The sequence below is a fragment of the Primulina eburnea genome, chromosome 11 (assembly GCF_022965805.1).
Source record: "Primulina eburnea isolate SZY01 chromosome 11, ASM2296580v1, whole genome shotgun sequence".
NCBI classification, from domain to species: domain Eukaryota; kingdom Viridiplantae; phylum Streptophyta; class Magnoliopsida; order Lamiales; family Gesneriaceae; genus Primulina; species Primulina eburnea.
Genome location: NC_133111.1, coordinates 36,166,359 through 36,226,105, shown reverse-complemented (window position 1 = coordinate 36,226,105; position 59,747 = coordinate 36,166,359). Strand labels below are relative to the sequence as shown.

The window sequence follows — 59,747 nt, the reverse complement described above, 5'->3', positions numbered from 1 at the left end:
CATGATTTGACTAGAACTGCATGTGTTTGGAGATGTGGTTTCATAGACTATGAAACCCATGTTTATTGCTTTCGGTATGATAGCATGTTTATATGATTTGATTTGAATTGCATGTTTATCTGATTGGAGCTGCATGCTTATTTTGATTTGATTTCATAGATTATGGAATCTATTGTTTTTAAGTTTATTCATGATAGAACATTTCATGAGTTACTTTATGTATATACATGTTACCATGTTTTATACTGGGATTTATTCTCACCGGAGTTATCCGGCTGTTGTCTTGTTTTGTATGTGTGCATGACAACAGGTGGGGCTGGATCAGGGTCAAGATGAGAAAGAGGCTGGACTAGATAGCGTGGTGATTCCGGACTTACTGTAGACTTGTTTTATTACTTGAACTTAGTAACTAAACCTTAGACTGAGGTTGTACAGTATTGTACTTTTCTACTGAATTGTAGTTGTTATACAGAGATGTATATTATTTAGATTCCATTACCTTCCGCATTTACATTTTAAAAAAAAGAAAAATTTTTAGACCATGTTTATCAGAACTGATAATTAAATCCCAACGATGATTAAGAAGATGATTAGCGTCCGGGTCCCCACAGAAGCTCTACTCATAGTTGTGCTTAAATTGATAGATTTATGATGATATATTTCAAGTCAATTAATTTCAAATTTTTTGACTTACTTAGATGGACAAAATTTAAGTTCACGCCATTTTAAAGTAATCTCTCCAATTCTTTTCTCAAATCAAATACATAATCGCATAGCAAATTTTGAAGTTTCGAAAATATAATTTAAATATGGGGTTGGGTCTGTTTGATATCATAGTCAATTCATTCAATTTTTCTTGAGACATAGTAGATCGAAGATAAGTTTTGATCAACTTCAACCTAGATAAACTCATTTCTGCAGGGGTAGGTCTCTTGTGAGACGGTCTCACGAATCTTTATTTGTGAGAAAGATCAACTTTATCGATATTCACAATAAAAAGTAATATTATTAGCATAAAAAGTAATATTTTTTCATAGATGACCCAAATAAGATATTTATCTCACAAAATAATATCCGTGAGACCGTTTCACACAAATTTTTGTCTTTTTACATATACAAGTGTAACCAGTATAGTCAAAAAAAAAATTCTTTAAGCAACATAAGCATTTGGATAGCAAACATCCATTTTGTTTAAATGGTTCGACGTATGAATTGTTTATGTTTTTATTTTCCTTCTACTGCTAGAGAGGATTTCAAAATTGTCAAGTTCATTAACAAGTCGTATCCATCAATATCGGTACTATTATTATACCTCAAACATTTTTTCAAGATTTTCACACCATCTCCATCAACAAACTATCATCACCAATACTTTTAAACCACTGTAAAAAATTTTTTAAAAAAAAACTCAAAAGTTTCTTCGTATGTTTCAAATTGTTCAAATCGAGTTTGTAGTAAAGAAACATCTTAATCAATAACAAAGAGAAAATAATTAACTCTAAAAGATTCTTCGGTTGTTTGTGTTATCTCATCACCACAACTTTCATCAAAGAGTAGGTATCTTGTGAGACAGTTTCACGAATTTTTATCTGTGAGACGAGTCAACTTTTTCATGGATGACCCAAATAAAATACATGTCTCATAGAATACGACTCGTGAGACCGTCACACACAAGTTTTTGCCTTCATCAAATTGTTTCTTAATTCAGATAATACATTTTTCCCGAGATATAGCTTGAAACTCTCATTTCACTTGGGATTTGTTTAGCTTCATCCATGGTCTTATCAAATCCACTCTCTCAGTTATCAACTAACTTGACCAAAATATCATGGAAACTTATAAAAGAATGTGCTAACAAGCGTTGCTCCATTGAATTCAAAAAAGTTGTAAACAATTTTTTTACATTATCTATTAATATATTAAAGTTGATACATATATTCGTTACGGTATGACTTTATTATATTGCTCCTATCAAATTTTATAATTATCATATTATCTCTATTTTATTTAAATTCAAATGATCTTTATTATACAATCTATTTCAAAAACTGATTAAATTAAAACAAATTAGTGACAAAAGTCACGATTGAACAAGCACACAAAACGTTCTCTAGAGCGCTAGTTTTCTGAATGATTTCACAGTTTTGAAACAAGTTGACGTATTTTTCTTCATCGCTTGCACATGTTATTTAGAGTAGGTCTTTTGTGAGACGGTCTCACGAATCTTTATCTGTGAGACGGGTCAAACTTACCGATATTCACAATAAAAAGTAATACTCTTAGCAAAAAAGTAATATTTTTTCATGGATGACTCAAATAAGAAATTCATCTCACAAAATACGACCCCGTGAGACCGTCTCGCGCAACTTTTTGTATGTTATTTATGATCTACGATGAAGGTACTCTTATGACATTATCTTAAGTATGCATACAATGAATCATATTCATCCTCAAATATGAGTTAACTTAAGATCTTATCTTTAGATTATGTGATTAATGGATTTAGTGCACCAAAGCGCACAAATGATTTATTTATGAGTTGATCTCATGTGAGACCGTCTCACGGATCCTAATCTGTGAGACCGTTTCACGGATCCTATTCTGTGAGACGGATCAACCCTACTCATATTCGCAATAAAAAATAATACTCTTAGTATAAAAAATAATACTTTTTCATGGATGACTCAAATAAGAGATCCGTCTCACAAATACGATCCGTGAGACCGTCTCACACAAGTTTTTGCCTTTATTTATTAAAACCATCCATATGCATTTATGAGTAAGTTGGTATACACGTGAACGTTTATTTATTTTATTTTAAGGCATTTATATCTTACCAGCGTATTATTGCGTAACGCATAAATATTTGTTTTTTAAATCAATTTTAAAATGCTTATCATATAGCTAATAATAATCATCATCCAGAAAATGAAAATGCTTGTTTGAATAGAAGTTTTGATAATCACAAAAACTAATTTAAGCCGATTTCATTGGTTAGTGTTTGGGCTAAAAATAATTATATTATGAAAGCCCGATTTAATTATAAAAGCTCAAATGAAATTAGGGAGGCCCAATCAAATTATATAGGCCCATCAAGTGTATCGGATTAATTCTCATCGATTCAAACCGATCACAAAGCGGTGCAAATAGAGGGAGATCGTGGAATGGTGGGCGGAAGAACGTGGCTCATGGGGGAGTGGGAGGAACCGCACAGTTTGCAGAAAGAAAAAGAGGACATCGGCAAATAGAAAGAGGACACACAACAGAACTACGCACAAAATTCTGCAAAATACTCTCTGCAAAATTGCAATCTTCAAGCTTTAGTCGTTAATCATTCCAGCATATTTCTAGCAATTTACATCTTCTCGTTTCATGTTTCAGCAATTCTATTTGTTATATTTTTACGTCTTGTAAATTCCTACGGTTTATTGAAAATATAAACAATGTCAGGGATTTATTTTCTTCAAATTCCAATAATTTTCTTAGTTTTGGCGTTGCATTTGTTTTAGGAGATTAGAACCGACGGTCAAATTTAGTATCCATAATCGTCAAGTTTTTAGAAGTTAGATTTTTATCATTTTCACACAAATCGGTGCATTTTCGCACCTGGCACGCCCGCAAATACCAAATATTGTGCAAACATATTTTTGGCACGCCCGGTGGGACCATCACTATGCCGCCAAGAAGGAAAGAAAGCGTCAATCAAAGAGACGGGAAGTTTCTACCAAGCCAGGAAGAGACTCATGCTCCACAGATAGAACAATCGGCTTCTGAAGAGCCGACCAGGGAGTTGGATTTGCATCCAAGTCATGTTCCAGAGGTATATGCTCATATTTCAAACCATTTGGTTGAAACGTTGGCTGCGATAAAATTTGAAGAAATATCAGAAGCACTGTCCAAAGCTGTGTCTGATTGCTTGAAGACAGTATTGGGTAAACCGAACCAATCAACCAACAAAGAGCAAAATACCATTGTTAAAGAGGCTGATCAGGGGAGTAATCAATTCACTGAACTCGACCAGGGAGCAGGACACTCAATGGCTGGCGATCCTCGCCGCCCAGAGTTGGCACTCCCAAACCAACGGGAAGGAAGTTACACACTATCACATAAAAAGGAGAAAACTTTAGGTGGAAGAGTTCGGCCATATCCACGTACAGATGGAGCAGGGAGTTTGAAACAACCTGTCAACCAAGTCCATGCGATTACTAATCCTTTGTATCAACCAGGAATGGATGATGATATACCACACTTGGGTTATCATGGAGTTGATGGAAGTTTCCAAGGATGTAATGCTGGTTACAGTACAGAGGCTCAGACTCGGGGGGCAAACTATTATCACCATCTGCTCCCCAACAAAAACGCAACAATGATCGATCTTGATATGGTGAGAGAAACTGTGCAAGAAATGTATGGGCCGGCTTTGAGACAAATTGGCCGCCTAGAATTTCACAAGCCATACCCCAACCACATAGATATCAACAATCCATTTCCCAGATGTTACAAAGTACCAGATTTCAGCTTATTTTCTGGAGAAGATAGTCAATCTAGCCTTGAGCACATTGCTAGGTTCACTATAAGGTGTGGGGAGCTGGCGAACTTGGAAAACTTTATTACTTTGAAGTTGAGATTGTTCCCAAATACCTTTACTGGCACGGCATTTTCGGGGTATGCCGCACTTCCTCGAAACTCAATCTTAAGTTGGAAAGATATGGAGAAGCAATTCCTTACTCAGTTCTACCGAACTGAGCCTGAGGCGTGCATCGCTGATTTGTCAAAGATATCTCAGAAAAAAGGAGAAACAGCTGATATGTTCATTGATAGGTTCAAGAAAGCAAAGAACAAGTGCAAGGTGTTTCTGCCAGAGACTGAGTTTGTCAAAATAGTACAAAAGAGGCTAGACTTTGAGCATAAGAAGAAGTTTCAGGATATGGAATTCAGAGATTTCTTTGAACTTGCAGCAAAGGTTGGGGAGTACGAGGAACTATTGACAGATGAGTCGTCTAACAAGAAAACAACAATGGAATCTTATTACCAGGAGGTGGAAGATGTTTTGGCAGAAATTCGATCAGCTGGTTCATGCACGGTTCCCCTGCTAAAAATGAAGCTGACAGAAACTGAAAAGAAGAATAGCTCCCAACTTCCCAAGGACATGCAGTACACATTCAATATTTCCAAAACAGATGACATATTTGATTTTCTGGTTAAAGAAAAGTTCATCGCTTTTTCACCTGATCATCGGATGCCTGCTAAGGACGATCTGAAAAGCCGAGAATATTGTAAGTATCACAACTCATACAACCATTCCACTAAATTGTGTTGGGCTTTCAAGAATGTTCTGCAGGAAAGAATCAACAAAGGAATATTGAAATTCCCTAACAAGCAAGAGTACATGGCAGTGGACAATGACCCATTTCCTCCTGCGGCATCGGTAAACGTGAACGTCACAAATTTGAGAAATTTGTTGAATGACAAGAGAAGAAGCCGATTCTTTGCAATGAAAGACCGAATAATTAAGAAATGTTGGATTCCGAAAGGTCAACTATTTGAGGCCGCTGTAAGGTATAGTACTAATCAACTAAGAACATTTCAGCAGCGTTTTCCCAGAAGTGTTGGTGGATCTGCGGCCTCTAGGCCGAAGAACCAATATTTATTCAAGAGACCAGTGCTTGAGAATCAATTGTTTAGAGGGGAGTCGTCTCGCAATCAGCACCAGAGATACTCGAACAGGAGGAACGTGAACAGAGTTGAACCACGAAAGATAGAAATCAGGAAGAAGTCACTTTATCATGATAAAAGTCAGCGTGTGAATGAAGCTCCGGTGAGAAAGACTGTAGAGGTCAGGGAAGTTCGACCCAGATTTGTACGTCCAGCCAAAAAAGAATTCACCCACGAATGGAGAGTGGCCCAACACAGAAAATTCCCTAGGCCACCAACTCGAACCCAGAAAAGAAGGCTGTTGAGGGAAAAAGCGGCTGCAAAAAAGGAAGAACTTTCTAAGGTAGACAATAAACCCATACATGATATGCCAGTCATCGAATCACAAGCGGGAAGTAGGTCAAACTTTGGTAGGTCCGCCACTGGAGATAAGTGGGTCGACGAAGACGATGATTTACCGAGTGATTATGAGAATCAAGAAAGGAAAACATTCAGTTTCTGTATAGGGAAGTTCCACATATCAGTGGACTGTGCCACAGGATTGACGATACTACCAGAAAGGTTCAAACTTGTCGAGGAAGAATGCGGGGAGTCAGTGTCTGAAGTAGCTTTTTTTGAAGAGATGAAGGTTTGCAACAAACTCCCCGAAAGAGGTTCAGGAGTTATTATCAGAGAAGATCACCCTAACAAGCCTAAGCATGTGATTTTGGAAAAGACAACAGCCGATATGACTAATGACATAAGGTCTTTATACATCAAGGCTCATGTGAATGGCAAGCCAGTGTCCAAAGTGTTAATCGACAATGGCTCGGTAGTGAATGTCTTGCCAGTGAGGATGTTTAAAAATTTGGGCAAAAATGAAGAGGACCTAATCTCCACAGAAGTTTCTGTTGCTGCGTTTACGGAAAAAACCACCAAGAACATTGAGTTTTTCCCAGCTGATGTCGTTGTGGGGAGTATTTCGTCTATTTGCGCATTTTTTGTTGTGAACTCATCTGCCAACTTCCAAGCTTTGTTAGGCAGATATTGGATCCATGCAAATCAGTGCATCACATCCTCAATGCACCGGTTCTTTTTATTTTGGAAAGGAGATTACGTGGAGATTGTGGAAGCCGATGCACAGCCTTTCCAAGCTCATGCCAACACAGTGGAGGCCAGATACTATAACGGGGATTTCGGGCCCATAAAAGTCTGTGGCAAGGATAGAAAAAAGAGTCTAGTTTACATGCAGTCCCTAACCCCAAGTTCAGTGTTGAACCAGATACTTAAACCTACTGTCTTCGGGCCATATAGGCCGATGATTCAGCCAACGATCGAGGAGATCGATGATTGAATACAACCAAATGGAGAAAGAGGTGGCTGCAGCCTTCGTGTGGAAAGTCTACATGCAGCAGGTTTCGGATAGAGTATGCGATGAGGAACAATGGAATATCCATGGGACGGAAGTGGTTTATGAAGATGAGTTCGAAGAGGAGCATGAAAAAGATGAGATTCAAGTTGACGAGTTATTAATGGCGTCATCTCAACTGGAAGATGGCCAACATGAGGTACAAGACCCGTTAGAAGAACCAGAGGAGCTGAGAATCCAAGCGTACATTGCTATAATGTTACAGAAATATAAAGTAGCGAGAATCTACAACAAAAGAGTTAACAAGAAAAGCTTCCATGAGGGGGAAGTAGTGTGGAAGGCTATACTGCTTTTAGGAACAAAAGATAGGAAGCTGGGCAAGTGGTCTCCCAATTGGGAGGGACCATTCAAAGTACATAAGGTGTTGGACGGAAACGCATATTGGCTATCAAGTCTAGATGACCAATCACACAAAAGATGCATAAATGGCAAGTATCTCAAGCCTTATTTTCCAAGTATGAGGGAAGAAGTAAGAAAAGCTTGCCAGTAAAGCAATCACGAAGGCTAATCTTCATTGGGGAGTTGGCATTCTTCAGTGGGGAGTTGGCCTTCGGGGCCACTTTTGTATATATTAAGTTCCTGATTTCAAGGTGTCATGTGACGTAGGCCCTAGGGCCACTGAAATAAACATATTTTGTTTATGATTCAACAATAAAATTGATCGGGGAGAGTGAGACAATAAGCCACCTTCATTCATTATGTTGAAGGTCCATTATTTCACTAGGGAGTCGGCCTTATGGCCACTTATTTCCAATGTTTTTATTGTACCAAAAATCATGGTGGAATAGACCATACTGCCATTATAAATTGGTTGTTTGCATGTGCAGTGACAGATTCATAAAGTAGGCCTTGAGGCCACTTAGAATATGGGAGGAAAGGAACACAACGAGCGGGGAGTTGGGATCACCGAACGGAATAATGAGTAATAAAAGAAGAACTGAAGAGGACAAAGGCAATATGTAAACCCCAAGAGGACCCAGAAGTTGACTTTGGAAGAAAAATATGCTGACCAGCCATTTTTGTATGTTCTAGCTTCATGTTCATGTTGTACGATTTTATTTGAAGTAGGCCTTAGGGCCACTAATGTAAATATTTGTTGGTTATGATTCAAAAATTACAACGATCGATTAAAGTTGGCCAGTAGGCCACTTTTATCATACTGGATCCATTGTGTTTCGATAGCCAATGAAGGGAGAGAATAATCTCGAGTGGGGAGTTTTAAGCCAACATATGGTTTTGATTGAAGCTTTCGAAAATGAGTTGGGTTAAGTGAATTAAGAACGAATAGAAACTCTTTCCCAACATCCAATACACAACACCCCATACAAATCCACCTTCGTACCACACCCATCACCCAACAACCACAACACCAAACCAAGAGTCAACAAATCAAAAGCGGAGTCACCGCATGCAAGAACAGTAAGTAAACGTGTATGCGGGATAAGGGGTCTGACTGAAGTGCATATGCATAAACGTGTATGCGGGATAAGGGGTCTGACTGAAGTGCAAATGCATATACGTGTATGCGGGATAAGGGGTCTGACTGAAGTGCATATGCATATACGTGTATGCTAAAAGGGATCCGACTGAAGTGCAATGCATAATGTAAAGGAGAAGGGAGTTGTCTTGAGTGGATGCAGCACGTAAGAGCACATAAGAGCACTTAAGGGTTAAGTCTTACCTGTGTTTCAAAAAGCCTCAAACGACACCAAGGCTTAGGTGTCGAATACACCGGAAAACTGAGGCCAACCCATGGCCAATTCTCAATCCAGCATTACCTGTGAAGAGCAAACATGCGAACCGCATATACAACAAGAGACTACATACCTGTTCTTTTCACCACCTGTGGAAATGGCACCAGAATGAAGAATGCATGCGGAATGAGCTTTTTTGGTCTCTTGGGCCCCCAAAGGTCCTTCAGATCAATAAAAATAGCCATGGTAATTCCAAATCCAAGGAGGAATGGAAGCGACAGAGGGCAAACATGCAATACGAGATATTTACGAATATGAGAGGAGGAGGATTGTGGCAACTTGGTCAATTTATTACTCGCCGTTTGGCTCATGGAGACAAAAAAAAAACTATAATTCGTCGGTGCTTTTCATCTGAAGTTGATCTAAAGAAAAATGTTATGTATGACTTTCATGTTGCCCATGGTGGAAAAATGGCGCTTTTTGCAGGTTGGAGTATGCCGATCCAGTACAAAGATTCAATCATTGACTCTACCATAAATTGTAGGGAGAATGGTAGCCTATTTGATGCTTCCCATATGTGTGGTCTAAGTCTTAAAGGAAAAGACTGCATAGCTTTCCTTGAAAATCCTGTCACTGCCAATGTCGCTGGGCTTGCACCTGGGACTGGGACTTTGACTATCTTTACAAATGAAAAGGGAGGCCCAATAGATGATTCAGTAATCACGAAGGTGACAAATGATCATATGTACCTGGTTGTTAATACCGACTGCAGAGACAAGGATCTTGCCCATATTGAGGAACACATGAAAGCATTCACATAAAAAGAGGCCGACGTTTCATGGCACATTCATGATGAGCGTTCCCTTCTAGCTCTGCAGGGGCCTCTAGCTGCCCCAGTTCTCCAGCACCTGACTAAAGAAGATTTGAGCAAGATATACTTTAGTGACTTCAAAGTGATAGACATCAATGGATCGACCTGCTATCTTACTCGAACAGGGTACACAGGCGATGATGGCTTTGAAATCTCCGTCCCTTCAGAGCATGCTGTTGATCTTGCAAAAGCGATTCTTGACAAACCTGAGAATATGGTAAGATTAACAGGGTTGGGAGCTCGAGACAGCCTTCATCTAGAAGCTGGACTGTGCTTGTATGGCACCGACATGGAGCAGCACACAACACCTGTTGAGACAGGATTAACATGGATCCATTTGCCCCATCCACAGGACAAAGGCTAATGTATGGCCAAAATCCCTCCAACCCAAAACTCCCCCAGGAATACCGTGCTAATGAGTAAAGGAGGACAACTCAAACAGACCGTCTAAATGAGCACAATCATCTATCCTACAATTCTCAGAAAAGAGTCAAGGAGTCGAGGCAAGACCAAAACCTCCATTTACGATCATCCCTCGTACACCTCAAGGCCTCGCATAACTTGAAGTTAATCGGGTAAGCAGGAAGAAAGAAATGCAATTCCAACCAAGGTGATAAATAAATTATCAGATAAATGAGGAGCCAAGAAATACGGAGTGCAATTCAAGAAGGAAGAATGGATTACCCATAGCAGTAGACGGCGGAGTAGTATCAGCGACGGGAGCAGAGGGGATGCCTGAGACGCTGGAATCAGAAATGTGCGCCGACGTTTGGGCCATACAGTTTCTTCAAGCAGCAACGGCGACCGCAAAACTCAATTCCCTTGAAGGCGCGATGATTGAAGGACGAAGGGGGAGTAGGGATGGCGAAGCGGTGTCTTCCACAGTGGCAGCGGGGAATAATCAGACGAAGGACGCGAGAGAAAGAAGAAGGAACTTGAATCACAACAGCAGCCTGGGAGGGAGTTTCAGAGCAGCAGGGAGCGAAGAGGCGGAGAAGAAGAGAAGAGGGCGAGCTGCAGAATTTGAATGCGAAGGAGAAGAAGAAAGGGGGCCAAAGATCGCGATTTGAATCTGGGGGAGGGAATTCTACTGGGCAATGAAAAATTCATTAAAGAATTGGGCTTGGCCCAAAAGTCACAAACTCACTCCACAAAAAATGCTCACATGCCGTTCCAAATAAAAGAATTAAAAATGGTTTACATACAAGCATTTTGGCCCACGGGCCAATGCTTGCGGGGGGCAATTGTTTGGGCTAAAAATAATTATATTATGAAAGCCCGATTTAATTATAAAAGCTCAAATGAAATTAGGGAGGCCCAATCAAATTATATAGGCCCATCAAGTGTATCGGATTAATTCTCATCGATTCAAACCGATCACAAAGCGGTGCAAATAGAGGGAGATCGTGGAATGGTGGGCGGAAGAACGTGGCTCATGGGGGAGTGGGAGGAACCGCACAGTTTGCAGAAAGAAAAAGAGGACATCGGCAAATAGAAAGAGGACACACAACAGAACTACGCACAAAATTCTGCAAAATACTCTCTGCAAAATTGCAATCTTCAAGCTTTAGTCGTTAATCATTCCAGCATATTTCTAGCAATTTACATCTTCTCGTTTCATGTTTCAGCAATTCTATTTGTTATATTTTTACGTCTTGTAAATTCCTACGGTTTATTGAAAATATAAACAATGTCAGGGATTTATTTTCTTCAAATTCCAATAATTTTCTTAGTTTTGGCGTTGCATTTGTTTTAGGAGATTAGAACCGACGGTCAAATTTAGTATCCATAATCGTCAAGTTTTTAGAAGTTAGATTTTTATCATTTTCACACATATCGGTGCACTTCGCACCTGGCACGCCCGCAAATACCAAATATTGTGCAAACAGTTAGTTTTGTGAAACAAATCTTCAACCTAAATTCAATTAATGAAAAAATATTATTTTTCCTTTTAATTATGGATTGGACTGACCCGTTTTACGAAAATGAAAATGTGATATCGTCTCATAAGAAGTTTATGATTTGATTGTACGACAAATATTAATAAACTCCTATCATCTCAACTGGTAGTAAAATTCTAAGATTTTATTTGAATAGATGAATTTGAAATTGTGAGTTTTTAAATTCATAATATTAAATACATTTATTTGGTTGAGTAAATATATTCTATAGTGTCTCGATAAAAATATTAAAATATGTGAGATGATCCACATAATATGATAGTAAATTTGGAATTAAAATCTACTCAAATCATTTTATTTTTTAAATCATCGTAATGTAATTCAAATCGATTTTCCAATATAGAATATTTATAAAATCTAATATAAATAAACAAAAAGACGTACGAATAAGTCCTTCATCGTTTGCGCTAATTTTTATACTAGGTCACATGAAATTGTCTCAATAATGTCGTGACATATGGCGGTAAATTCGGCGCCTCTAGAATTTATCCACCAAGATACACTCCAGCTCCAACCGGAAGGACGTCAATCATACGCACCAATCTCATCATCAACATCATGCGCGTCCAATAAACGTACAGAGAACGAGAGTGGTATATTCTCCCAGCAACAGTCCATTGGATAATGGGGCACAACTCACCACCCTTTTTCTCTCAACCAACGGCCGGTACATTGAAAATTCCCGAAAGTACCCCCTCATCTCGCGTTATTTACTGAAACACCCCTCCCCGTCTTCTCCTATATAAACGATGCTTCACTTGTTGTAATGTTTGCCAAAATAGATAGCCAAACGGCTCTCCATAAATAAATAATTTCCTCAATTTGTTTTTATTTTTATTTTAATATTCAATGAGTTGATATTTGGAATCGAAGGTACAACCGATGGAAGCGTCAACCAGAAATAGATCCTCGCGAGGTACCACACTTGTGGGCCACTTCCAGCGTTCCCTCTCCCCGTCGGGCCGCTTCTTCCCCTCCTCCATCTCCGCCTCCTCTTCCAGCACCTTCCCAGCCCGATCCGATCCGATTCTCCCCCGCCCAACCAGCCCCACTCGGGTCACCCTAGGAAGATCTGTTTCCCCGTCTTCGTCCGTCCGATTTTCCGCCTCCCTGAAGCACCCACTCCCCGCCGCTCACCACCACCACCAGAGACCTAGCTCTCGGTCGTTGAATCCGGGTCCCAAGAAGACGTGTATGTGTTCCCCTACTACGCACCCGGGTTCCTTCAGGTGCAGCCTCCACAAAGGCAGCCTCTCCCCTGGGTACAGCGCGCATCAGACGACGTCGTCCTATCGCTCGAGCCACCACCACCTGAATATGAGGAGATCTGCTATGACCAACTCTTTGGTTAGGATTGGAACGGTGGAAGGCGATCTGCTGAGGCGAGCCCTCTCGGCTCTGATCCGTCCGTCTTCCCATAGCCTGCGCCGCCGCGCCGATTTCCGGGCGCAGAAGAGCCGGCTCTGTGTGATGTCCAAAGCCGAGGACTTGTAGCCAATTTTTCCGTGTGTGTGTGTGTTATACGAGGTTTGAACCGGTGGGTTTGAACTTGGACGAGGACATTTTTGTCATTTCATATATATCCCAAGCTGCTGGTGTTATTTTATTCACCGTCTTCTTTAATTTATTTCTTCTATATTTAAAATCAAATATAGTTCCAAGAAAACATGGAGTGATCATGATTTTGGCTATTATTCCAAGTGGTTGTATTTGTAAATATGATAAATTTTGGACCAGATGTGCAAAATCTCGTCGGGTATTCAACAAATTACAATAATTCAACGGTCTGGGTGGATTTACCAGAATCCACTGAAAATGTTGAACCGGTCAATTATAAATATATCTAATATTTAATCATTATTATTATTAGTTAATGTGATTTATTTTTATTTTTATTAATCAAGAGTCTATGTTTTGTTTACGTGCAGGTATGGTGGGGAAGGAGAGAATTGAAGATAATGAAGTAGAAATGTAACTACATTCTACGTCTTATAGACTTAGCAACATTTGTTCCAGGACACATCCGAATTTCCTCCGTTCTTCGGCGTACTCAACCAGGAATATTGGTGTGCCCACCGGATCCTGATCCTGATCCAGCTACCACAACCTTCATCGGACGAGGAGCCATCGTTTGTTGACCAAACCTAAACTAAACTTTTTGGTCCAGACCTAATTTAACAAATGAGCATGTCTATTTGAGACAATCTCACGGATCTTTATATATGAAACGGGTTAATCCTATTTATATTCACAATAAAAAACAATACCTTTAACATAAAAAATAATATTTTTTCATGGATGACCCAAATAAGAGATCTGTCTCTCAAAATACGGTTCGTGAGATCGTCGCACACAAGTTTTTGTACGGCCAATGAATTAAAAAAAACTTTGGAAAAAGACGAAATTTCTATTAAAACTAAAAAATATGTTATTTATTAAAAAAAAAAAGCGATTATTTTTGTTGGGATGTAATAATTCTATAGGTAAATGTGATTAATTAACTGGGATATAGCGAATATGGGAAGAAAGGTTCAATTCTCGTTTGCTTCTGGAAGCTGCTAATGTTTCTAATAATAGGTCAAATATATTGATCCAATGAGAACAAATTTAATAAATCATTTTTATGTATAAATTAAATATTAAATGTCAACGGTTTATGACATTATATCTACGGACTAAATTAGTGTTTCTTTAACTGAAGAATGAATGATGCAATGGAAAGTTTTAAACTGATCAAGGAAGGACTAATTCAAAAATTACGATCCAGACTAAAGCATAAATTTTCTTTCGGGTAAGTTCCCACTTGATTTCATTTCATTTTTGGGACCAATCTCTAGTCAAATTTCAAATTATTCGGCCCTTTTTTGAGAGAATCCAACCATTTTCGTTTAGATTTGCGATTATTTCTACGAACAACGGGACCACGATTACAACACGAGTTGACAATACCAGCAATTGCCAGCTGGGGAGCTTGTGGGACAACGTCGAGAGATTTGCTTCAAATTTATCGATCCAAATTCGATCTAATGCAATTTTAAGTTGTTAGTGAGTTTTCTATTAAAAAAAATTTGATGAATTCTTGTGTCGATTATGACCACAGATCAGGTGAAGTGAGTGTGTGTGACTGAATAATCATAATAATATTCTTATAATACGAAAATGGCAAAATGCACAACGGCCAAACAAGATATACAAAATGGCCCAAATACCAGTTTCTTGTTTGGCTCTCTCTAAAGCCTAACTACAAGATAAATATTGGCTATGCCTGATTACGGCTTCTTCCCTTCATGGTTTTCAGAGTCTTTTTCCTTCTCTTCCACTTTAACACAGCCAGTTTCTCAAATCTCCGCTTGCGGTATCTCTGGCGATTCTTTAACCAAGCTGTGTAATCTTTTCCTTGTTTGCATTCAATGAAATCAGCCAGATCCTCAAAACCAGATGTTCTTTCACCCATCATGCAACTCAAGAAGATCTCTCCGTTACTCGTCTCTTCTGTCTCTTCTTCCAATCCCACAACGGCCTCCATATGCGATCCAGTTGCTAAACCACTTTGTGAGCTCACGTTTGCCACTTCTTTACACCTGTTATCGTTCATACTGAACAAGAATTGACATGCCATTATAAATTAGAAAATAGAACCCGATTAAAATCAACAGACACAAAGCCACAATATATTCATGGAAATATGGTCGTGGTTTGCATGTGTCCCTTCTACTTGAAAACTCAGGTTAGGAAGGTGTTTGCAATCGAGTTTCAATTTCTACAACATGATTGAAGAGGGAAGCTCCATTATCTTAAATTTGACTGCATTAAAAGAGCTAGCTTAAAATTTGGTGTGAGAGAAGTTGAGGTGGTTGCAATAGGATTTCTTGATGGCCAGCACATAATGAGATCATACAAATGCTTCGCATTATGTTGTAGGAGAAAAATGGCATTCTGGAGGAACGTACTTCTAAAACAACAGCACAAACCAATGTCATTTACCGTGAATATAATGACCTTATCTTCTGAAACTTTGATGCAACTACGATGCTGGGGTTTTGATCCACCATGGTCTGCATCATCATTAAAAAATTGAACATTTGAAACTATACAGAGGTTACATATAAAGGCCCAAAGGAAGAACAAAACAGCAGCTACCTCCTGGATTCTGACGACAGGAAATCCAGATGACAACGATCCTGTTTTGGAATCAACCATTTTGTTTAATGCATCTAACCCACCCTCTTCAAAGATGAATAGATTCAATAGTCCCAGAATTGTCAACAAACTACCCTTCACTAAGCAATCAAGTCCACAGGCAAAGCTTAGCGACATCAGTCCTGCGAAATGCAGAAACATCATTTTGGAATCCTTGCTTCCCTCAGAATGACATGATAACACATTTGATAAATACTGTTGCAACGGTAGATCAGTTGGAAAATCTCTGAAACAGGTCACTGCCCCCAAAATGAAATCATATTCCTTACTCGAGGAGAAATCTTTCAAAGTGTTCAGGCAGCACAAGTCATTGTTATTTCTGAGACACCAAATGACTCCTAGCAGTGATGTGCCCATTAACTTCAATAAGGAAGCTAGAAGATATATGTCCTGCATAGTCATAGCCTCCATTGAATACATTGTAATTTCATCAAAGCTTCCAGAAACTTGGTGAATCAAGCAGGTTGAGATGGCTAGAATGTCATCGTGGCAAGATATGCCATAAACATTTTGGAACTCCTTTACTACTCTTATAGAAGAACAGACCAGCTCAGATTTAATTTTAGAGAAACGATCATGCAACCTCTGATTCGAAGCATGGTTTAATTTGGCAAGTAGACCATCAAACCTTTTTTTTGTGTCGAGTGAAATGAGAAAATCAAAGGGTAGATGAGCAGTTTCATCTGATGTACCAGATATAGCACATTCGCTGGCACTTGTAGAGTAGCCATCTTTTTGCAAGTAAGACATACGTAGCTTGTACAAACTGACTGACTTTTCAAAAATTGCCAAGAAACAGTTGACTAGTTTACGATCTGGTTTCAAACTTTCAATCTTCATCACAGCCTGAGTAGCTCTAGAAACCATAAAAATCAGATGTGCTTGCATATATTTTGGCCCAGATATCATAATAGGACAAAAAAGCAATGATACGGCTGTACTCACACTTAAAGCTGGAGCTACAAATGAATATCTATTTTCCTCAGCATGTGCTGAAAATAATCGACTGAGAAAATCGTCAAATGCTTGTTTGTCAGAAAATGAGAGGATAAAATGATTGCATATGGCTTCCATCACAATCCCAAAATCCCCCTGAGAAGGATGAGGATTTAACAGTGTTTCATTCTTCGAAGCAACAGAACAAATCATCTTGAAATATCGTCTCAAGTGTCCATTCACAAAACATTCATCTACAAACACCTGTGCACAAATTTCAGTTACATTTAAACTAGACTACAATTTGGTTAAAGATCCAGTAAAATCAGGGTCGAACGATAGATAAACATTTGTCCACGCAAACAATATAAAGAGGAATTTAATTCTTCCAAACTACATAAGAAAGATCATGAAGCAAATTTTCAAGTGGCACTACCATATGTGTTAATAGAAGGGATTGAAAGAAATGTGCCACTTCCTACTCTTAGTTGAATTCCAAATATTTCACTTTAATAAGATACACTTGTTTTTTTTTTTTAATTTGATGAGAAGGGGGAGTCTGCAGGTTATGCAGGTCAAGTTAGTGGAAAAATGCATCCCACCTCCTTATGTGTACGCAAGTAAAAATCCAAACCAAAAAATATTGCATAAACCTTAGAATTATATCAAATTCTAGAATTTTATCCTGTTCGAGCATGTCATGGATATCTTATGGCGAATGTTTTACTTAATCATTGTAGTGGATCTGCTAGATTACACAATGAAAGTCCAGAAATACATGTCTGTTAACATCCAGTCTTCTACACAGTTAATTATTTCTAATTAAACGCCACCAAATTGTAAACCCAGGAACCTCATAGAAAATAAAAAGTACATATTCTCTCCATCAAGTAATTGAGCATGAACGTACATTCAAAGGCAGTAAATTACCTCAAGCATAGCACTCATGAAAAAATGAAGAGGATTACAAGGCTCCAAAATTTGTAAAGAAGCAGTGAAGTCCTCAGCAAAGGAGGTAGAGCAACCTTTGCTGCCAGGGTCGCACCGACGAAAAACTGATTTATTATATATGAAAACATGTTTGCCTTTATTCTCAACCCAAATCGGAGAACACAACTTCTTAATTACTCTTAAAAGAATCTGCCCTTTTTCTAGCATAAGATTTTGTTGCGCCGCAAGTAAAGTTAAGAGCAGCATGCAACATCGCAACAGCAAATTCACTACTTCGACATCATCAAACAAATGAAGGTCGGACTCGGATTCATTCTCACTCCGACTCTCATTTTCGGAAATGTCTAACAAAGTAGAGGAAATTTTCTCAAATCTTTCCGCTAATTCAGCAAAGAGTGAATTAGAGAGCACACAAACATCTTCAAAGGTCACTTTGATCCCTATATAGCACGTTTCAAGGCCAAAGTAACCAGAACCAACTGTATTCTTGGGACTCCATTTCACGTTTGCAGAAATACCGACAAGCAGGCAATATAACTTCTTCAAGATTGGGGGTTTAATTCCCTGTAACAAAGAGTCCAACGTTACCGACAAATCACAAGTTGCAAACCTTTTGGCTATGGTTCATAGTTTCGGGACTTACTGCACTAACGAATTTTGATCAGGCTAACCTACAAATTGCCTCAAAACATTTCCCATGCAAGTAAAATCACAAAATATCAATCTGAATAGAAAGGGTCAAAAAGGAGGTATCTTTATCTGCAAATCTTATTTCCTACTTAAAAGGATTACACTTTTCGAATTCCAATGCCAGTTTTCAAAGAAGATTTGCACGAAAGCCCGCCTAAATCTTACCAAACAAATTTTTTTTTAAAAAAAAAACACAGAAAAGAAATATACTCTTCGAAAAACCAATGGGCATTTCAAGGACAAGCATAGAACTCCAATCTATGGCAAATCCGCTGAAAAAGGAACTAAAACCCAAACCTCGGGTGACTGGAAAACAGAAATTATAGCCGGAAAATCATCTGAAAAGCACCCATTCGAGTTTTGCCTGGGAACTGCTTCCTTGTGGCAACTCCTCTTCTGCGAAACCATCGTCAATGTGCTTTTGGCGCGTAAAAGTCGGGCGTACACTTTTGATTTTTGGACTTAAATGGAGGAATCAAATTTGCCATAATTGCAAAATACCCCGATGCTATAATTACAACATGCCCCTTTGAGATTTTTTAAACTCTGCCGACATCCAAAGGTAAAGTTTTATTGACTTTTTTGGATTGATGGATTTTATTTTAGGAGAGATTTTATATAAAAATAATAATTTCTGTTTTGAATATAAAACTCATCTCGAACGTGTATATCTATTTTGACAAAAACTTGTGTGAGACAGTCTCACGAGTCGTATTTGTGAGACAGATATCTTATTTGGGTCATCCATGAAAAATTATTACTTTTTATAATAAAAGTATTACTTTTTATTATGATTATCGGTAGGGTTAATCCATATCACAAATTAAAATCCGTGAGACGGTCTCATATGAGACCCACTCATCTACTTTAAACTTTGCTCGAAAAAGATATTTTTCGATTATTTTCTTCACAATAATTCTTTGGCAAAAACTTGTAAAAGACGGTCTCACATGTCATATTTTGTGAGACGGATCTTTTATTTGGGTCATACATTAAAAAATATTATTTTTTATGCTAAAAGTATTACTTTTTATTGTGAATATCAGTATGTTTGACCCGTCTCACAGATAAAGATTCGTGAGACTGTCTCATAAGAGACATACTCTAATTCTTTTGTCTGATCACATAGATTTATGGATGAGTGAGTCTTATGTGAGATCGTCTCACGGATCTTAATCTGAGAGACGGGTCAACCCTACCCATATTCCCAATAAAAAGTAATGCTTTTAGCATAAAAAATAATATTTTTTCATGGATGACCCAAATAAGAGATCTGTCTCACAAATACGACCCGTGAGACCGTCTCACACAAGTTTTTGCCTTTATGGATTTATTTATAATTTTCATATTAAATTTAAGTTTTAAGTGAATCATAAAATTAGTTAAATGTTTTAATACATTAAAAATCAAATATATAAAATACAAAATTATTCTTTTATTATAAACCAAATATCATCTAATCATAAAATTAATATAAATAAAGCTATAATGTTAAAATTCACTCGTTCTATCTTAAATACACAGACTTCTTTTGTTTTTCACACAGATTAAGAGATTCACTGAAAAACAAAGTTTATAAACAAATTTCATATTTTGTCTTTATTTAATTAATTCAAAAAATAATTGCCCGTTTTCCAAAACTTAGGTAATAGGATATATCAATAAAAAAATGCTACTAAATGTAGAAATTGGACTATATATATTAAAGACTACCGAAAAAGGAAGGAATCGTATATAATTGAGTTATCATTTTAAAACCTAGTACATTCGTCTCAAATATATAAAGTTATTTGTTTTTCACACAGATTAAAAAATCATTCGAAAAATTTATTTGTTTTCCACACAGATCGACAACATTGCCGATCCATCTCATGTTCCAGATTTCCGGGTTCAATCTTCCGTTGCAAATCTCCAAGAAATTGGCAAATTTTCCCATCTACTTGTATTTAAGGGGTTTGATATTTGTCTGAGGTGCATCCAGGAAATTAGCCAGAAAATTTTCCCATCTCCAAGAAATTAGCCAGAAAATTTTTTGACCTAGAGTTGAATGACTCGATAAACAATAGCGACATTAACTATATATAAGTTACTGTTCTGCGGTTTTTCATCCAATAAAACTCAGTCGATTATTGAATCAGTATATATCCTTGCACTAAACTTTCTTTCAATATAGATAAGCATATAATCTGTCAATAACTCTTTTTTTTATCTTATTCCAGATTGAGGCATTAAGAAATTTCATAGCTGAGAATAATCGTTCAGTTGTTGCCGTAAAAACACGAAGCGTTAAAACAAGTCAAATCAAATCTTTAAGAAAAATGCACCGGAGCCGCGAGGTAGGAATGCTCGGGTGGAAGATTTTCCCCGTCATAGTGCCCCGGGTGAAATTTTCTGCTCGAAACTCGCGTTGGGGCGGAAAAACAGAAAATTCACTAAAAATATACATCATACGGAAGTTAATCTCAAGCTCTATACATACCAAAAATCTAATCTTCTATGACTTCATCAATACATAAGCTGAAAAATAACTACAAAATCAACCAAGCCATAGTTTGAATCTTTCTGCATAATAAATGAAATAAACTAATTAAGTAGCAAAAAACAATCATTTCACATTGTGCATGTAATGCCCAGAATTTTGCTATCGTAATTTGCAATGATTTATTGATAATTGATGTGATTATAGACGGAAAGGATCAGACCGGGAAAGACGAGAAAAGACGTGAATTATGTGCGAGGACAGTACCCCTCGCGCATATACGTGACATGATGCGCGCGCATACGCGAGATGGGCAGAAGACCTCGCGCATATGCGCGAAGAGTGTGCGCATATGTGCGAGCTGCCGAGAACACAAATTCCGAGACAGAATGTCTCGCGCATATGCGCCGAGGAGGGTCGCGCATATGCGCGAGACGTGCAACTTGAAGAAGTGTGCCACCCGTACTTTGCCATGCATATATAATATATAATGAGTCTTCATTCCCTCATAGACAACAAACAAGAAAACGAGAGAAGCTCTGAGGGAAAGTTTCTTTATATAAAGGAATTGAATTCTATTTCAAGATCCGTCCGTTCGATTTTGAATCCGAGTTCAGTACCGTGTTTCTATCGACGAAAGCTTCAACCGGACGTAAGTTTTATTGATTTTCTTTATGATTTTAAAATATGATGTTGAAGGAATCAGATATGATTCATATATGATTTTATTGACATAGTAAACATCGTATAATCGAAATCGGATTGAAGAACATATACCATATGAAATTGTTATGATTTTCAGAATGGATTTGATTGAGATTTGATATCAGATTTGTGTTGTTATCGATTATGACTTGTGGGAATTAATATCTGTTGATTTGTATTGCAGAGTATATTGAGATTGTGCAGTTATGCCGTGGAAACAAAATTAGATTGAGTTCTGATTATACCCAGAATTGATTTGAGTGGTGTATTGATATTATACTCCTCGATATTGTCATTGCCAGATTGAGGATTGACAGGCTTCGCATTCGAGACTTCGACTTCGACAGATTGACAGAAAGAAAGGTATAAATCAATGTTAACCGGGAGATTCGACTTGAGTCCGATTGGACTTGAGTTTCCCAAAAACCACATACTTTATTTTATTGCATTGATGTTTGTAATTCATGAGATTGATATGCTTAGTCTATTGATTTATAACAAAGCGTGTATTGAGTCATGGGCGGAGATGCCTAGTCTTTGGCGGATATGCCAAGACACTGGATGTTTAATTTATATAGATGTTGCATAGGAACAGATCGGCTTCTATTGCGGAGATTCGGTATATTGTAATATCCAGGAACCGGGATCCCTAGATTAGAGATGAGTCGAGTCTGAGATGACGAGTCACTAGTTGATATACAGTTTTATATCGATTCATGTCTGTCAGATTTTGATACATGTTATTGATACCTATTTCATGCTTTTATATATGTTATATGATTGCATGTATACATTGTTTATACTGAGATTACATTCTCCCCAAAATTATCCGGCTCTTGTCGTGTTTGTATGTGTGCATGACAAAAGTTGGGACATGATCAGGGTCAAGAAGATGATGAGAGATTGCAGTTAGCGTGGAGATCCGAATCCGAAGTAGAATAGGATTCAGCACTTGATATATAGTAATTGAACCCTAGTTTGATGTAATTGTACAACACTTGTACTTTTATGTTGATGTTTGTATAAGATTGATTATATTATGTTCCGCATTTGTATTTAAAAAAAAAATTAGACCCAGTTTATTAAATTGATCCAATTAATCCCAAAAAATGATTAAGAAATGAATTAGCGTCTGGGTCCCCACAGTGCAAACTCAATCGAGGCCCTCTCCCGCACAAGCTTTTTCAAATCTCTTACCAGAAATTCCTTTCAAATCCTCGCCCTCACAACTTTTTTCAACTCGAGGCCTTTGCTTAGAAAAGTACAGTTGTTGATAGAGAAATTTCTCTTATAATTAAATGAGTTGAAAATAATTTTAGTGGGCTAAGTTAGTAAATATAATTATTTTATGGACTTGATAAAACTTTAATGTAGGCTAAAATTACACATATACTATAATTACTAATAATTTTTTTTTGATTAATAGGGCTGGAGCCCACCCAGTCTTTGGGGTGGCTCCATCCCTGGGTACATCTAAAACTTTTATATTTCATGTTTGCATGGTTTACTGTGAGACTTGGGTTGATTCAATGGATTGGTGAACTGAGTTTCTTTGGTGCAATCTTCCTTAGTTCCTTAACCATGCTTAGTTGTTGTTTCTCTTCATGCTTCCTTGCCTTGCACTCTTCATGTGTCTCTGTGTGTGTGCACAAAAATTTTAAAGTATTCATTTTTATCAAATTGCAAACAAATTATACAACATTTATTTTCATTTGTGCCGAAACTCACTTATTTATGATAAGAATTTAGTTGCCAGTGTCATGTGTTTAGTATATAAAAAAAACATTATAAGAAGTAGTTTTTTTAAACTTAATCTCATCGGTAAGATATATAAGTTTGGTTCAAGATGATGGTTGTTTCTATCAAAATATATGCACATTTTCTCATGTTATGTACCAAGTTGCGAACAAATTATACTGCAATTGTTTTAATTTGTGTCGAAATTAATCTATTTATGTCAAAAATTTAATTACTGGTATTTAGTGTTTATAAGTAGATAAAAATACGATAAGAAATAGTTTTTGTTATTTATCACATTTTCCACGAAATATTCTGAAATTGATTTCCTCAAATTCAGCAGCATGCTCATTGCCTCAAATTCAGCAGCTTGCTCATTGACTTTTCTGACAGAGTACAAATATCCTAAAACTCTAAACATTGCCAAGGAAGAGTTCTTATTCTTTACACGGTGACTATGTTCGTCAGTCAACTTCGGCTGTCAGTCTATGTATAATTTAATTCATGAGACTTTTAAAAAACAACTTCTTGCTATGATTTTTATTTTCCAAACACAAGATAATATCAACATTATTATCGACACACAATATGTAAATTCGAGTATAATATGACGCAATTCCAAGTTATTGAATTTAAATTATGATACAGTGCATGGAAATTCGAGCAAATATTTTGAGAAAAGCAATGTCGTCTTGATTTAAACTCATATGTATATTTAACTCATAAGAGTTAAGAAAATAATTTACTATCATTATTTTTATCAACCAAACACACAACATTATCAAAATAATTATTTGCACAAAATATGATTACTCGGAAATAATCTAACACAATTCAAGTATAGTTCGTTTAAAATATGACGTCTGATGAGTTTGAGTGAAGAAGATAGTGGTTCCTCTCAAAATATATGCTCGAATTACTCCATTATGTGTCATAATTTACATGAAATACACTAGAATTGCGTTAAGTTGTCCCTGAATTATCATATTTTGTGGCAATAATGTTGATGGTGTCTTGTCTTCGGTAGATAAATATCACGATAAGATGTTTTTCTAACTTTTATGCATTAACTATACATACATACATACATACATACATATATGTGTGTATGTGTGTGTGAATTTGGCTCAAGACAACATTGGTTCATCTCGAAATATATATATGCTCACATTTCTCTTTTATGTGCCATATTTTACACGAAATATACTATAATTGTGTTAGATTATCCCCGAATTATCATGTATTGTGTCATGCTGATGTTGATAATTTTTGGTGTTTAGTATATAAATATCATGATAAAGAGTTGATTTTCTAACTTTTATGCATTAAATATACATATGAGTTTGGTTTTTTAAAAAAATGATGGTTCCTCTCAAAATATATACTCAAATTTCCCCGTTATGTGTCATAATTACATGAAAAATACGCTGAAATTACATTATATTATCTCCGAATAATCATATTTTGTGCCAATAATAATGTTGATAGTGTCTTGTGTTTGATATATAAAAAGAATGATAAGAAGTTTATCTAACTCCTACTCCTTAAATATGCATATGAGTTTGGATCAAGACATATTTGTTTATCTCGAAATATATGCTCAAATTTTTCTTTATGTTCTATAATTCACACTAAATATACTGGAATTGCATTAGAATATCACCGAATAATCATATTTTGTTGCCAATAATAATGTTGACAGTGTCTTATGTTTAACAGATACAATTATACAAATCATAATAATTTTTTTTCTTAACTCTTGCTTCTTAAATATACATATGAGTGGCTCAATAACACATTATATATATATATATATGTATGTATATATATATATATATATATATATATATATATATTATATATATATATATATATATATATATATATATATGATAAAATTTCCCTTTTATGTGTCATATTTTAAATGGAATATACTAGAAGTGTATTAAATTATCTCTGAATAATCATATTTTGTGTCATGATAATGTTGATAGTATTTTGTGTTTGGTAGATAAATATTATTATAAGAATTTGTTTTCCTAACTTTTATTATGCATTAAATATACATATGATTTTGGATAAAGAAAAAAATAGTGGTTCTCCTCAAAATATATTCTCAAAATTTCCCGTTATGTGTCATAATTTGCATGAAATACACTGAAATTCAGTTAGATCGTCTCCAAATTATCATATTTTGTTGAATTGTCTTGTGTTTGGTAGATAAAAAAAATGGTGACAATTTGTTTTCTTAACTCTTACTCCTTAATATACATATAAGTTTTGAACAAGACAACATTTGTTCCTCTCGAAATATATGCTCAAATTTTCTCTTTATGTACCATAATTTTCACGAAATACATTGAAATTGCGTTATATTATTCCCTAATTATCATATTTTGTGCCAATAATAATATTGTGTTTGGTAGATAAAAATCATTGTACAAAGTTGCTTTCCTAAATTTTATACAATAAATATACATATGAGTTTGGAACAAAACAACATTGCTTTCTCTCAAAATATATGCTCAAATTTCCATATGATGTGCCATAATTTACATGAAATGCTCAAGTAATCACATGTTACTCTTTAGGAAGAATATTTCACAGCCATAAAGTATATAAAGGTCAAAACATCAAACACAATAAAGTGGACAAGGTCATTGAATTAAAGTAACAAATATCAACTAGTAACAAGCCATCACATAAGCAATAGATGAAGTCACTGACCTTATCTCCCACATCGTACAATGCAGTCAAATATCCAACCAGTATAAAATTTTCACAAAAAAAAAAAAAAGAAGCTAGTTCATGTCTTATTTGCAACTGCGTCGATTGTGGTCTCACCCATGAAACCGGACTACATTTTGATACACGTGATTCGACTTGCAATAGTATCATTTGATTCTTCATAAACTTATTAATAAAATTCCAATCATCAAGTTTAAAAGAAGCCTCTATAAATTCACAACCGTAGAAAAATAAACATGATAAGCATTCACTAGATTAGTTGAAGACACACTAAAAGTAAAAGAAACTTAATAGCATACTCTTTCAAGAAATGAAACATTGCAAGAGAAAATATCAGAGGTTTACAGTAAATTTTAAAACCACCGACAAAACGAACAAAAACCCGAAAAAAAATCTTTTAGTTTAAGAATGGGGATTTATAAGCAATTTGTCTTTTTTTATTTTATGTTTTAAAAATTTAAAAATATTTATTTATTGTGACACCTAAATCCCCATATAGCGGAGAAGAAACATAAAAGGAGCACCCTATCTTTTCAAAAGGCATTCAATTGGAACAATCGATCGGTTTCAGGAAGGGAAAAGGAGGGAGAAATGCGAATGCCTTTCTCTCTCAGGTGAGATTCATCTTTTTTATTCGTGATTTGTGTATACATTAAATTCAGTTTTTCCCAAAATTCATGTGAAATAATTACTACTTTTCTTGGAATTCCAGGGCTGCTTGACGAATTCGTTTGTTCGTCCTTCCTGTTCTCGATGTTGGTGTTCAGAGCCCTGCTACGGTTCGTATCCATTGGAGCCCTGGTTCTTTATCTTTTCGCCTGCATGGGGTACGTGTATGCTTTTCAAATTTGCTGTTCTCGGTGTGAGCCATTTTTGCTGTTTTCTGTTTGGAATCATGGAAGGACCGGTGGGGTCGGTGGACTTACCTCGCAAAAGTTATTTATTTTTTATGCATAGTTTACCAAGATTCCAAGTTTCAGGAAAATTTTACTTTTGTTCCTCTGATTCCAAATCTGGGTCCACCCTGTTGGTAGGACTCTTGATTTAGCTAGAAATATGGATCATTAATGGTGGGATCTACTTGTTCATCTTTGTGCATTGGTTTGGTAAAGCAAAACAATTTTTTGTTCTTAATTGTATCTTACTTTATTTGGGTCTGATTAGATTAGCTGGGCGTGTGTATCTGTTAAGTTTTGATGGTTTCGGTTTCTTAAAGTTCGAAACCGTTGGTTTCAGTTTAAAAGTTTTTCCAAACCAAAAGCTAACCAGATATTCAGTATCAGTTAAAACCGTGGGTTGAACCAAAATCCTATTATATATGTGTGTGCATATATCTCGGTCTCAGTCACACTCACGTATATCTCTAAGATTTGGATTTAAAAGTATAATATGTTTGTCTCGATTATGAAGTCTTTTTACTCTATATTTCTAGCTTGAGAGTGATGAGTGTTCTTTATCTAGTTAACTTATGGATTTTTGGTAACTCTTAAGATAATTCACAAGTGGTTGGTAAAACCGTTTAAAAAAGATCTTACAATGCTTAAGCTTCTTAGATCTTTTAGAAAAGTTAGACAATATCAATTTAATTTTTGAGATCACATGATTTTTATTCAAAATAACCTTAATGTTTATCATTATATCTCAAATCACTCTTAAAGCTATTTTCTTTTTATTTTTTTCCTCCTTCCACTCATTGATTTGTTTTTGTTTTCTCTTGATTTTCATAAGTCAACTTATTTTGTTCAAACTTCAAACGCTGCAAGATCTTAATCTTCAAATCTATTTTGGAGCCTATAAACTACTAAAACATTTTATTGCCTCTAAAAGCTTATAAGGTATTTAACACGAGCCAAGTCAAACGGGCATGTGATTGTTTTTTTTATTTGCAAGTTTTTGTGGTTTCATTTATTTGCATCATTATGTAGAACAAAAAGTATGTGGGTGTGGGGGAATGTGCTTGCTTTGTGTCCTTGCTCCAAGGTGTGAAAATAGTAGAATGAATGTTTTATTTAGAGACTGGAGTCTTCAATCTGTTATTTTAGAACTCGGAGTTGTAACGCTGTTACATGTTGCTTGACAAGGCTGAGTGGATTTGGGAAATGCCTGATATCTACAATTCCTAGAAACTTTGGTGACTTTATGAATCAAGTACCTTGAATGGGTAATATGAGGGCAACATATTTTTCCTGACCGTAAATAAACTTGATTGAACATCCCTGTTCTATCTGAAAAAGGGGTGAAGGGATTGGTTAAAAACACACGGAGATAGACAGTGTATGCATGTGTTGCTTGAACAAAAAAAAAATAGAGGAATACCATAGGTATTATTGTTAGATTAAGTTGAATTCTTACAGCATGTAATACTATTTGGAACAGAGCAGTGGTTGTCTTGGGTGTGATACCAAACCCAAACTGATTTCGGCAGCTGATGATCCTTTGAAAGGACAGAGTAGCCAAGTTTGGAAAGCGTCAAAAACTAGCAGATCAGAGAGTTTTTTTACCACCAGAACTTGTGAAATGGACAATAGTAATGCTTCATCGCATGGATGCATCTCGTTGACACATGATGCCCTTGGTGCTAGCTCTTCTGTGAAACCATCTGAATTTGTGAATCATGGTAAGATGATTACTATTTTCACTCTTTTCTTCATGATTCAACTCTTCCCAAGCATTGTATCATCATCACTTGGTTTGTGGATCAGTGGAATCTAAGCGCAGAGGCCCTTTGCTGTAGGTTTTCTTCTCTGGAACCAGAGTAGACAAAAATGGACAGGGAATAAAAGGCCCGAGAGTCGGTCACAACAGCTCCTCGAGCCCAAACTAAGGTAAGATTTTACTGTGTTTTGTCATAACTCAGCGCCACAAAGATATTAAATAACTTCAACAAATTAAGTTGAGATCAGTTAACGTCTTGTTTTCAAGATCTTCATTTTCATAGCCTATAAAGTAGTTTTAAGTACTTACTGTGTTTTGTCGTAACTCAGCGCCACAAAGATATTAAATAACTTCAACAAATTAAGTTGAAATCAGTTAACGTCTTGTTTTCAAAATCTTCATTTTCATAGCCTATAAAGTAGTTTAAGTACTTATGTTCCCCTTTCCCTTTGCTTCTCGCTCTGTCCCTTCTCCCTACCTCTAACCCTTGAACTCTTTTGGTGTTTATACTTTGTATAGAATGTTTCTTCTACATACGACTGACCATCCCAACGTATGAACTGATAGAATTTGCGAACAAAGTATGAGAACCGCATAAGTTTATACCTTTTTTTGAACCACCTTCTATCTCCGGCTCCCCTCTTGGTATTTTTGTCTGAAAGTTCTGTCTCTAATTGCTAAAATTTTGGCTTCACAGTTGGAATGCGACCTATGATAGTTTACTAAGCAGCAACAAACCATTTCGTAAACCTATTCCGCTTGGGGTAAGTCTGCTCCCACTCCCTTATAGTGTTATGTGTTTGTTAATTTGTTTATGTGTGCCATTATATGATGGTTTCGACGATTAATTGGCAGGAAATGGTTGATTTTCTTGTTGATATTTGGGAGCAGGAAGGAATGTACGACTGAAGAAAAAATAATTAGAGTAATTATCTCGGGTCGATGTTAATGAAATCAAGTAAACTCTTTTCTTAATTGAAAGCTATGTTGTATATTGGACAGAAAATTGTTGTTGCATACCATTTTTACTCGGGTCAAAAATGATTCTTGAAGTCGGACCCTTACAACTGTTTCCATCCTGTGTACCTGCTATTTTTGTATATGTTTGAGGGTCTGCATCATATGTTGTCTGTGGATAAATGCATATTTAGATGCACACTCGACAATAATTACACACAAGAAAGATCTTGTTGGAACTTGGCTCTAAATATATAAAATCACCCAGCTCGAACTCAACTCCTTCCCAATTTCATGGGTTCACCAAATCTTGACTAATTGGCTCCTCCTGCCAATTTGCTTCGTCTTCATTTTCAACATGGTATCAGAGCAGGAATTGAATCTTCTGGATTTGATTCTAGGATTGATCAACCATATTTGATCGTCACCAATTTCTTCAACATCGAAGTTTCTTTGTCTTTCATTTTGATGGCGTCTGCTGCGATTGATGTGCTAGATCCATTCTATGTAAACTCATCGGACACTCCAGGGCTCAATTTGATCAATGAGCAACTGCTTGGTACTGAAAACTACGGGATTTGGAGCCGTGCAATGCAGATCGATCTGCGAGCTAGGAACAAGCTTGCCTTCGTTGATGGTAGCTGTTAGAAACCGAATCATGGTTCAGACAAGATGCTTCAATGGGAGAGATGCAATGCGATCGTCTTGTCCTGGATCATGAATGCTGTATCAAAGGAAATTTTTGGCGGAATTGTATATTCTACTGATGCCGCTGTAGTTTGGAGTGATCTACGGGAACGCTTTGATAAGGTGAACGGCTCGAGGATCTTTGCACTACACCGAGAAATAGGATGTCATATGCAAGGTAACAGCTCAATTTCTACATATTATTCGAAGCTTCGGCAATTGTGGGATGAATATGCCTCTTTAGTGACGCTACCAATATGCTCATGTGAATCTTCAAAGAAATTCATTGAGTTTGATCAACAACACAAACTCCTTCAGTTTCTCATGGTTCTCAATGAGAGTTTTGTTCACATTCGAAGCCACATACTGATGATGAATCCGCTTCCTACAGTGAGTAGCGCCTTTGCAATCATATCTCAATAAGAATCACATCGGAGTTTGTTGAGTGTGCCTTCATAGCAGCTAGAGCCTTCTGCCTTTTTCTCTGCGCAAAATAAAAACATTAGATGTGAGCATTGTAATATGCTTGGGCATATTAAGAGACTTGTTACAGACTAAATGGCTAGCCTCCTGGACACAAATTTTACGAAAGACCATGGAAAAATGGAAACAAAAAATTTAACAGGGAAGGCTATGACAAATGCAGAGTAGTAGGAAAAGCTCATGCTTCGGCTGTATGTCCTAGTGAAGCCGATCAACCAAATGTGTCCCAAAGTGCAGGATCCTTCTTTACACCTGATCAGTATGCTGACATTTTGAAGCTTCTTGCAAAGGACTAAGTGACAGGAGAGGAAAACGTTGCTACTGCACACATGGCAGGTACTAGATAGTCATACAGCTCCTATCTACACATTGAATGGATCCTTGACTCTGGTGCTAACGATCATATGATTGGATTTACTGGATTGTCACATGTTCTTAGATCTTGTGGAAATGCCGTGGGCTCAATATTATTGCCAAATGGTAGTACCACCAAAATTAGTAGTCTTGGCACTCAATATTATTGCCAAATGGTAGTACCACCAAAATTAGTAGTCTTGGCACCATTCCTATCAATCAAACCGTAACTCTCACAAATGTCCTCGTTGTCCCAGAGTTTCGTCATAATCTCCTGTCCATTCTAAATTCACTAAAGACCATCATTGTTTTGTCACCTTCTTTCCCCGATTTTGTGTGTTTCAGGGCCTATCAAATGGGAAGATAATGGGGGATTGGTAGAGAATGACAGGGACTTTACTATCTAGACAACTCAAGCTTGAAGTTCTTGGATACACAAAATACCTCCACCTCATTTGTTTCTCAATTTTCTATGGTTATATCTTTGTTTTCAGCTGTTAATAATAATAATACCCAACCCACTGATGTACCAACAGAAATTTTGTGGCATCAACGCTTAGGACATATATCTTTGACTCGAATGAAAATGCTACATTTCTTGCCAAATATTTCTGGTGTGTCTCATTGTGATATTTGCCTTTATCTAAGCAAACTCGTGTATGCTTTCCTAAGAAAAGATCTGTCGATTCTTTTGTTGTTTTTCAATTAATCCATATGGATGTGTGGGGATCCTTCCATACACCTACATACAACGGGGAACGATATTTTCTAACCATCGTAGATGACTACACTAGAGCCACCTGGGTGTACTTAATGCACTCTAAGCTCGATGTTCTCCCTATGATTAAGAGATTTCTAGCCTTCACCTAAACTCAATTCTCCGCTGCTGTCAAGGTCATTAGGACAGACAATGCAATGGAATTTTTCCAACATGAGTGCACAAATATGTTTAATGCTTTGGATATCATTCATCAAAGCTCTTGTCCTTATACCCCCCAACAAAATGGTCTTGTGGAGCGTAAACACCGTCATATCCTCGATGTTGCTCGCTCCTTAAAGTTTCAAGCTTCTCTACCCGATATATACTGGGGTGATTGTGTCCTCACGTCCGCCTACCTCATAAACCATAACCCAACACCTCTTCTATCCAACAAGACACCTTCTGAAGCTTTATTCGGTGCTCCTCCTTCTTATTCTCATCTGCGTGTCTTGGGTTGTCTTTGTTATGTTTCCACATTGCCTAAGAGGGATAAATTTGCTCCTCGTGCTAGTACTTGCATTTTTCTTGGGTACTCCAGTTCTCAAAAAGGATACAAAGTCCAAGATTTACTCACAAAAAGAATTCTTGTCTCACGAGATGTTGTGTTTCATGAGACCATCTTCCCATTATCACATACCTCCCATCTTACGTCCAATTTTCCACCCACAAGCGCACCTCTCGACACACCAGTTACTGATCTCCTACCACCTCCACAGCCACAGCCAAGCCACAAGCTCCTAACCTCGACATTTCTTTTCCTCGTCGATCCACTCGTACTTCTCGACCTCCGATTTGGTCTCAAGACTACATATGCTCATTTTCTTCTTCCCCTCACCCCATATCTAATTACCTCACCTATGATAAGTTGTCTCCCTCTTACAGTGCTTTTCTTTCGAACCTCTCTACCAGAAAAGAGCCTTCTTCCTACCATGAGGCAATAGTTGATCCTCATTGGCTTTCTGCTATGGATCTTGAACTACAAGCACTGGACATTAACCATACGTGGGAGATAGTTGATTTGCCATTGGGTAAAGTTCCTATTGGGAATAAATGGGTTTACAAGATCAAATATAATTCTGATGGTAGTGTGGATCGTTATAAGGCCCGTCTTGTTGCCAAGGTCTATACCCAACTTTATGGGGTAGACTTCCATGACACATTTTCTCCGATAGTTAAGATCACTACTGTGAGATGTCTTCTCAGTGTCGCTGCCATGTCTCATTGGCCTCTATACCAAATGGATGTCACAAATGCTTTTCTTCAAGGGGACCTTGATGAGCAAATTTACATGGTGTTACCTCAAGGTCTTCGAAGACGGTTCGTTCGATCCTGGGTGTGGGGACAGTGCCCACACCCCATATCAATGGTTGAGATTCCTCTTAATGGGGAAAAAAAAACTAAAAAAAAAAAATTGGGCCAGAAAAAATTCTGACCCTTGGATGTATCCCTGCAGGCACTGCCTGCAGGGGTAGGATGGAATAATCCGACAGGGGAGGATTGCAAGGGCCTTCGAAGACAGCGGGACTTGGAAGGCACTAAGGTATGCAAATTGATGAAATATTTGTATGGTCTCAAACAAGCATCAAAACAATGGAACATCAAGTTTGCATCCATCATGAAAGGGGCTGGTTTTTCACAATCCAAGCATGACCATTCAATGTATGTCAAGAAAGAGCAAGGTTTCATTACGATATTGCTGGTCTATGTAGACGATATAGTGATCACAAGTAACCATCAGATTTCAATCGACGCATTGAAGCAGCATTTGCACAAGTATATCAAGATTAAGGACTTGGGGATATTGAAATACTTTCTTGGTATAGAGGTTACTCGATCTAAAGATGGGATATGTTTGAACCATCGAAAATATACCTTGGAACTCGTATCGGATGCGGGTTTAGCGGGAGCTAAAGTTTGTGACACTCCAATGAACGATGCTAGTAAATATAGAAGATTGATTGGTTGACTCATATATCTTACTGTTACGAAAACACTAAGTCAGTTCATGAATAATCCTAAGTCGACACACTTGGAGGCAGCCTTGAGGATCCTACGATATCTGAAATCTTCGCCTGGTAAAGGGATTATTGTCTGCCCAAAGTTCTTTATCTTTATCAGCATATTGTGATTCTGACTCTTGGCCCATGACAAGGAGATCGGTCACTGGCTATTGTATTAAGCTTGGAAGTTCGTTGCTGTCATGGAAAACAAAAAAGCAAGCGACAGTTTCGAGGTCTTCAGCTGAAGCGGAGTATAGGGCAATGGAAAACACAACATGCGAAATAATTTGGGTGCTTGGGATCCTAAAGGACATGGAAATGCAGCTAACACTTCCAGTGATGGTTTATTGCGATAGCACGGCTGCGCAACGCCGTGCTCTACATATTGCGGCCAATCCGATGTATCATGAGAGAACGAAACATATCGAAATTGATTGTCATTTGGTACGAGAAAAGATATGTGACAAGCTAATCAAAACATCTTATGTTTCGACAGGAGAACAACCAGCGGACCTGTTGACCAAAGCGCTGGGAAGGAGCCAACATCAGTACCTAATATCCAAGCTTGGAATGCTGGACTTATTCCAAGCTTGAGGAGGAGTCTTAAAGTTTGCATATCCCTAGAGTAGGCATAAAATGGTCTAAACCAGAAAATCGAAAATCCAAATCATAAAAAATTGAAAATCAAACCGAACTGTAATTCAAAGTTTTTATTTTGGTTTTAAACTTTAAGTAAATATATATTTTATTTCTATTTAGATTATTAGTTAATAATTCAAATATATATTATTTTATTTCTATTTATATATTTTTCTATTCATGAAATTTGTGTAACTAATTATAGTTTTACTAAATATAGTTTAAAAATATTTATATATATTTAAAATTTTTAAAATTAATTTTATGCTTTGTTTTGTTTTCAACATCGTCTCTTGGTTGGATATATGTATATAATTTTTTAAGTATAATCTTATCATTATGGATGGTTAAAAGAAACAGGGGAAAATCACAATTATAGTTATGTAGTTAATGGATATATTATACATATTAAAATTTACCTAAGCAAAAATAAAAATAAACGGCGAGTTTTTTCCACCCATTATGAAATATCGAATGTTCTATTTTACTTTTTCCGTTTGTTTGTTTATATTTATTTAATGTTTTTAATCTAGACTTTACTTTGGCTATTGAAGTTACATAGAAAACGTCAAGTTTCAAATAAACAATATCCGATAAGTTTAATAGCTTTCGACGAAAAAAAAATCTAATTACTGGATGAAAAAGAAAGTTTGACAAGTCATAAGATTAAAACACAAAATAAACCAATTTATATGACTAAAATTATAATTTTGTTAATTTCTTTTAAATGGTCAATGTTCTAGACTACATTTACATTGAAGGAGGTTATCATTAGTTTTTATATGTACAAAAAATACAGACAATCATTAATTTTTGCATCTTTTTAGTATTAATTGTAGATTTAGTTTGACAATTGATATTTGAAATAATATAAAATTAGAATCTTATCTTAACGTTACATGTCATTGGATTGATGACCCTCGTACTATGAAAAAAAAATATTTAGATGAATTAGAATCGTCACAAACTGGATATTCTATAGCTAGATATGTTTTAAATGCAGATAAGGTTTATGTTATATAAAAAAAATAATGCCAATCATATTACATGATGCGGGTGTCAATAATATTACGATTAAATACCTTAAAGATTCATTAAAATCATTTTTATAAGATAATTCGTTTCATGTTTGCATATCATATTATTAACTTATGTGTTAAATGTGTTTTATGATGAATGCATGATTACTACGATAGAAAAAATCAAAGTATGTGAGAAATTATTATGTGTGTTAGACATGAATTTTATTGTGGCGATGATAACTAAAACCAGTAGACCAGCATACCAGAACAACAGAATAGCTTATCAGTAGCTGCTGCTCTAGTAAAACTAAACCAGTAAAAAAGGGATAACAATACAAACCAGTAGAGAACGTTTTCTAACGTGGCTATCTTAATTGTTACCGTTAAAGAGTTCCTAGTACTAGTATTAATTGCAGCATTAAATACTATACGGAGTCATTTAATGCATATTACCCAATTAAGTATAAAACAAGACTGATTGTTTTATAGCTTTTCTGCAGGAACCTATTTCGGTAATAAAGCTGATTGTATCAGTTATCTGAAGACTTCTCTGATTGTGAACGTTGAACTCAGTCGATTATATATACTTGGATCAAATCCTTGTTCGATACGACACTTCGCATAATATCATTTTCAAGGAACAAAGCTACTCTCTTATCAAACGAATATCAGTTTTCCTTGAGCACTTTAAAAGTTCAACACAAAGAAAAGTAGCACACGCTTCATAGCTTATATCTGATCTTTTGTAGATCATCTTGTGCTACTAATTCTTACACTCTTCACGATCTTTACTGCACTAATATTTTATCAGAAGAGTCTGTAATCTGAAAAGAGTCTTTTCAGAACTTTGTGTTTCGCATTTTTGTGAGTTGAGAAACTAAGAGTTTCAGTAGGCTGAGGTGTAAGTCCTTCTGAAGTGGGTGTGTACAAGTGTTGTACTGTAATATCCAAAGTCTTTTAGTTATACCTTCTGGAAACAGAAGAAGGGGAGACGTAGAAGAGTTTATCTTCGAACTTCCATAAACAACTGCTGTCTACTGCTTTATTGTTTTTCCAACTACTTCATCAGATTGTTTCCGCACGTTCTACTGTAATCAGGTGAAAGTATTTGCACAAGATCAACTACTATCCTTAACAGGATTTTAGTACCTCATCAGAACGAAAAACGAGTAGAGTTTATTCACCCCCCCTCTAAACTCAACTTCGATCCTCAACAATTGGTATCAGAGCAGGTTATTCTTGTTTGTGAAAAACTACAACAAATGGCACACTTCAGCAAGATCCCTATGTTCTCTAAGGAAGATTTTGACGACTGGAAGATAAGAATGCAAGCTCATCTTGCAGCACAAGATGATGACATGTGGTATGTCATCACAGATGGTCCACTGAAAATCTTAAAGCCTAACACAGCTGTTGCTGTTACTGACGGTGCACCACAGATGGTCGAAAAATCAAGAAGTGAATGGACCAGTGAAGATAAGAAAAAGGCCAATCTTGATAATGTGGCGAAGGATATATTGTATAAAACTCTCGACAAGAACACTTTCAGCAAGATAAAAATGTGTTCTACTGCAAAGGATATTTGGGAAAAGCTCATCCAGATATGTGAAGGAAATGAGCAAACGAAAGAAAATAAACTGTCTGTAGCAATGCAGAAGTTTGAAAATCTGAAAATGAGAGCTGGTGAAACTCTAAATGAGTTTGATGAAAGATTCAGTAGCTTGGTCAATGAGCTAGCTGCTCTGGGTAAAGAGCATAGCAACAGAGAAATAGCCCTCAAGGTGATGAGAGCCTTACCCAGAGAATGGATGTTAAAACAATGGCTATGAGAGTATCCAAAGATTTGAACAAATTGGAACTGCACGACTTATTTGCAGATCTAAAGGCCTACGAGTTCGAATTGGAAGTGAGAAGTGGAGAAGAGACTTCAAACTTACCCACCAAGGCTCTTGCTGCTACTGCTACTGCTACTGCTTTTACTGCTACTGCCTCTACCTCTTCTACTGCTGCTGCAGTTGTACCTCAGGCATTACCTGCCGTGATCATTGACAATACAATGGAGAAGACTGCTGAACAAATCAGTAGTGATGCTATGTCCTTATTTGTAAAGAAATTCTCCAGGTTCATGAAGAAGAACCATCGAACCTATCAAGGTCCCAATCGCAACTTCAAGAAAGATTCACCATCTGGTGATATGGGATGCTTCAACTGTGGAAAGATAGGTCACTTCATTGCTGATTGTCCTAAACCAAAGAAGGATGTTCAAAAGAGAAAGGATTACAAGAGGAATGACAAAAGTCCAGAAGAGATCGAAAAGCGATGATTGCCGAAGAAAGCAAATCTAAGTGGGCGGACTCTAGTTCTGAGTCATCTGACTCAGAAAGTCATTCCAGTGACAGTGATGCAGAAGAAGTCAAATGTCTAATGGCAGACAATGACTCAACCTCGACATCTGGAGAGGTATTTGATTTTGACTCTAATGAATTTACACGAAATGACTTGATTGATGCACTGCATGAAATGGTAAAAGAGTATTCCAGACTTTCTCAATCATTTGAAGAAGTTAAGATTGAAAATCAGAACTTAAAGAATCAGAACAGTAAGTTAACTTGCTTGCAAGTAGACAGCTGCAATGATTTACAAGTTAAGATGAGTAAATTAATAACTGAGAATGAAAGAGCCAAAGCAGATTACCAGAAAGTGCTTTCTGAAAACCAGAAGTTGTCGCTACTGGTAAATGCTTGGAACAAGTCTTCTGTTTCATTGGAAAAGATGCAAGAATTACAAAAACAGTCAGGAGATAGGAGTGGTCTCGGTTTTTGTAATAATGAAGGCACTTCTGAAACGAATACTAAGCCAACACTGGATATGTGCAAAGGGAAATACATTCACTTTGTGAAATCCAGTGTGGTACAGGAACCAGAAGTACCTACTGCTTCAGTTGAAAGGAATGTAAATCTGACGAACAGAAGAATGCACTATGGTCTGGGTTACGTTAAACCTAAGGAAAAAGTTGACCAGAGTTCTAGATTCAGAAAAGAATTCAACTCTGGAAGACAACATCCTATGAAGGTTAAAAACTACCAGTACTACAATTCTAAACCTGTTCAGAAGAGATACAGACTGGAAAACAGAAACAGAAGGGAAGAACAACATTTTGGTATGCATACTGTTAGAAATAACAGACCTTCTGTTGCACACACATCTTTGGATACCCGAAGTACAAAGTCACCAAGAATTGTACAAATGTGGGTTCCCAAAGGACTGATAAGGCTTGGACCCAAATAGATTTGGGTACCAGTTACTAAAATTTGTGTTTGCAGGAACAGCAGAAGGAAGCAGAAATCAGTAACTCTACATGGTATCTGGACAGTGGTTGTTCCAGACACATGACTGGACAAAGAAATCTACTTTCCGAGATAGTAAGCTGTACTGGACCAAAGATAACTTTTGGAGACAACTCAAAAGGTAAAACCATGGGTAAGGGTAAGATTATCCATGGTAATATAACTATTAATGATGTGTTATTAGTTGACAATCTTTGTTACAATCTTATCAGCATTAGCCAACTATGTGATAATGGGTATTCTGTGGCTTTTCAAAAGCATTCATGTATAGTTAGAGATTCTGCTGGAACTACTGTGTTAACAGGAAAAAGAGAAGGCAACACTTACAGAGTCTCTTGGAACTCAAATCATGTCAATACTCCTACATGCTTAGTTGCTTCTCTTAGCAATAAACACTGGCTATGGCACAAGAAACTGAATCATCTGAATTTCAAGTCAATCAATTATCTCAAGAAGCAGAATATAGTTGATGGATTACCTGACATTAATTTCGTTAAAAATCACGTTTGTTCTGCTTGTCAGCTTGGGAAACAGATAAGATCCAGCTTCAAGACCAAAGATAGCAAATCAACTTCAAGATGTCTGGAACTACTGCATATGGATCTATTTGGTCCTATCCCCATCATGAGCTTAGGGGGAATGAAATATACTCTTGTTGTTATTGATGATTTTTCTAGATTCACTTGGGTAATCTTTCTCGCAGGAAAAGATCAAACCAGTAGTCTCTTGATCAAGCTTCTGAAAAGGATTCAAAATGAAAAATCTTCTACCATCATTAAAATCAGAAGTGATCGGGGCACTGAATTCACTAACAAGTATCTTGAGTTATATTTGAATGAGCAGGGAATTCATCATGAATATTCAGCTGCCAGAACTCCTCAACAAAACGGAGTGGCTGAGAGAAGAAATAGAACTCTAAAAGAAGCAGCTAGAACAATGCTAGCAGATGCAGACATTTCTCAGCGCTTCTGGGCTGAAGCTATCAATACTGCTTGTTACACGCAAAACAGATCTATGGTCAACAAAAGACACAACCAGACTCCGTATGAAATATGGAAAGGGAAGAAGCCCAATGTATCTTATTTTCATGTGTTTGGTTGCAAATGTTTTGTACTAAATAATGGCAAAAATCATTTGACGGCATTTGAATCAAAATCAGATGCTGGAATATTTCTTGGTTACTCTGCTGTAAGCAGAGCCTTTAGAATCTTCAACAATAGAACTCTTAATGTTGAAGAATCAATTCATGTTGTCTTCGATGAAGACAGCAGTGCTGAAATTTCTAACATATCTGATTTAAGTAACAGGTTAGACAGGATTCACTTGGAAATCGACAGTGAAGATGATGTAGAAGCAAATACCAAGGATCTTCAAAATCCAGAACCAGACATTCCAATAGTGGAACCAGAAGTACAGACTCTGGATCTACCAATACCAGCAGAAGATGCTCAAGAACCTACTACTGGTTCTGTAGAAGACAATCTTAACATATCAAATCAGGAAGATGTCCATTCAAATCCGTTTATCTGGAGAAAATCTCATCCTCCATCATTGGTTATTGGTAATCCAGCAGCGCCGTTGAGAACCAGAAGGCAAATGCTTAATGAATACATACATGCTGCTTTTATATCTCAGGATGAACCAAAGAAGATTGAAGAAGCTCTTCTGGATCCTAGTTGGATTGAAGCCATGCAAGAGGAGCTGAATCAATTTAAACGTAATGAAGTTTGGTTTCTAGTACCTAGACCATCTCATCAAGCTGTCATTGGAACTCGGTGGGTATTCAGAAACAAACTCAATGAAGAAGGCACAGTGGTGAGAAATAAAGCTAGATTGGTAGCTCAAGGCTTCAGACAAGAAGAAGGCATAGACTTTGATGAGACTTATGCACCAGTAGCAAGGCTCGAAGCAATCAGAATATTCTTAGCCTTTGCTGCTTTCAAGAATTTCAAAGTATATCAAATGGATGTGAAAAGTGCTTTTCTAAATGGTCTTTTACAAGAAGAAGTATACGTCGAACAACCTCCAGGTTTTATCGATCATTTCTCTCCGCATCATGTATTTAAATTACACAAAGCTCTATATGGTCTAAAACAGGCACCTAGAGCTTGGTATGACACTCTATCACAATTTCTTATTGATCATGATTTTACCATCGGAGCAGTAGATAAAACTTTATTTACTTTAGTAAAAAATAAGCACATTCTTTTAGTACAGATCTATGTTGATGATATTATTTTTGGGTCAACTAACCCCAAATTATGTGCAAAGTTTGGAAAATTGATGCATGATAAATTTGAAATGAGTATGATGGGAGAATTAACATTCTTCCTAGGATTACAGATTAAGCAATCAGAGACTGGAATCTTTATAAATCAAGCCAAGTACACCAAGGAGCTTCTGAAAAAGTTTGGAATGGAAGCATGCTCTGCTGCTTCTACTCCAATGAGCTCATCTATTAAGCTTGATAAAGATGAAAGTGGTATTCCAGTAGAGGTAACTCAGTATCGAGGTCTTATTGGTTCTTTATTATATTTAACTGCCAGTAGACCAGATATCATGTTTGCTGTTTGCATTTGTGCTCGATTTCAATCTAACCCCAAACAATCTCATTATATTGCTGCTAAACGTATTTGAAGTACTTGAAAGGAACTCAAAACGTCGGCTTATGGTATCCCAATGATTCATCGTTAAATCTTATTGGATATTCAGATGCTGATTATGCAGGTTGCAAACTAGACCGAAAAAGCACAAGTGGTTTTTGTCAATTTCTTGGTGATAGGCTGATATCCTGGTTTAGCAAGAAACAGACTTCCATAGCCACATCTACTGCAGAAGCAGAATATCTGGCTGCTGGAAGCTGCTGCTCTCAGATACTGTGGATTCAACAACAGTTAAGAGACTATGGGATTCAAGCCTCCGAATCACCTATATTCTGTGACAATACCAGTGCAATTGCAATCACATAAAATCCAGTACTTCATTCCAGAACGAAGCACATAGACATCAGACATCACTTTATTAGAGATCATGTGCAGAAGAAGAACATTCGTCTGGAATATGTTTCTACTGATCAACAAACAGCAGATATCTTCACGAAACCCTTACCAGAAAATAAGTTTTCTTACTTTCGTAATTCTCTTGGTTTAATAGATTTAACTTGACTATTTTCTGATATCTTAGTTAAACTTCTATTATTACTTGTTTGTTATCGCATTGAACTAACAGTAAGCTATTTGCAGAAAAGCAGAAGAGAAAAGTCAGATAAGCAAAACTGGAATTTTATTAGAAACCATTTCAGTACTTTACACGATGCATAAGGAAAAACAGTAGATCTTCTTTGCTATTTAACCAGTAGCGTTACATGTAGTGCTTGTCTTCTGTAATAGGAGCTTTCTGACATTTGCTTGCAAAGTACTTCAACAGGAAAAAGATGGTCTTCTTCGAAAGAGAAAGGCCTAGAAAGAATCTAGCAAGCTTAGGTCTTGCCAGCACTAATGTAATTTTTAGATGCCTTACAGGGCATCAGAGAGGATTTCAGCATCATCAATCCACCAGCACTCTCTAATTGCATTAGCATGCTTCTGGAAGAAATCGATGCTATATTTTAAACTCAATCGAAGCAAAAGATCTGCATAACTGTGGAAACTACAACTCAAGGAGTGTATTTCAAGGATCATTACGACATTTATGATACCCTCAAACTTCTCTCTGGACAATTTTGCTTCATCTCCTGAATCTAACTCTAACTCTCCTTTTACTTGAGTTTTCATTGTTCTTGTTTACCTTCGTTCAAGCTTTGCAGGTATTTATAGAGGGAACAAAGACTCTTGTGAATCACACGATTGCGACTGTTCATTTTCAACGGCTCAGATTGAGAGATGGCCAAGAGTCACTTGTCGCAATTATGACTACTTATTAATTGCATTTACCGAGGGGGAACAGTATCTTAGTCAGACTAAGAGCTTGACACCTTTTCAGAAAACAGATAGGATATTTGTCTTTTCGATAAAACTACAAGTCTGCTGGTTTTGACAAAGTGCTCGCATATTTCAGCACTCTGAAACTTCCAGCAGACGTTATCATAAAATGACAAATCCTTTTCTGATTTCTTTTAGTAACCGTCTGGACAGCCCGCTCTTTTTCAAAATTTTCAAAATCATTCGTCTTTCTGACAGTTTCTGCAAAACTTTTCAAACACTCAACCAAGAACATACTGACACGTGTCTTTATGTTTATTTGACGGCTGTATATCTATTTCATATTTCACATTTTCACCTTTACTGTTTCATAACTATCGCTATTCAGCTACTGCTTTCTCTATATCATAACTAACTACTGCAAATTTTTCTGATCTCATCTGCATACAGAAATGGCTGGAGCATATACTCTTAACGCTTATCAGGTTAACTTTGCTTCCGTTCTCACCATCAAGGATGAGAATCTCTTGAAAATGTTTCAGGATATTGAGAAATCAGGACTCCGGAAATTCCTGGAAGCACCAGCAGTTATCTACAAAAATGCTCTCCTGGAATTTTACGCCAAAGCAACAGTGCATGAAGGAAGGATTGTTCATACCCAAGGAGATGCTTCTATCTCCATTGATGCCGCACACCTAGGAGCAACCTTCCTCCTTCCACTTTCGGGTATTTCTGAACTCTCTGATATTTCCAAGACAGATATGTCTGTTGCTCTCAGCTCTTTCTCCGCATCTGGAGAAGAAGTGTCTCCTTCCTGCCACAAGAAATTGCTCAATATAGAGTATCGGACTGGCCGATATTGTGGCTAAAGCTATTTTGATCAAGGCTGGCACCTTCGACAAGTTGACGAAGGAGAAAGTTCAGGTCATGACTGCCATCACCAAGGGGATTAAGGTGGATTGGAGTCATTTTATTTTCAGAATTATGAAGGATATGGTTATTCGGAAGAGTTCTGGTTTCGCGGTTCAGATCAGTGTTTTGCTCAAGGATGCTGGTTTCGCATCTACCAGTGATCTCGATGCTACTTCCGTTACCATGATTGATGCAGCAAATGTATTGGCTCTAAGGCCTAAGCCAACAGTGGCGGAGTTTGTTGCGATGAAGAAGGAAATTGGGGAAACTGCTTCTGAGGCTCCAAACCTCAAAAGAAAATTTCGAAGAAACGATTGATTATTTCGACGGATTCCGATAAAACAGCATCGGAAGAATCTGCTGCTGCTGTTCGACCAGCAGTACCGACCCCAGCCAAGAAGAAACCGCGCACCATTCTCAAGATGAAAAAGACAGCAGCACTGTCTGAAATTGAGAAAGTACCTATTCGACAGGGTCTTTCCAGAAGCGGTTCCTTCTGCTCGATCGACTGTTTCTTCGACTGCACTCGCTACTGCGTCCATCTCTTTAGGCCATCATCTGGAATCGTTATTCGGGAACCAGCAAGCGGGTCTTCTGCTTTCCGACCTATTGCGCCCATTTCATCTACTGACAAAGGCAAAGGGAAAATGGTTGAAGAACCACCTACTTTTGGTCACAAGACCACTGTCACTACCGGCGTTGATCTTCATCTAGCAGAGATTGAGACCTCTACAAACTATGACATAAAATTCTTTGATGAATGGCATACTGTCCGACTGTTCCATTCTTTTGACTACTTCAAAACAAAAGGGAATTACAACAAGATGATGAATGCAGAAAGGAGGACTTTTAAGCTGGCAAAAACAGAGAATGTCATCGAGGCCTTGCGCAGAAGGAACTTCATCCTCGATCAGCTAAAATGTCAGAAATTAGAATCAGTTCTGAAAGTTCTTCAATCGAATTTTGATCCTGCCGTTCCTACTGCTGTTCAGGATCAAAATGTTATTTTGATTCTATCTGACAGATTAAAGCAGATGAGTGAGCAACTTCTTGCTCAAGAACAAGGCTTTGGAGAGCCTACTGTTTATCATGTTGGCCTTGTCCCGATCTTTCAGCAGAATCAGACAGTTGAGGAAAGGACTACAGCCTCCCCAAAGGCTGCTGTTCTTAGTACTCCTGCATCTCCGACTAGGCCCATTCAGTCCTCATCACTATTGTCTGTGCATGAACTGGCTTCAGTTGAGGAAGTCATTGAATCGATTGTCCCTACTGTCTCTACCACTTTGGAATTGCCGGCTTCTGGGTCTCCTACCCCAGGGCAACAAGTAGCAGAACCAGATACTACTTCTTTACTGCCGAACTTAGAGTTGTTTTCTGCTGCACATTAAGCAGAAATGAACGTTCTTCTGGAACAGCCTTCTGCACCTTCTATTGAAGCATCTTCAGTTTCACAGGCAGCTACTGTACCTATGGAAGAAGCTTTGGCCTCTGACTTGGCCATTCCTACTGAAGATACTACTCTTCCTCTGGTTGCTGTTGAGCCTACTGTTTCTGCACTTCCAGCAGAAAGCACAGCAGACCCTGCTCTTTCTACTGCATTAATAGATGCTCCTCCTGTTTCTACTGCGTTGACTGTCTCCCTCCCTGTTTTGACTGCGACGAATTCTCGTCTTTCTGAGATCAAACAACGCATTCTTGAACGAACCCCTTCCCGGAATCAGATGCATTCAACCTCGAACATCAGATTCAGTGTCTACAAACTGACCTCAACAACATATCTGATTTAGTAAAACGTATGTCTTGTGAAAACCTTGCGGAATTCAGTGGTGCTAAATCTTTCGAGAGCGAATGGGGAAATACATCTATCTCACTAAGGAGACCTCGGACAAGATGTATGCTGAAGCCTCCGTTTTCAGATCAGCTGTATCAAGGACTCACAACGCCATCATGCTTGCTCAAAATGATATACTCACTCGAATTACTGAGCATGATGATATCTTTCGATCACTGTCTACTTCTGTGGAACTTTTGGATGCCAAGATTGACTCTCAAAATCAATCTATCACTGCCTTAGATAATCGCATCTCTTCTCAGACCCCGTATCTGGAGATGCTAACCGATGGCATTCAAAATATTTCCGGCAGACTGAATGATCTCTTTACCCATGTGGTGGCCGCTGATGCCAAAAAGGGGGAAGATAGAGGAGATAGAGGAGATCAAGCAGGAGTTAGGCAAACAGAAGATGAGGCTGAACCTTCTAACAGAAGAGATCAAGAACCTCAAAATGAAGAAATCATTTACAGGGACATTGGAACCGATTGATTTGTTTACTTTAATGCGTTATTAACATTATCCGTTTGTTTAAATGATTATCTGTTTTACTTAACGACTTTCTACTGTTTAGGTTTTGGCATATCACCACAAAGGGGGAAATTGTTAGACATGAATTTTATTGTGGCGATGATAACTAAAACCAGTAGACCAGCAGACCAGAACAACAGAATAGCTTATCAGTAGCTGCTGCTCTAGTAAAACTAAACCAGTAAAAAAGGGATAACAATACAAACCAGTAGAGAACGTTTTCTAACGTTGCTATCTTAATTGTTACCGTTAAAGAGTTCCTAGTACTAGTATTAATTGCAGCATTAAATACTATACGGAGTCATTTAATGCATATTACCCAATTAAGTATAAAACAAGACTGATTGTTTTATAGCTTTTCTGCAGGAACCTATTTCGGTAATAAAGCTGATTGTATCAGTTATCTGAAGACTTCTCTGATTGTGAACGTTGAACTCAGTCGATTATATATACTTGGATCAAATCCTTGTTCGATACGACACTTCGCATAATATCATTTCAAGGAACAAAGCTACTCTCTTATCAAACGAATATCACTTTTCCTTGAGCACTTTAAAAGTTCAACACAAAGAAAAGTAGCACACGCTTCATAGCTTATATCTGATCTTTTGTAGATCATCTTGTGCTACTAATTCTTACACTCTTCACGATCTTTACTGCACTAATATTTTATCAGAAGAGTCTGTAATCTGAAAAGAGTCTTTTCAGAACTTTGTGTTTCGCATTTTTGTGAGTTGAGAAACTAAGAGTTTCAGTAGGCTGAGGTGTAAGTCCTTCTGAAGTGGGTGTGTACAAGTGTTGTACTGTAATATCCAAAGTCTTTTAGTTATACCTTCTGGAAACAGAAGAAGGGGAGACGTAGAAGAGTTTATCTTCGAACTTCCATAAACAACTGCTGTCTACTGCTTTATTGTTTTTCCAACTACTTCATCAGATTGTTTCCGCACGTTCTACTGTAATCAGGTGAAAGTATTTGCACAAGATCAACTACTATCCTTAACAGGATTTTAGTACCTCATCAGAACGAAAAACGAGTAGAGTTTATTCACCCCCCCTCTAAACTCAACTTCGATCCTCAACAATGTGAAAGAATATATAGTTGTGATTGGAAAACACTAGTCATTGCTAACAAAATTACACATAAGAAATTTACTCTTCTTGATGAAACTCTACGGAATTATTTGTATAACTTCCTTAGTACTCTTTTATGTTTTAAGTATTTACTTAACCATATAACACCAATTTTATGACAGAAGTTTTAATATTGACAGACTATGATTGGTATATATTGAGTAACTGTGTCTCTTAGTTAAATTTTTTTAAGAGGCAATCGAAAACTTTTCTGACATTAATTATCCTACCGCAACCATGTTTCCACATCTGCTTTTCAATATGTTTTCTAAATTTATAGAATGCCGAAATGATGTTATGAGTGATTTTGTTTCAAGTATGAAAGATAATTTTTTAAATATTGGGGTACTATCCCAATTGTACACATATAAAGTAAAAAACATTTAGCATGCTGACATGTTTACATAATTGATTTGCAGTTGAAAAAAGAGTAAGACCTATGGAGCGATAGACAGATTTACAAACTCAAGTTCCGAAGAAGATCCATAGTTTTCAAAATATTATTTAGTATATGGTGATGAATTTTTAATATTTAAGGTAGATAGACACCATTATTTCATTTATATTTATTCTTTTGTACGATATATTTTCTCCACTCAAAGTAGTTAAAAATAATTTTTTTTTCCTACCACTTAATAATAGTTTTTCTAACATGTCTCTTTCTGGACATTTAGGGGTGTCAATTCGGGTGGGTTGGGTGAGTTGAGAAATATTACTATTCAAAAATTACTTAACCTGAACCCAACTCGAACCTGAGCCAACCCAAAAACTCTCAACCCGAACCTGAACCTGAATCAAACCGATCAACCCGTATAACTCGATTTTGAATTTTTTAAAGAAAATTAAATAAAATTCAAAAAATAAGAATAATAATATTTTAGTTTAAACACATAATAATAAAATATCCCTCATATATATATGATTTAAATGTCAATGTCTAATCGTAGAAAAATAAAGTATATTTACTAAATCAAATAAATAATTATTTAAAAAATTAAAAATGTTCAAAATAAATATTAAATTTTGAAAATTTATGATTTAAATATACAATAAATATTTTTTCGGACATAAAATATATAAAAAAATGTAGGCAATATTTATTAATTATTTATTTTTAAAAAAATTAAATTTTCGTGTCAACCCGGTTGACCCGAACTCAACCCAACCCGATCATTTTTTTGGGGTCAGCTATCGAGCCCAACCCGATTTAACCCGAACCCGAAAACCACAAACCTTATTTTTTTCCGGTTGAACTGTATCGGGTTGGTGGGTCGTGTCTGATTTTGACACCTCTAGCCGACATCAATGTTAACTCGGAACCAGTTCGAACCGCCGATACCTTAGAACTAAAACCGCTTTGGAATTGGTTCTGATTCCAACCGATCCTGGAACCAACAGATCCGAAACCGGAACCAGAACTGAAGAACTGGTGAACCGATAAAGCATGTCTATAATGACAGTGGCAAAATCAACTTTTTTCCCCTTACACATGCAATTGAGGGAAGGAAACTTTTACCACAGTTCGGAACTCGATGTCACTTGAACTACGACTGTCGACACATTACCAAAATTTGTGGTGGTGCAGCATTTTCGAATGGTCACTTCAACTTTCCACGACACCTAACTCAAGAAACATGCCATTTTCCCCAAAAAAAACACATTATTTTTTTGTGTGTGTGTGTGAGATGTCATTTTAATCTGCGGAGATTTGTCAAAGTCCGCAACAATCTTGTCTCTTAAGCCCAAAAACACTCGTCCCCTTCACAGCCTCACCCTTACTTCATCCACTTCAAGATTTCCTAACTCAACAATAATCTTATAAATAAATACATTTCCTTTATCAATATATATAACTGATCATCTATCAATTATATATACATTTATAGCCTGGTCTGTCTCGTCTCCTCGTTATTCTGATCATGGCTGCCCTCGCCCAATCAAGAAAATGTCAGCTATCTCTCAGTTTTGCAGTCATGGCTTCATTCCTCTTTTCTCTCACTTTTCTGCCTCATAAATCAGGTAATTAAACTCCATGCAAGCAAGAGTTAGCTAGCCTGCAGGAGAGGAGCCTAAGTTTGCATATGTTTCTTTAATTATTTCTTCTGATCGCTGCCCTGTGTGAAAAGAAAATTTAGTTTATACGTTTTCTTCCCCAGTGCAAGTTTTGCACCCAATTTCTATATATCCAAGACGAGTTAACATATATTAGCTTCTATTTTTCTTTGCAATACGAATCAAAAACACATTTTGTGTCGTCGTATAATGCATGTGAGATTAAAAAAAATAAGTGTACTTCGAAATTTGCGTGGAAACAGGAAAATTAATTTTCCTGTTACACTTGACAGGTGGGATTGAGGCAACTAGCATGGAGGAGCAGATGAAGAAGATGATATTGGGATCGAGGCCACCAGCTTGTGTGAACAAATGCATGGAGTGTAGGCCGTGTTTGGCAACCCTGATCATCCCACCTCGCCAAAATACCATCAATAATTATCAAAAATATTCTTTTGGTAGAGATAGAGAAGATGACAGCTACTATCTTCTTTCTTGGAAATGTAGGTGTGGAAATAAGTTCTATCAACCTTAATTCACCCAATTTCAAAAAAAAAGTAAACGTCAAAGTTTTGTATTACATTTAATTTATTTATCAGTGTCAGTGATTTATGTAATTGTTTCAGTTGTATCGATCTTTTAGCCAATTTCTTGAAATGTGTGATTGTGTTGGAAAATTGATATATAATGCCAAAAGAAGTAGGTTTGCACACGGTGTGTCTGTGTTATGTCGGAATATTTACTCTCGATTTTTGTTTTGTATATCTGAAAATAAAAAAAAATAAGATTTATCAATATTTTTTTTATTTTAAAGATAAACAATCGACCGATCATATTTTATGAAATACAGTGAATAACCTCTCGTACCGCCTTTTTTGCACCCATCACTTCAACGTGCACGCAACAGTTTCCATGTTCAGCCCATCTCCAGAAGTCAAGGATTTAATTATATACTAGTCAAGCATTTAATTAATGAATTCTTTTTAAAAACACAATAATGCATATTAATAGTAAATACAAATCAATATTTGAGTTCTGAATGTAACTTCGATATTATATTTTTTTTTGGGTACAATTAGGATTAAATCTTATTAACCTATATTTTTAAATCTATATTAACCTATTTCTTCTACCATGTAGTTGGAGACAAAATAAGTTTGTAAGTTTTTCACGAGCATGTAATTTACCTATTAGTTAGTTATTTGGTCAACGGTACTGTTATACGGGAGTATTTGAAAATAAAATACTAAAGTTAATATAAGTTAAAGTTTGAGTGTTTAAAAAAAAAATTCAAGTTTTTTTTTTGTAAAATTATAATAAGAGTAGGTCTCTTGTAAGATGGTCTCACGAATCTTTATCTGTGAGATGAGTCAACCCTACCGATATTCACAATAAAAAGTAATACTCTTAGCATAAAAATTAATACTTTTTAATGTATGACCCAAATAAAATATCCGTCTCACAAAATAAGACCCGTGAGACCATCACACAAAAGTTTTTGCTTTATAATAATATCTTTAATCTAAGTAACATTTGCTTTTTTAATTATTCATTTTTTAATACTCACATCATTAACAATTTATTTATATAATTATTATCAACTTTTAAATATTTTATATCAAAATTAATTTATATTTCTATAATATGAATTTTTTAATTTTTTTTATAAGATTTAATAAAATAAAATATAAATTAAAAAATTTGTGTTGGCGTGCGTTAGTATTCTTCATAGATAATCCAGCTATAAATTTAAAAGGGATGATTTTTTGCAGTATACCTAATTTGACTACATGAACCAATACAGTTGTAGACTAAACGGGAAATTTGGGTTCAGTCCCCAGCCGTCATTTTTTTTTGTGTTCAGTCTCTAGGTATTTTTTTAGTACCACATTTCCACATGAAGTGTACCACATTTTCCACATGAAGTGTACCACATTTTGTATGACATAGTACCACAATTTTGTGGGTAGGGAGTGAAGCCAAAGAAATTTTATGATTGGGGATTTTTCAATAACTTCCCCTAGACTAAACCTATTTAATAAACAATTATATATATTTTTTTCACAATTTGTAGTCAAACTATGTGCGAGAATTCTTCATGATTGGACAATTTTCTAAACTCTTTTTGGAATATTTAATACTTAAATGACAATGGCTGATGCGCAATAAAATAAGGCCAAGTGCATATGGTGGTGTCATGTAGCTTGATGACTCCAAAAGCATGTAAAAGAAAACCAAATATGGGGTCTCATGTGGTTTGAAAGTTGCTAAGATTTTGTGTTAGACGGTTTTACCAAGGTTTTAAAAAGCGTAAAGTGCTCCGAAGCGTGTATGTCAAGCTCCAAGATTTTCAAGCTTAAGCGAGATTAACACAAGCTTAAGCGTGAAAAAGCGTTTTTTATTTTTAGTGTAATTATAATTATCACAAACCAATAAATAGATAAAATAATACATAAATATGATAAATTTAAGTCTGATACATTAATTCTCATATTTATAAAAACATAAAAATCTCAAAATTACAATCTTTATTTGTTTTTGCAACTAGACAACATTAAAAAATGCTAAATATTTGTCAAATCATTATTAGACATGTTTAATCATGATTAAAATTTAAAAATATAAATATAAATTATGAACTTAATTTATTATTTTAAAATAAAAGACATACCTTCAAAATAAAAAAATTTAAAAATAAATATATGTAATTAATTGTGCTTAAGCATACTTAATTAAACGTCTTAATAACGCTTAACTTGATCAAACTACTAACCGTTTTTTTCCGCTTTTCTCCGAAGCGGGGTGTTTTTGTCGAGTTTTGTTTTTAAGCGGAGCTGAAGCGTGCTTTTTAGAACACTGAGTTTTACTGATTTATTTGTGTAAGACGGGTTAATCTGATTCATGATTAAATAAACATTAATACTTTTAGCATAAAATATAATACATTTTCAAGAATAAGGTTGAATTGAAGATATGTCTCACAAATTAAGCCGTGAGATTATCTCATATGGGTTTTTGTGTTGAAGGTTTTTTGTTTCCGTAAATTTAAATATAGAAAGAGATTTAAATATTGGCTTTTAATTATATTAATTAATGGCGTAAAAATCCTACTCATTTAGCAAAATTAAAATATATTATCTAACAAATATCTTTATTGAGTTTTTTTAATTAGGGAACTAGCTTGTTAATGTGATTGTATTGTTTTTGTTATAGGAAAATTTTCAATTTCAATTTCAATTTTTTTGTATCTAGTTTTGTCATAAATATACTATGTAGTTGAAAATAAAATATATTTTAAAAATTAATTGTTTAAATTTCAATTTTTTGTATCTAGTTTTTGTCATAAATATACTATGTAGTTGAAAATAAAATGTATTGAAAATTAATTGTTTAACTGTTCTAACATGTCAAACCCGTTAAATTTCATATATATATATATATATATATATATATATATATATATATATATATATATATGTAGAGAATATGAATCATTCAAAATATTAACTATTTGGTCTCAAGTTCGAGTAAATCCGACCAATCGTTATTCCTATCAGTACTCTTATAAAAATATTTTAAAAAAATCAATCTATTGCACTACGACGACCTAATTTTTGTTAATTAAATATTTCCAAATATATCAATATTAATTAGATTTGAAATTTATTATAATTATTAATGCAAAAAAATATTTGTAATGCCCGATAATTTATCACTGTTAATCAAGGATTATTGAGTTATAATTTAACGTGATTACGAAAGGGCCAATTGAGACACGATTTAAGATAATGTGTGGCCATTTATTTTGAATTTCAGAGTGTGTTGCCGAAGCAACACCGCACCTGCGGCCTTGCATGTACCGCACCCGCGGTGCATGGACAGAAACTTGGTCAGTTTTACCGAAGGGTGACCGCACCCGCGGTGCAAGCGTTACCGCACCCGCGGTCACATGACCGCTCCCGCGGTCTTGACATGTACCGCTCATGTAATTTCAGAATAGATAAGATTGCCGAAGCTTGAGCGCACCCGCGGTCTTACACCTACCGCACCCGCGGTGTGACGTGTTGCGCGGAAATGAGGACATCTCATGATATGCATGCACTGATATATATAGTGCTGTAATTCCTTCGAAAACAATTCAGAATTGAGGAAAAGGGTTTGAAGAAGAAAGGAGAAAATCCTTACGCCTTGTGCGAGAAATCCGTCCGTCTGATTTTGAATCCGACTTCGGTATCGAGTTCCTAGCAACGTAGGCTACAACTGGACGTAAGTATTACTACGTTTTGACATGTTTTAGAATTATGGTATTGTCAGAATTGAATGGAACTTATATATGTTGTTCTTGACATAGTAAATAGCATAGAATCGAAGTCAGATTAAGAAACGGACTGAATATGAACTTGTTATGATTTTCAGAATGAGATTGAATAAGAATTGATATCCAGATTGAGTGATTATCGATTATGAGATATTAGAATTGATATCTGACTGATATGATATGGCTGGATATATTGAGATTTCGCCGTTATGTTGTTGAAACAGAATTTGATTGAATTCTGTTTGTATCCAGTATTAATTGAGTGGTGTATTGATACGGTACTCTCGATATCATTATTGTCAGACTGAGTATTGACAGGCTTGGAGTTCAAGACTGCGACCGAGTCAGAGTATCAGAAAGAAAGGTATAAATTAATGTTGTGTTGGGATTGCACAACTCGAGAAAGGTTTGACTCGAGTTTCCCTAAATCACATACTTAGTTTATTACATTGATTCTTGTAATTGATGAGATTGATAATTGTTGTCTATTGATTTATAGCCACTACATGTAATGACTGCTGATTCGCTAGTCATTGATTGATTTGCTTAGATACTGACTGTATGTATTGATTACTGAGTCGTTGAGTCACCGGCTGATTCGTCGGGTTATTGACTGATTCGTCTTATTATAGGCTGATTCGCCTAGTCACCGGCTGATTCGTCTGGTGATTGACTGATTCGTCTAAACTTAAGCTGATTCGCTTAATTACAGGCTGATTTGTCTGGTTATTGGCTGATTCGCCAAATTCTTGACTGATTCGTCAATTCTGCGGCTTATTCGCCCAGACACTGGAGATATTAATTATATCGATGCCGTTTAGGGATTGATTCATCGAGATTCGATATAATTACCTATATCCAGACATCGGGATCCCTAGGTTAGAGTTGAGTCGAGTCTGAGACGACGCGTCGGTTGAGTTGAGTCTGATACGACGTGTTGATTTACATTGTTTATATCATTCATGATTATTGAATGTTTGATATTGATTTATGTTTCTGATTTGAGACATGTTATGAGTAATTCTTATATGCTTTCGTATATGCTTTTATATGATTGCATGTATACATTGTTTATACTGGGATATTCATATCTCACCGGAGTTATCCGGCTGTTGTCTTGTTTTGTATGTGTGCATGACAACAGGTGGGGCTGGATCAGGGTCAAGAAGAGGATGAGAGAAGATTAGATAGCGTGGAGATCCGGGCTTCGAAGCAACATAGGATTCAGCACTGATATGTAGTTGAACCTAGTTGAATTCTTGTAGATAACACAAGATTTGTATGTTCATGTTTAATATGTAATTTGAGTAAATTACATTACGTTTCCGCTTTTTATTTTAAAAAAAAATTTAGACCCTGTTTTTATAATTGATTAATTAGTCCCCAATGATGATTAAGAACATGATTAGCGTCCGGGTCCCCACAACAGGTGGTATCAGAGCGATAGATCCTTTAGACTGAGTTAGATTGAGATAGAAGAGAATGAACGGGGTAGATGAGTTTTCTTTCCTTGCATGTGATTGCTAGCATGTGATTTATTATCATGTTGACCTACATGTGTGCTAGCATGAGATTATGTCTTACTGCGTTATATAATACATGTTACTTGACTTATCTGATTTGATTTTGTAATATGTATTATTGGGAACGAATCTGAACTGATTCTCGTTCAGCAGTAAAATGATCGGTGGAGAGACTGAATTGAAACAGATGTGTTGGATTGGGTCACTAATCCTTTTGAGTTTCAGATATGCCTCCTAGAAGAATCCCAGAACAGGGTAGTACATCGAATCCTCCAATGGATGTAACACCGACTCCAATGGAAACCTTGCTGAAGAGGTTTCAGTCATTCAAACCACCCACTCTGAAAGGTACTGAGACATCAGTCGAGTGTGAGAGTTGGTTAGGTAGCATTGAGTTGCTGTTTGATTCACTGGAGTACAGTGATGAGCGCCGGATTAAATTGATTGGGTACCAGTTGCTTGATGTTGCACAAAGCTGGTGGGTAACAATAAAGAGGGCCTTGGAGCAGCGAGGTACGATTATTACTTGGGATGTATTTAAAACTGAGTTTTATCAGAGATTTTTCCCAATATCGTACAGAAAAGACAAGGGGGCAGAGTTTGCTAATTTGAGACCGGGTCAGCTGAACATTGATGAATATGTAACCAAGTTCTCTACCTTGTTGAAGTTTGCTCCACATGTGTCTGAAAATGACGAAGCCGTTGCTGATCAGTTCATCAATGGCTTGAATCCCGATATTTTTACATTGGTAAACAGAGGGCGACCGAATAACTTTGCGGATGCCATGAATAGAGCAAAGGGCGCTGAAGCGGGCCTGATAAGGCAGAGAGGAGTTGAATTTGTTCCTCCAGTATCGAGACCACAGCAAGTGGTGGAAGGAAAGATTTTCTAAAGACTAGAGGAAAGCAATTTAAGAAGTCTGGCGGAAGTTCTTCTAGCTCCAGTGTTTCTCAGCAGAGTTATACCGGCGTTTACTGCGGAAATTGTGGAGGGAGACATTCCACTGAGCAATGCCAAGGAGTACTTGGTAGCTGCCATTTTTGCAAACAACAGGGATATTTTTCCAGAGTATGTCCACAGAGGGGTTCCCAAAGATTCCAGGGAGCCGAATCATCTGGATCAGCGGCACAGGGAAGTAGACGATCAGCTGCTGTTCATTCATTTCAGCCAGCACCATCTCAGTCACAGCAGAGGCCAGGAGGAAGCCAGACAGTTGGCCAGCCTCCTAGACAGCAGGCCAGAGTATTTGCTTTGACCGAGGAGCAGGCTCAGGAAGCACCAGAGGATGACGTTGCAGGTAACTAATTTGTTTGATTATCCTGCATATGTATTGAGGGATACCGGTGCTTCACAAACTTTTATTTCCGAAAGATTTGCATTGATGCATGCATTATCTGTTGAGTCCCTAATTACTGTAGTATTTGTTTCTTTTCCTTTGGAAAAAGATCTTTTATCAGTGAATTCTGTTAGATCTTATATACTACAGTAGGATAAGAATGAGATTGAGTTAGTTTGTGTGGTAGATGGTATTGTACTGGTGTTCTCTGATTTTAGAACTGCATTACTGATATTGATATGCTGATCAAGTACAGAGCTACCATAGATTAGTTCCAGAAAAGGGTGAGAATCAGACCTGAGATGACCAAAGGAGGAATATTGTACGATAAGAATTCTAGACTGAGAATTCCTTTGATATTCGTACTATGACTCGATTATTACAGAAAGGAGCAGAGTGACTCCTTATATATTCAGTTGATTTACTGAAGTTGAGTCTATCATTGGCTGATTTACCAATGATAAGAAAGTTCTTGATGTTTTCCTCAGATAAGACTCTAGATCTGATTTTAGAGAGATTGATTTTAGCTTTGAGTTGATATCAGAAACTGTTGATATGATGAATCCTGATTGAGACAGATTTCATTCAGGATGTGTTATATCTGAAGATGATATATTCGTTGATTTTAACAGAGTTAAACCGTGATTAGTCAGCTGAGGTTGACATCAGTGTCAGACGGTTGCGGTTTATGAGTTTAGCATGTTTTGAATCTGATTGAATATTGATGTTATTCTGAATACGTGCTTGAGACAGATTATAGACAATGGAGATTGTATTGTACAGTCCGAACCAGAGCTGATTTTGAAATATAAGTAGGTCAGAAAGTGGACCAGAATGTACAGAATTCGATATCGATAGTCAGAATAAGGTGTCGATCAGAATATCAGGTAAGTAATACTGTATTGTATGTTGATAACTGATCTGTTTGTGCCCGATATTTCGAATGTAAAATGACATAGATTGTCAGAAAGATGCAATACTTGATTCGGTAGGCATCCTGATAGCAGAAAATGTTTTGATAGAAACTGATGAGATTAGATATGGCAGAATTTGGACTGAAATGTCTGAATTACAGACAAATAAAGATAGAAAGAAAACAAACCAAGAGATTGGTTATGTAACATGTCGGTTCCTGAATGGAAATGAGATTACATTTCGAAGAATATCGTGATGAAGTTACTACATTCCTCTCGGAATTGAGTATTGATTGAGTTAGGAATGACAGACTAACCTAGTCTGCGAGTGCTAAACCGTACATGAGGACGTACAAATATGATATATTACTGAGATTCTGTCAGAAAAGTGATTAGATTACACGGAGAGTTGAGAGTTGATTATATTAGACCGTGATTTTGGCTGATTTTGCACGTTTGACAGAATGTACCGTAAGAGTTAGATATTAGATTATATCTGAATACTGAATAGTATTCCCTACATGACGGACAGTCAGAGTGGATTATCCGAATTTCGGAGAATATGATGAAAGTTGTAATGCTTGATGTTAACACTAAATGGCAGGATTCATTGTCATTTTGTGAGTTTTCGTACAACAATAACTATCAAACGAGTATTGAGATGAGTTCCTAATTTACACTCTGGATACATTTCTTCTGATATATCTGAATTGATTACTTGCGAGTTCGAGGACGAACTCAGATCTTAGAGGGGGAGAAATGTAATGCCCGAGAATTTATCACTGTTAATCAAGGATTATTGAGTTATAATTTAACGTGATTACGAAAGGGCCAATTGAGACACGATTTAAGATAATGTGTGGCCATTTATTTTGAATTTCAGAGTGTGTTGCCGAAGCAACACCGCACCTGCGGCCTTGCATGTACCGCACCCGCGGTGCATGGACAGAAACTTGGTCAGTTTTACCGAAGGGTGACCGCACCCGCGGTGCAAGCGTTACCGCACCTGCGGTGACATGACCGCTCCCGCGGTCTTGACATGTACCGCACCCGCGGTCATGTAATTTCAGAATAGATAAGATTGCCGAAGCCTGAGCGCACCCGCGGTCTTACACCTACCGCACCCGCGGTGCGACGTGTTGCGCGGAAATGAGGACATATCATGATATGCATGCACTGATATATATAGTGCTGTAATTCCTTCGAAAACAATTCAGAATTGATGAAAAGGGTTTGAAGAAGAAAGGAGAAAATCCTTACGCCTTGTGCGAGAAATCCGTCCGTCTGATTTTGAATCCGACTTCGGTATCGAGTTCCTAGCAACGTAGGCTACAACTGGACGTAAGTATTACTACGTTTTGACATGTTTTAGAATTATGGTATTGTCAGAATTGAATGGAACTTATATATGTTGTTCTTGACATAGTAAATAGCATAGAATCGAAGTCAGATTAAGAAACGGACTGAATATGAACTTGTTATGATTTTCAGAATGAGATTGAATAAGAATTGATATCCAGATTGAGTGATTATCGATTATGAGATATTAGAATTGATATCTGACTGATATGATATGGCTGGATATATTGAGATTTCGCCGTTATGTTGTTGAAACAGAATTTGATTGAATTCTGTTTGTATCCAGTATTAATTGAGTGGTGTATTGATACGGTACTCTCGATATCATTATTGTCAGACTGAGTATTGACAGGCTTGGAGTTCAAGACTGCGACCGAGTCAGAGTATCAGAAAGAAAGGTATAAATTAATGTTGTGTTGGGATTGCACAACTCGAGGAAGGTTTGACTCGAGTTTCCCTAAATCACATACTTAGTTTATTACATTGATTCTTGTAATTGATGAGATTGATAATTGTTGTCTATTGATTTATAGCCACTACATGTAATGACTGCTGATTCGCTAGTCATTGATTGATTTGCTTAGATACTGACTGTATGTATTGATTACTGAGTCGTTGAGTCACCGGCTGATTCGTCGGGTTATTGACTGATTCGTCTTATTGTAGGCTGATTCGCCTAGTCACCGGCTGATTCGTCTGGTGATTGACTGATTCGTCTAAACTTAAGCTGATTCGCTTAATTACAGGCTGATTTGTCTGGTTATTGGCTGATTCGCCAAATTCTTGACTGATTCGTCAATTCTGAGGCTGATTCGCCCAGACACTGGAGATATTAATTATATCGATGCCGTTTAGGGATTGATTCATTCCTATCGACTGAGATTCGATATAATTACCTATATCCAGACATCGGGATCCCTAGGTTAGAGTTGAGTCGAGTCTGAGACGACGCGTCGGTTGAGTTGAGTCTGATACGACGTG

At 36.6% G+C, this 59,747-nt stretch overlaps 2 protein-coding genes and 1 pseudogene across 6 annotated transcripts; 2 read left to right on the top strand and 1 right to left on the bottom strand.

Moving 5' to 3' along the window:
* Positions 1-8,124: 8,124 nt before the first annotated feature.
* Positions 8,125-9,992, top strand: LOC140805582 (aminomethyltransferase, mitochondrial-like; annotated as a pseudogene).
* Positions 9,993-13,468: 3,476 nt separating this feature from the next.
* Positions 13,469-18,842, bottom strand: LOC140805331 (uncharacterized). 2 transcript variants are annotated; one of them, XM_073161605.1, is made up of 5 exons: positions 18,664-18,842; positions 17,656-18,240; positions 15,730-16,989; positions 15,574-15,644; positions 13,469-15,185 (listed from the first exon to the last, which is right to left on the bottom strand). In XM_073161605.1, exons 1-5 carry the CDS (start codon positions 18,772-18,774, stop codon positions 14,849-14,851), a joined length of 2,364 nt encoding a protein of 787 aa, XP_073017706.1. In that variant the 5' UTR covers positions 18,775-18,842; the 3' UTR covers positions 13,469-14,848. The 2 variants fall into 2 exon arrangements, with proteins under 2 accessions (XP_073017706.1, XP_073017707.1); XM_073161606.1 differs by having other exon boundaries at positions 13,469-15,170.
* A 7,668-nt stretch (positions 18,843-26,510) lies between these two features.
* Positions 26,511-29,811, top strand: LOC140805330 (uncharacterized). Of its 4 annotated transcripts, none has more exons than XM_073161602.1 (6): positions 26,511-26,649; positions 26,748-26,814; positions 28,417-28,652; positions 28,770-28,860; positions 29,388-29,454; positions 29,546-29,811. In XM_073161602.1, exons 2-6 carry the CDS (start codon positions 26,789-26,791, stop codon positions 29,597-29,599), a joined length of 474 nt encoding a protein of 157 aa, XP_073017703.1. In that variant the 5' UTR covers positions 26,511-26,649; positions 26,748-26,788; the 3' UTR covers positions 29,600-29,811. The 4 variants fall into 4 exon arrangements, with proteins under 4 accessions (XP_073017703.1, XP_073017701.1, XP_073017704.1 ...); XM_073161600.1 differs by having other exon boundaries at positions 26,748-26,862; XM_073161603.1 differs by having other exon boundaries at positions 26,748-26,862; positions 28,412-28,652.
* Positions 29,812-59,747: the final 29,936 nt, after the last annotated feature.

Bases quoted from the DNA above. Each gene is read 5' to 3' on its own strand.
- LOC140805330 (XM_073161600.1), top strand. From the start codon at position 26,789: ATGTTGGTGTTCAGAGCCCTGCTACGGTTCGTATCCATTGGAGCCCTG. The intron at 26,863-28,416 runs GTACGTGTATGC...GGAACAGAGCAG, and splicing joins TATCTTTTCGCCTGCATGGG to TGGTTGTCTTGGGTGTGATA. The intron at 28,861-29,387 runs GTAAGATTTTAC...TTGGCTTCACAG, and splicing joins CTCCTCGAGCCCAAACTAAG to TTGGAATGCGACCTATGATA.
- LOC140805331 (XM_073161605.1), bottom strand. From the start codon at position 18,774: ATGGTTTCGCAGAAGAGGAGTTGCCACAAGGAAGCAGTTCCCAGGCAA. The intron at 18,241-18,663 runs GTTTGGGTTTTA...TCTTTGTTACAG, and splicing joins CTGTTTTCCAGTCACCCGAG to GGAATTAAACCCCCAATCTT. The intron at 15,186-15,573 runs GTAAATGACATT...ATTCTTGTTCAG, and splicing joins ATAAGGTCATTATATTCACG to TATGAACGATAACAGGTGTA.